Below are 72,089 nucleotides of genomic sequence, written 5' to 3' on the forward strand. Positions count from 1 at the left end.
AACCGAATGTGGAGTTTATGGAGATGAAGAGCCCACTTAGGTGAGCATGTTTCTTTTCGAGTCTATCCCTTGTCGCTGTATTTCCATTTGGAAACCATGACATTATTTTCTCATGGAAACCAATGCATATGATATATATACTAGTGTTACTTGGTAGGCAAATGCGATTATCAGCGTATCCGAACAAGTATGTTGATATGACTTAGGAGGGTCACCTCAAGACACTCAAAGCAATGATACATTCGTGTGTCTCTTCGATTGCGACTTCTGTTGATCAATATAGCATGGATAACATCGGAAATCTATTTTGTCTCATAGGTTTAGATACACCTATTACTGAAAATACATAATTAAAAATGTCTAAAAATTTCTAAAATAAATTCGGGGTGTACTTTCACATATTCTATGCTGCACATAAAGTGTCACGAAAAAATATTATTTTCTATGGTCCAGGCAAAAAAGACAATTTCTGATGCTCCAAAAAAGTTTTTCATGAGACATTTATTTATCTTTTTTACATAGGCCATGTAAATATTTATTCCCTCAAAACTTTCATCAGGTAACATAGCACGTTCAGATGCACGATGAGAAATTTTATTCGAATTTTGTTAAAATTTTGAGACAAATTTAAATTTTACTTTTCCTAATAGGTGTATGTACACCTATGAGCCAAAATTCGGATAACATTGCCATTTTGCCTATATATTCTCGTTTAGGACATCTCTAACTAGGCGACACGAATGGACACGGAGCGACCGTTTGCGACCGCATGATTGAAAAATGCGTCTGCACCCAGGCTTAGCAGGCCGACGCATAGTGACCAGGCCGCCCGCAGAGATGCAAACGTGACCCAAATATGCGCCTCAGATGCGTCTCGGCGGACGCTCCGCGGTCACGCCGCGTGACCGCTTGCTTCTCCCACGGGCCCGCCTGGCAGCGACCAAGGTCAATGCATCTTCTCAAGCACGCAAGTACAGGCGACGAGGCATTGATTCGGCAGCCTGCACCACGTTAATGGCGATGCCTCGCCTGCCGCGCGGCCACCACCAACATCTGTCTACGAAATTAATGCCGTTGCCAAGCGTGTCGCGCCCCTCGGCTTCCTCCGGCATATATAAATAGGGGCGCGTGCTCGGCTTCCTCATCCCTTCCTCATCAACCCTAGCCGCCGCAGAACCTCTCCTCTACCACCAACTTTGCCATGATGAGCTACAATGTTGGCGGCGGCCAGGCTACTCCACCTCCACCTCCGTCTCCGTCTCCACCTTCGACTGTACCTCCCCCGACCGACAACTCCGACACCGAGGAGTTCGACGATGAGAACGGAGAGAGCGCAGACGTCATTATCGATGCGGCTATGAACGCGAAGTTCATGACTGACGCGGAGCAGGAGGCAAAGGAGGAGCGGGCGGCCCACGCGGTGTTCGGCACGGAGCAGCAACACCGCAGGGAGGCGGCGGCCGCAGAGGAGGAGTCGAACGACTACGACTTTGACTGAAGCGGGCCTAACCCAGAGGAGAATGCGGCGGAGCAGAGGGCCTTAGTGGCGTCCTTCGAGACGCTGAAGAAGGACGAAGATGGACGCCAACGAAGCGTTGCGGCAGTGGCTACCGGAGAACGCGGCGGCCCACCGAGCTCTGGCGACTGAGCGGCGGATGGAGCGGCGGGCGACGGAGGAGGGAGGGAGACAACAACGGGGCCGGGCCGTCAACCGGCCCGAGGGGCGACAAGTAGTCTAGGGGCCTAGCCGTTTTCATTTTAGCATTTGTTTCTTTTTATTTTTTATTTATTTCATATGTAAATTATGCTTTTCAGTTGAATGGAAAAATTGTTAGAAAAATAATATGCGTCGGGCGGCTGGAGGCACACCCAGATGCAAACAAATGTCCGGTAAAAAATGATCATTTTCGTGTCCGCAGGCAGATGCAAATGGACACAGCCGGTCGTTTTTGGCGTCTAATTTGCGTCACAGTGTTGGAGATGGTCTTATCGATATCCACACGGTCAGCTCAAACCTATTGCAAATGTAGTGGAGTGAGTGCTAAGCAGAATGTGGCGTGCTTCCGTTTGTGGCAAGCCAGCCAGAATGCCAAGGGCATTGAACATTGACGGCTAAATCGGCCTGCGAGGCTTCACTCACCACGACCGGTGTTAAACTGACCACCGACTTGGCTTCACTGACCAACTTTTTTTCCTTCTTAGTCCCTAAAATAAAATTTCCTTCAGAGTTTCTTTCAAGTCTGGGGGGCGCCCCCACCCCCCCCCCCCCCCCCCCACCCCACCACTTACACATAGCTACGGCATGCATCGGCTTAGCATAGATTCACCTTATAACATGTTAGATTTTTGTTCCACATATATTTTAGGCTTTGACATTATCATACATGGATATGCTACTCCCTCTGGCTCTAAATACTTCTCGCAGATTTAATCACAATATAGGCTAAAAAAAATTTCGTTGAGCCCGCAACAAGGATTAAGGGCCGAAATTCGTAAAACTATTACTCCATATTATTTTGGTTATATCTTCTTATTATATATAGGGCTTTTGAATTTTTACAGGGTCACCAAAATCTCAGGTATGTCCCTGTTTCGTACTAATACAGAAGTTTATTTATTTTCAGATGAAGAAAATCAAGTCGAACCAGAAATATGGTATGTGGCAGGAGGAGTCTCTGGCAGATTTGCCGAGCGCAGATTGTCATCCTGGCTTTGGTCATTGCGCTGGCGGTAGCAGTTGCCATCGCCGTCTGCGCATGTTGAAATTACCCAGCCCGTAGTTCAGAACTGTGTAGTGTTTATCTGTAAATAAATGCATTGTTTGCTTGCTCACGTGCTTAGATTTGAACGCAATTTCGATGTGTACTTTTGCAAAACAAAACCATGCTAGTTCGAGGAACCAACGGATAATATGCACCTGACCTTTGACCAACTCGGTAGGCCATGTTTAACTATTTCTTTAGACTTTAGGGGCCAAATCTGACTTTTAAACAGAACTTACGCTTGCAAGTAGACTGCTAAATCAGGACCCTCAAAATCTCAGAGTTTCTCTCAAGTTTGGCCCCCCCCCCCCCCCTTCGGAATAGTCTGGTTTAGATGGATAGGGCGGCACATTCTGAGCACAGCTACCACCAACTTATTCGCACCGGGCTCGAGCATTGGATCCACCCATCACAACGAGTCGAGAACTGGCACCCAGGAGCGCATGCAGCTACTAGCTACTAGCTAATAATCCATAAACTTGCTGCTGTTCCTGCTCATTCGCTCGCGGCCTCTACGATCAGGTAGGTACTACTGTGATTTGTTGGCTTGTTCGCTTCTTGCCTATGTATAGGCAGATTCTGCTTCTTATCAGCCTCTACTCAGCTTCCTGCACACCAGAAGTTAACACTGAAACCACCGTAGCTCAATTGTTTGTACGGTTAGGCGTGCTAGTATCCTACATAGTAGGAGGTAGCAGTTTCTATTACTTCAGGCGTCGGGCTTTTTTTTTTTCTTTCTTTTTTAAGTCTTTTTTCTATTCCATGCTATGCCTGTGATACATCATGCTTGAGTATTTATTTTTATTTGCATTAATAAAACTCAGAGAATTTGCATGCATGAATCACGCTATAACTAATTTTGAAACAAATTTCTATTTCAAGTCTTAAATATATTAGAAAGTTTGTACTACGATATCTGCACTTCCCATATTTAAACCGAACAATTAATTACATTGATCTTGATTTATAGATATGAAGGGAAATTTTATATAGCGATATTTTATTCCTCTCACGGGGATAATTCTTATAATGGGCTTATCTATATAAATACTTGTTGGGATAGCTTTTACATGCTATCTCTACTGTATACTCCGTGTATTCAGATAGCAGATTCACCTTATTATAAACTTTTAAAATTAACATTCTTACGGTATTGTTTTTGCAGATGGAAAGGCGGCACACTTCAAGGGGAGCTACCACGAAACTGGCACGGGGCTCAAGCGCTGGTTCCACCCTTCACGGCGTGTCGAAACCATCGTGTCCCTAGTTGTCATCATCATGCTAGGGATCACATTTGTGGTTGGGTGCTGCTGGTGCTACCAAGAGGCGCGCCGTTGGAGGGCGGCGACGCTTCACGCAAACCGCATCAGACTTTTTTCGAACCATGCAAGAGTCTTGCATGTATTAATATAGAAGGGAGAAACCCACCGAAGTGGTTAAAGTTTTACAGAACAACAGACTGCATCAGCAACTGTTGCCGTGTGATTAGTCACATAGATTTGAGGATGGATTTGCTTATTGCTTCCGTCAGCTGGATCAGTCTTACTTCTTTATGATGATTCTGTAAGCTTTAGAGCCAACCTGATGGTTTTGTGTCTACAAAAATGCCAGTATTTGCGTGTTCTGATTCTGAATGAAATTTGGTTCATGATCTCTTCCGTTTCTTTCATCCATGGTCTCACAAGAACTGATAAGTCTGCACTGGTTCATATTCCTAGTCAGATATGGGTTTCTTTTCTTTATCAAAAAGATTTGTCGCATTGCTGAAAAACATTGGTCGCCGTATTTCCTATTGGCATTCTTGCACGAACTTTGCTGCCTTTTTTTCGAAATGGGGATTAAAACTCTGGCTTCTGCATCATGATGATGCACACGGCGTTTTATTAAAAAGTGAGTACAAGGTTTTAGAACATCTTAAACATCTCTCAGGATTGATACAAGAATCAACCAGCGAAAGAAATAAAACAGCAAAAGACTGCAAATCAATGCAATCGCCTAGTGTATCGCCAACCATCCTGGCACAAGATATCCCGAGCGACCATCTGGAGCCGTGTGCAGCCAGTAGCCATAGCACCCCGATGTCCCTCTGGTGACAACAAGCCCACAGCTGAACCCAATGTGCCACCATATGGATAACCTGCAAAAAGTGAAAAGATTGTTTTTATTAAAAATAATATCATTCCTCGCCCTCTATATAGACCAACATAAGGCAGACACTCCAATACGAATGAATGCCTTAGATTGTCTATCGACTCCTTTTAACAAATTATCAAACATATTCGTAATATTGGTTGGAGGTGGAAGATCAAATGTGAAATTGACCGTACGCCAAAGTAGTTTAGCTAAAGGACAAGTTATGAAGATGTGTTCAATAGTATCCTGCTCTCCCTAAAAAACACATTTCGTACACCCATTCCATCGACGTTCAGCTAAATTATCTTTAGGTAGCAAAACCTTATTATTTAGAAACCATATAAATATATTTATCTTAAGTGAGACTTTAACTTTCCATAGGTATTTTCTCAAGAAAGGGGTGTGGTCATTCATAAGATCTTCATACATAGATTTGACCATAAACAAACCATTGGTTGTCAAATCCAAACAAATCAATCGTTTTCTTCATTTAGATTAACCATCATAAGTTTTGGCATAACTGTAACCACAAAATCCATTTGTTACCCACGAACATCCATCGGAAACTGATATTCAGAGGTGTCTGAGCTAACACATGGGCTACTATTACATTTTTGTGATGCATAATATTATATAAAGATGGATATTGCTGGGCTAGTGGTACTTTTCCTAACCAAGAATCTTCCCAAAAACGAGTATTTGCTCCATTACCAATTTTGAAAAAACCTCTACTAAAGAAATCATCCTTAACCCCCATCAATCCCTTCCAAAAAGGAGAGTTAGTAGGCTTAGCTGTCACCTCAGATAAGGTTTTTTGTCTTAGATATTTATTATATAGCAGTTCTTGCCACACCTCGTCCTCATTAAGAAGTTTATAAAGCCACTGACTCAATAAACATCTATCTTTGAGTTCAAGAACCTCCATCCCTAACCCCCCTTGATTTTTGGATCGCCAGACAATATTCCATTTTGTAAGTCTATATTTTCTCTTATTTTCATCGGACTGCCAAAAGAAACTCGATCTATAAAAGTCCAGTCTTTTCCTTACCTCAATAGGTATCTCTAGAAAGGACAACATAAACATAGGTAAACTTGTTAAAACTGAAGTGATAAGAACAAGTCTATCTCCATAGGAATGTAATTTTCCTTTCCAGCATCCTAATTTGCTTGCAAATCGGGTCTACACTGGATACCAATCAGAATTTCTAAGTTTTCTGTAATGAATTGGAATACCTAAGTATCGAAAAGGTAAGGAGCCAACATCACATCCAAAAATTTGCTTGTACTGATCAACCTCATCTTTTGCCTTACCAAAACAAAAAATCTCACTTTTATGGAAATTTATTTTAAGTCCTTAGAGCTCTTCAAACAGACATAAAATTACTTTCATATTAACCACTTTCAAGAGGTCGTGCTCCAAAAAAGGATTGTATCATCAGCATATTGTAATATAGAGATGCCACCCTCAAACAGATGAGGAATAAGCCCCCCACTTGACCATCACTCTTCGCTCGTTCGATTATGATGGTGAGCATATCAACTACAATATTAAAGAGCATTGGAGACAACAGATCTCCTTGTCTCAAGCTTTTTTTTGTCTGAAAATAATGACCAATGTCATCATTTACCTTTACACCTACACCCCCCCCTTGACAAGCTGTTGAACCATTGTACACCATTCTGGAGCAAATCCCTTCATTCTTAAAGTCTGTTGTAAGAAGAGACATTTTACTTTATCATACGCCTTTTCAAAATCAATCTTGAATAAAACCCATCCATTTTCTTACTATGTAACTCATGAATAGTTTCATGCAAAATGACCACCCCTTCTAATATATTCCACCCTGGCATAAAAGCCGATTGTGTTGGCTTTATAGCTCTTGGAGCAATACACATTATACGATTTGTACCAGCTTTAGTAAAGATTTTGAAACACACATTTAATAAACAAATTGGTTTATATTGTTGTATCTGAACTGCATCCTCTTGCTTAGGTAATAACGTGATTATGCCAAAATTCTGTTTATAAAGAGGCAAGTCCCCATTACTTAACTGATTAAACAGCGCCATCAATTCATCCTTTATTACCACCCAATTTTTTTGATAAAACTCCGCCGGGAAACCGTCGGGCCTAGGAGCTTTATTATACTCCATCTGTGAGATCACCTCATAAACCTCTTCCTCAGAAAAAGGAGCAGTCAAGATCTCAATCTCAACATCTGAGATCTGAGGTATGTCCTGCACCTCCTCCGGAACTAGTGAAATATTATTTGGAGCTGGTGCCCCAAACAATTTCTTATAGAATTCAGTAATATATAGACTTTGAGATTATCTTCACCAACAATGGTGCCTTCTTGTTGTTCTAACTGAATTTTTTCTTTTTTCGATGCTTTCCATTTGCAACCAAGTGGAAGTATATCGTATTATTTTCCCCTTCCTGGACATGTTTAACCTTCTCTCTTTGAGCCCACTTAGACTCCTCTTCTTTTCTTAATTTATTTAGCTCATCATTTGCTTTTTTAGAACTTCTCTTTCCGACAAATTCAAGTTATTTGTTTTAGCTTTCACATCTAAATGATCAATAACACCTAGTAGTTTCTCCTTCTCTTTCTTATATTTCCCACTTTGATTTTTTGCCCATTCTTTCAGAAACTTTTTTATATGTCTTAGCTTATTCAACCAAACATCCATCGGATTCAAACCTACCATCACCGAATTCCACTCTTTTTCAATCATATCGAAAAAACCTTCTTGTCTCAACCAATGCAACTCAAAAGAAAATTTAGGCTTATTACCCAAGTGTGCTTTCACCCCTGAATCAATAAGAATTGGTGTATGGTCAGAATCCGTCCTTGTCAATGCATGAACAGTGACTAAGGGGAAATTTTTCCCAAGAGATGGAAGCTATAACTCTATCTAGCTTCTCATAAGTTGGTTCCGCTCGACGACTCACCCACGTAAACTGTCTCCCTGATAGAGTAATTTCACGCAGATTCAAATGCTCAATAATTGCATTAAAGACAAAAGGCCAACGAGCCTTAAAGTTATTATTATTTTTTTCTTCATGCTTCCAAATAATATTGAAATCACCACCTACCAACATAGGTAATGTTTCAGTCTCACATGTTCGCACTAATTCCGCTAAAAAATCAGCTTTATGGGCATCTTGGAAGCCCCATAGACTGACACTAAAATCCATTCGAAACCATCTCTTTTATACGAACTCTGCGGCTTAGACCTGCTTTGATCTGCCATCCCAAATTGCTTCTACAACTTTATCATCAGTTTATCTACTTATTATTCATCCTGGAAAAATACTTTAGTTTCTTAGATAATTCATGTTAAAATTCGATTTGTTCTCATTGCCGTTTCTTAGGAAACCTCGAGCACTGGTTGCAAGTATTCGATGCTTTTGCCTCAGCGGACGTGGCATCATTGATGCAGATTGCAATTCTGTTCGCCCATACGTCGGAGGTGTTCCGGCCAGGCGCTGGTCTTCCTCGCCGACGTTGGAGGCTCGCGGAGCACCGGCCCACGGCCACCTGCCAGGGTTGCAGCCTAGGGCACCGCCAGCGGACGATCATTACGGACCTCCGACGGACGCTAGGCAGTAGTCACGAACCAGCGGGGTAGTGGGGATGTGACCAGGCAAACATCATTGCCTACCTTTTTTGTAGATAGAAATGGCATCACAGATTATACGTTTTAACGGAGCCAAACGGCAGCATAGATGAGGAAGAAATTCCCAACGGCTATTTAAGGGTGTGTAGGTAGCACCATGACCATGGTAAGCAAATCCGCATTATATATTTTATTTATAAGTTTTATTATACACAACTTTGTTTATATGCAGCTATACTTTAATTAGCTTATACCGCTATTTGTTCTCTATTTATTTGGATGTGAGCCTAGCTCAACTGGTTGGAGCAGTGGATGTACAAATCCAGCACTTGTGTTCAAATCCTCGCTGACGCGAATTTAGATTCCCGTTTAATGGCTGCGTGCTTCCTTAAAAATCTTACTAAGATTAAAAATCTTAGTACTCATGCTTAATGGTTGTGTGTATCCTTAGTTGTTGCAGAGGCCGGGAAGTGAAATTCTCCCCATTTTTAGAACAAATCACAACACGAACATGTACCCCCTGCGGGCCGCTCCCTAGGGTGACTCCGCGGGCGATCTCACCGCGCCGCCGACAAGTCCCCCACTGCTGCCACCGACCCTCGAAGCGGTAGCGGCGGACCCAACCGCCAAAGGTGGTTGTGGGTGGAGGTCACCGGGGATCCTCGCCATGGTCGCCAGGATGGGGTCTGGTCGGGTCATCGCCGTGCAGCATCTAGGGCGGCGCCCCTGGTCGATGTGGAGGCGGAGATCTCTTCCCGGTGGCACCATGGATGGAGTGAAGATGCTGGGCCGACGGGTGGCGGTGGCGGTGATCCTAGATCTCGATCTGTATGTCCCCCTCCCCCCGATCTCGATCTTCGTTGCGCGTTGGGCCGGTTCCGACGGAGGATCGACACTTCATTGTCGTATCCTTCCCCTGCTGGCCTCGCCCTCTGGGTCGTTGGTAGCGTTTGCAGCGGCAGCTTGCAGGTTTCCGGTGGGTCGCGTGGGGGCTGCTCGATCGGCATGAATAAAGGTGGTGGTCCTCGGATCTTTCCCGCGCCAAGACAAAGATCTTCCTTATGCCTGTCCCTCTGGATTTGGCTGGATGTTGAGTTCCGGAAGGTTCCGATGGCAAATGTAACAGTGCTCGTGCTTTGAGTTTGCTGGTTTTGGAGGTATTCGATCGTGCGCACCCAAGCTTTTATTCCGACTGTTTGGTTCTGGAGGGAGTGGCGTGAAGCTCTATTCTGTGTTGCCAGCAGATGACATTCTGGTCCATGGTGTATCGGAGATGGATAATTTCTTGAAGGCTGGATTTGAGGACTAGAAGCAGAGGATTGAGTCGTGGTGTTGTTGAGGGATTTGCTTGGTATTCTGTGTCTCGTAACATCAGTATGCAAGTGGGGACGACAACATAGGTGAAGTTTAGAGTCTTACCTTTCAGGGTGAAAATTCAAGGTCTAGCCTTAGTTGGTTGTGCCTGGAAATGGTCTTGTTGAAGGCATTGTTTTGAGATGGAGACTATCTCCAGGGTGAAAACCTATGATGTTTTGATAAGGCAACGATGGCGCTTGTGCACTGTTGTCTTCTTGGAGGCGTCTCTTGTGAAGAGCCTGTATTTCAAGTGCTATCTTGGTGGTGGTTGTACTATTGTTGTTATGACTGGAGTACCGTAGCGGGTACTGCGTTGTTGCAGAAGCTATGTGTATTTAGTATATGTCAATATTAATATATTCCCTTATCAAAAAAATTGTTATCTATTTGATGGTTTGGAAAAGTATAAGCAACTTCAGATCAATGAAAAATAATGAGCTGGCAAAAGGCAACTCCCTCGTTGGCAAGATCAGTTTTGTCAGTGGTATGTGTAAGTCGAACCAGAACAAAGAAAATCCATGCTATCTACTATCAGCCACGAAGGATAAGATTACAACTGTGACTCTTGGATATGCTATTCATGCTTGTTTTCTCATGTGAGCATCATCTTAGAATGACTGACATCCACCCCCGAAAGAAACACTTGAATATATTATAATAATTCTATAAATGCCCAACTCAAGAAGATAATAACAACTTTATTGGATTTTGTAAACAACGTTCTTATACTAAAAAAATACCTGGTCCACCATAATAGATATGCATACCATGCTTATCAACTTTATAACCACCCACATAATATTTTGTTACATCACTAGTGCCAATAAGATTTTTGTATTTGTTTGGAGTAACTAGCTTGTTGTTTCCATCAACAATCTGGATGTTTCTCATAAAAGCAGCTTTTTCATACCTTTCGGAGGCAAAATGCCCGCTACCGATTTGTGGAGAGTCTAATGAAGCAGTTGGGCCATAAACATTCCCACCCCAAAATGAAAAATCACCTTTATCCTTAAGGCGGGTGAATAGTGAACTTGGCCAATATCCAATTACTGCATTGTCTTCACCCTAATGCCAACCACCAATTATTTGTCTTTGGATCCTACAGTTGACCAACATGCGAATTGGAAGGTTATTGAACACATACAATGATATGGAATCCCAATAGCTGCTAAGTATTCTAGAACACATGCATTGATTCTATTCCTATGGAGATATACGGAAGGAAATTCTTCATGTAACATTTTCAGATAACAGGGGATGTAAATAAAGATAATATATTTGTCTAGCCTTGCGAAGTTCAAATATTTTACATATCTGGAAATGATTTAGTCGTATGGTAAATGTTAAGTTCATTTTATGCCATGTTACTATCTTAAGTAAATCAACTAATACCATAGTGAGCTACCTAAATATGTTTTGCACACCCAAAAAGTCATGTAAGTAAAATATTTATAAGAAGTGAGCTAAGTGCACATGTACACGATATATAATAATTAGTAAATAATACAATTTGATGAATAAAATAGTACCTTGAAAACAAAAATGTTTATCACATATTGTGGTCCATTGTAGACCGAAACAGGTTGTACTCTCCCTCTAAGACCAACATTGTGGCTAACTTGTATAAAACCCGGACAATTGAGATCCACACAGGACATGTTTCGTACGCCATCATTCTGTTACCCAAGTTTATTTAATTGTAAGAAAACAATATATAAAGTTATATTTTTTATTTTACTTTATATTTTATTATTTGATACCATAATGTTTATCCAAGAAATATTACGGCTTACCCAAACAATGTGAAACCTAGAAAATCTGTCACCACCGTGGCCTGGAGCTACCGAATAACAAACAACTATACCGTCTATTTGACCCTTTGGCCTATTATTAATTTGAATCCCTGTTTGGCTAAGATCCTCGCTATCTTTTTTCACCTTTGGCTCATAAACATTTACTGTAGCTCGCACGGCCATATAAATCATCAAAATATCTGATTCCTGCCTCCTACAAAACAAAGCAATTAATGACGGGTCAGTGTACTGAGTAAATATTAACCACAAACATCCAAGTCCAGTAGTGTATGGCATAAAATGCCTATAATTTAGTTGACGTTGGTTGGTGCTGGCAAGTGGGGCCGCTGTTGGTGCCCCGCAGTGGACACATATCCACTTATTCAGATCATCGTGGGACCCACAACTTGTCCACGTTAGCGCGTCGGACCCACAGCTTACCCAGGTGACCGTTGCAAAATGGGAGCCCGAGCCAGCCCTGCGCCCGTGCCCGTGCCATTGCTTCCCCTTTCTTTCCCCGCGCCCGTGCCCGTGCCATTGTTTCCCCTTTCTTTCCCCGCGCCCCATTGTTCTTCTTCTCCGCCAGCGGCAGCCCTTCTCCGCAGGCGGGTGGTGTCTAGTTTCTCTTCGACCTCCCGTTCTTCATGGCCGCAGTATGGACCCGTGCCTTTGACAAGATGCCCTGACTGCCCACGCCAGGAGCCTCTGAAGCGGTCGATCTGTAAGACGGACGATAACGGCAACCGTGGACGTGAGTTCCTTGCATGCGAGATCTTGCCATATAGAGAGGGGGATAAGGTTAGATCTCGCTCCAATTTCTCTGTTTTCTCTCGATTTTCTTGTTATTCCCTCGAATTTGGGATTTAGGGTTCACGTTGTTGTTTTCAGATCCTGAAAAAATGCATGCATTTCGAGTGGATCGATGTGTACGTTCAGAGGCTTCAATTGCAAGAATCAATTGGCGCTATTGAGGAGTGCAATTTGTGAGGGGGGGACTTGTTGTAGAGAATGCGGCAGAGAGAGGAGCCGTTCCGATTATGCCTAATGCTCCCAATGCAGGACTGGCGGAAGTGAAGGGAGAACTGAAGAAAATGAACAAGCAGTTAAGGCAGCTGATCGAGTTAAAGAAGCAAGCTAATCTGATGGCTGGTTGTTTTTTCTGTTGTATAATTGCGATCCGATTCTTATCATTACTCACCAGGCGCTAGAAGTTGTTACAAGGGATACCTTGTTACAAATCCATTATTCAGTTACATGTACTTGTATTTGTTTTCATAGTTAGTGTGTGCATTCACCGAAATTACCAGCTATATTGGAATGCTAAAGAAAGTTGATATTTGTTAGAGGGGTGAAAAATAATCCATTCACCGAAATCCCCCAAATATGCCAAAACTATATCCCCTAAAAGAAAAGGAAAGCTAAAGATAGTTGATAATTGTTAGAGGGGTGACAATAATGCATTCACCAAAATCCGCAAATATGTATGCCTCATGTTTATACCAAAATTATACCACTTTTGGGCCATTTCAAATTACCAAAACTATATCCCAAACTATATTCCCTAAAAGAAAAGGAAAGCTGAAGATAGTTGATAATTGTTAGAGGGGTGACAATAATGCATTCACCGAAATTCGCAAATATGTATGCCTCATGTTTATACCAAAATTATACCAATTTTGGGCCGTTTCAAATTACAAAAACTATATCCCAAACTATATTCCCTAAAAGAAAATGAAAGCTAAAGATAGTTGATAATTGTTAGAGGGGTGACGATAATGCATTCACTGAAATCCACAAATATGTATGCCTCATGTTTATACCAAAATTATACCACTTTTGGGCCGTTTCAAATTACCAAAACTATATCCCAAACTATATTCCCTAAAAGAAAATGAAAGCTAAATATAGTTGATAATTGCTAGAGGGGTGACAAATAATGAATTAACCGAAATCCGCAAACTATATTACGTGGAAAACTCGTTATTGCACATAAATAGAGGGGTGGCACTCTCCACCGAGAGAGAGAGAGGGGTGGCCACGAAGAGAAAGAGAGAGAGAGAGAGGGGTGGCCACGAAGAGACGGAGAGAGGTATACTGCCCGTTAGATCAGTTGATCAACGGTTCGTGGAGTCGATCCGTGTGACAACGGCTCAACCAATCAGGATAAGTTTGGGCTTCTGAGAGCATTTGTGACAGAACTTGAGGGCAAAATTGAGTAGTACTAAGAATCCAAGGGCACATAAATAGTAAATAGACTAAGGGATTCAAACAAAATAATTACAAAATGAAAAATGCGTGTTTTTGTATATATAATTCATATTGGGCTACATCAAATTAATTGCAATTCAAATATACATGAGTGTGACAATTATGACATCATTTAGACAAACTATGTTTTTGGGGAAGATGTTTTGCAAATGGGTTTGAGTGGAAAACCATGCATCTTCATAGCTACACTAGTGATTCTCAGAAGTGGCAATTTATGGTAAAACTTGATTTATATATGTTTGTTAAGGTTTTCTAGGTGGCAGGTTGCGTAGGAAGACTCCATGAGTAGGTGCCACTATGTTTTTATTTTTTTGGATTTTTTTGCGCATCAAAAGACTCAATTAGATATGTTAATCTCATTTGTTGACTCTCTGTTGACCAACTACTTAAGGGTAAAACTGAGTATATTGCACTTTTTAGTCTAAGTACTCGAGAGGAAAACTGAGTACAGATAAAATTTCTGTATAAGGCTCGAGGTTATAACTGAGTACACCAAATGTCCAAGGGTTAGACTCGTGTCGCGGTGCACGCTGCAGCCGTGCATAGCGGACGCGTGTTTACACGCCACCTTCATCTTTATAGAGCCATTTTTCTCTCCCTCGATGCACGTTCTCACTGCAACCGCCTCTCCTGTCCCATCATCTTCTCCACAACCGAAGAAAAAACCCCGAAGAAAACCGCCGGTGATGGAGAACAATGAGATGCCCATTGCCGGCGCATCAGCCGCTAGTGCATCGGCCGCTGCCCCCGTCCAGGCCCTTGTCGCTGCTTCCAACGTAGCAGCCGGCGCATCAGCCACCGGCGCATCGGCCGCCGCCACCGTTCAGGCCCCCGTCGCTTGGAACCCGTACGAACCAGTGTCGTACGTCGCGCCGGAGAACTCCTACGACACCAGCATCGTCGACGACGAGCCGGAGTTAACCCTTTGCTCCCTTGTTCTTATCTCATTTCAATCCTTTTGTGTTAGATCTAGCATTATTAGGGTTTGTTTGTTCCTAGTTCAATACATTTGTGTTAGATCTTGCGTTATTAGGGTTCGTCTGTACCTAGTTCAATCCTTTTGTGTTAGATCTTGAGTTATTAGTGTTTGTGATTTGCTTTTGTTTAAGATTTGTGTCGATGATGATGAATATTTGGGTACAAATTGATTCAGGGTTTGGTTAGTAAACAATTGGTGTGTACAAATTTATTGTGCATGATCTTTGGTTTACTGATTCAAATCCTAGATATAAGTGTGTCCAATGTAACTGAGGCTACCTCGTTTTTTCGAGCCCATATTATCATGCATGATCTTTGTTCACTCTCTATTCCATCATCGTTGCAATTTACTCCGTGTTTTTGCACGATCTTTGGTGCTACGTGACAGGTGCAGAGCAGCGACGTCGACAGCGACGACGAGTCCTTCCACACCAAGACTCGTCACGTCCTCAGGAGGCTGCAGTCCGGCCATTACGATGGCCCCTTTGCTCGAGGCATTTACAAGTGCCCCTTTTGCAACAGGAAGCACCGCGCCACCGACTTCAACTGCCTGGTGAATCCATTGGCAGATGCGGCGCTAGAGTTGGAACGACCGTGAACGTGCATGCGTTCATGGCCAAACACAAAGCACTTGGGATTCACCTGCGCAACCTCCAAGCGAGTCACATGCGCTACCTGGAGGCGTTGAACGTGCCTACTACACTCTCTGTATGTGACTGCTCTATCTGTAGAGCAGCTTACATTCATGTAAAATGTAGCTTATGTTGTATCTATCGGTACTACTGTTGGATCTGTCGTGAATATATCTATGCTATGTTGGCTGTTGTATGCAGCTTATCCTATATTTTCTCTGGATTTGTGCCCTAGATTTCCTACCTGATTGGGTAAAAACAAAGGCATAAAGAAATGAATGGCGTTAAAAAACAGAAGGAGAAGCTGCTATAGATTTGCTACCAATTTGGGCTATCAAATATGAATGAGATCGAGCGAGAGAGAGGAAAAAGGTACATTGAAAACTGCTAATCTGGGCGAAAGAGACATAAACCACTCTTGCCCATGTCCTGGACCCACACGGCTCCACACGCTACGGTCTCACACGCTACAGCCACATAAACACGTTCTCGTCCTGTCCCACGCGGTCCCTTCCTACCAGCCACACACGACGCGACCCCACAAACGACACGACCCCACTCGTCAGCACAGAACGGTCAACTTAACAAAATCCTTCCGTCCGAACTCCTTCTGCGGGTTTCAGACAAAGACTTAAAGAAAACTGAGAAAAAACTAAGGAGGTGGGGAAAACTGAGTACAACTAAGGACCTGAGGGCACGAGAATAGAAATCCCTAAAAAGTATGATACTCTTGCTAGGCAGAAAATAACTATATTCTAGTTGAATAATAAACCTATGATAACTAGATATATAATTCCAAGAGTAAATATAGAAAACTCACCTCTTGTTGCATATGACCTACTTGATAATTACTGTGTAATGTAATTTGGTCTAGTTTACTACTAATAGGTAGTATTGGAACCGTTCCTTTTGAGCAATTGACAGTAGATAGACGCGCTTGCGCAACACCATGTAGAAACGAAGATTTGGTATTCACTTCAATCGGAAAAGAACTTGGTTCCATCTGTTTGACAGGCAAAACTAGACCATGTTATAGTCATTTATATATTGCCGATGCTAATCACATGCAGATATATAAATTGTGAAATTTGATTTATTACTAATTAAGAAAATGTATCATAAGGTATATATATACTTATGGAATGAACATTGCCGTACAGCCAGCTACCAACACTGTGTCTAACGCCGTTCAGTCATCCAATTTCATCTTTCAGTCTGCACGACAACTCCATGGCCCGACCCACCGCACCGTGAGTGTGACTCCCACAGTCCCACACATTATCCTCTTGTACTGATCATTGCATTCTTATCCTTGCCTCCATGGATGACCGTGTGTCCTCCAATGCAACCGCAAACCACCACACCAACCAGTCCATCATCTTCTTCGATGAGGCCACCGTACCACTAGTAGAAACAAGGGCTTTCGTTTTTTACCCCAAAGAGCTTTTGCACCGAACCAGTGCTAAAGGGGGTCATTAGCACCGGTTCGTGCCCTTTGGACGTTCGAGGGACCTTTAGCACCGGTTCGTGTTACGAACCGGTGCTAAAGGTTTGTCGCCAGGCACGTGCTATCCGCGGGACCTTTAGCACCGGTTCGTGTTACGAACCGGTGCAAAAGGACCCTTTGCCCTATATATTCAGCTCACCCCCAATCAGCCAACTCACTTCATTTTTTCTAGGAGAAAGGTGCGTGTGTTGAGTGCTACCTTGCTTCTCTTTGGCATGCACATAAGGTGCTCGATGAAATGTCTGAGAGAATGATGCCGCTTGATTTTACACAAAACAAAAATTATATGAGGTGCCGGAGCGACACTTAAGCTTTCTCCTCTTTCTTTCCTCCTCGATCAAGGTTAAGCAACTTTACCCTTTCATTTGTACGGTGCTAATTTCCACTATTTATAAATATTCTGATGTTTTGTAATAGTTTTTTGATAAACTTAATTAATTATTTGATGTAGATGAACCGGCGGCAATGGATGTACGTTGACCGACGTCTACCCGAGTTCACTTCGGCCCTGAAAGAATTTATCCGTGTGGCTCAGGAAAACCCACAGGCGGATGGTTTTATGTGTTGTCCATGTGTTGATTGCCGGAACTTAAAGCAATACCCTGAATGGCAAGTCATTCACTCCCACCTGCTTGGGAAAGGTTTCATGCCCAGCTATAATTGTTGGACCAAGCATGGAGAAAGAGGGGTTATGATGGAAGACGACAACGAAGAAGAAGAGGATGATGATATGTACCCTAACTACGGTGATACTGCAATAGGGCATGATGACGATGAAGATGCAGGAGGAGGTGAAGATAAAGAGGCATCAGATGAGCCCATTGATGATGATCTTCGTCGGGCCATCACTGATGCACACAGAGATGCAGAAACAGAAAATGAGAAGCGAAAGTTAAAGGGCATGTTAGATGATCACAAAAATAAGTTATACCCAAATTGCGAAGATGGCAACACAAAGCTCGGTGCCACACTGGAGTTGCTGCAATGGAAGGCAGAGGCTGGTATATGTGACAAGCCATTTGAGAAGTTACTGAAAATAATGAAGAGGAGGTTTCCAAAGGATAACAAATTGTCTGACAGTACGTACGAAGCAAAGAAGGTTCTTTGCCCTCTAGGATTAGAGGTGCTGAAGATATATGCATGCATTAATGACTGCATCATCTACCGCGCTGAGTATGAAAATTTGAAAAAATACCCGGTATGCACTGCGGTATAAGATCAGGCGAGATGACCCTGGTGATGTTGAGGGCGAGCTCCCTAGGAAGAGGGTTCCTGCAGAGGTTATGTGGTATGGTCCTATAATACCACAGTTGAAACGTCTGTTCAGAAATAAAGAGCATGTCAGGTTGTTGCGATGGCACAAAGAAGACCGTAAGAAAGACGAGATGCTGAGACACCCCGTTGATGGGTCACAGTGAAGGACAATCGATAGAGAGTTCCCGGATTTTGCAGATGACGCGAGGAACTTAAGGTTTGGCCTAAGTACAGATGGAATGAATCCTTTTGGGGAGCAGAGCTGCAGTCATAGCACCTGGCATGTAACTCTATGTATCTATAACCTTCCGCCTTGGTTGTGCATGAAGCGGAAATTCATTATAATGCCAGTGCTCATCCAAGGCCCAAAGCAACCCGGCAACGACATTGATGTGTACCTACGGCCATTATTTGAAGAACTCTTACAATTGTGGAGCAAACCAGGTGTACATGCATGGGATGAGTACAAACAGGAGTCATTTAACCTACGAGCGTTCCTTTTCGTGACCATCAATGATTAGCCTGCTCTTAGTAACCTTTCAGGACAGACAAACAAGGGATACAATGCATGCACGCACTGTTTAGATGAGACCGAAGGTGCCTATTTGAATAAATGTAAGAAGGTTGTGTACTTGGGGCATCGTCGATTTCTTCCAAAGAGGCACCCCGTCAGAAAGAAAGGCAATCATTTCGGAGGTGAGGCAGATCACCGGGTGAAGCCTGAACTCCGTACCGGTGATGCTTTACTTGATATGGTCAAGGACATAAAAGTAATCTTTGGAAAGGGTCTTGGCGGTCAATCTGTTCTGAATGACGTCGTTACCGGACACGCACCAGTGTGGAAGAAAAAAAATCTTTATTTTGGGATCTACTCTATTGGAAAGTCCTAGAGGTCCGCTCTTCAATCGACGTGATGCACGTGACGAAAAATCTTTGCGTGAACCTGCTAGGATTCTTAGGCGTGTATGGGAAGACAAAAGATACACCAGAAGCACGGGAGGACCAGTATTGTATGAAAGTCCCAAAAAACAAGCAAGAACAGTATTACAAGATGGATACATGGAGTCGCTTAAGTCCTGCCAGCTACGCTCTTACCAAAGCAGAGAAGGATATCTTTTTTGAAGTCCTTTACAGTATCAAGGTGCCGTCTGGATTCTCATCAAATATAAAGAGAATTATAAATATGGCGGAGAAAAAATTCCAAAACCTAAAGTTGCATGACTGCCACATTATTACGACGCAGTTGCTTCCGGTTGCACTGAGGGGGCTTCTGCCGGAAAATGTTCGAATACCCATTGTGAAGCTATGTGCATTCCTTAATGCAATATCTCAGAAGGTAATCGATCCAGCTAGTCTTCCAAGGTTACAGAAGGATGTGGTGCAATGTCTTGCTAGTTTTGAGTTGGTGTTTCCACCATCTTTCTTCAATATTATGACGCATCTCCTGGTTCACCTTGTCGAAGAGATTGCCATCCTCGGTCCTGTCTTTCTACACAATATGTTCCCCTTCGAGAGGTTCATGGGGGTCTTAAAGAAATATGTTCATAACCGTGCTAGGCCAGAAGGAAGCATCTCCAAGGGCTAAGGAACATAGGAGGTCATTGAGTTCTGTCTTGACTTTATTCCTGACCTTAAGTCGATTGGTGTTCCTGAATCGCGACATGAGGGTCGACTAAGTGGAAAAGGCACGCTAGGAAGGAAATAAATGATATTTAGGGACGGGATTTATTTCACTCAAGCACACTACACAGTTCTACTAAGTTCCACCTTGGTGGCCCCATATATCACTGAACACAAGAATATTGTACGCTCCCAACATCCGGGGCAGTCTGAAGACTGGATTACACATAAACATATGCAGACATTCGGCGGTTGGCTCCGAGCAAATCTCATTAATAACAATGATATTGGAGATCAGTTGTACTTGTTGGCCGGGTCACCATCTTCGACTGTACTGACTTTCCAAGGGTACGAGATAAATGGAAATATCTTCTACACGTTCGCCCAAGATAAAAAGAGCACCAACCAAAATAGTGGTGTCCGCATTGATGCAACAAACACTAACAGTAGGGAAAAGGACACATATTATGGTTACATAGAGGAGATATGGGAACTTGATTATGGACCTTCTTTTAAGGTCCCTTTATTTCGGTGCAAATGGTTCAAGCTGGATGGAAAAGGGGTAAAGGTAGACCAGCTGTACGAAATGACAACAGTGGATCTCAACAATCTTGGTTACAGAAACAAACCATTCGTCCTAGCCAATGATGTGGCTCAAGTTTTCTATGTGAAGGACATGTCCTCCAGACCGAAGAAAAGAAAACATAAGGAAATGAGCTCATCCGATGAGCCAAAGCGTCACATAGTTCTTTCAGGTAAAAGAACCATCGTGGGAGTCGAGGACAAGACAGACATGTCAGAAGATTATAATAAGTTTGCTGAAATTCCGCCGTTCATAGTGAACATTGACCCAACCATCGCGTTAAATGCTGAAGATGCTCCATGGTTACGGTCGAAGCGATCATAATGTATTAATTATTATCCTGTACCTTGAGCTCATATTGTGAAGCGTTTGTTGTGATGTATCAGTAACATTGGTTGTTTGACCTAAATGCAATTATCCAAGTTTATTATTTTTCTAGATAGACAGGTTTGGAAATCTTAGGTGGTCTACTATTTTTGAAAAATGCTTCACAAAACACCCCCTTTCGGCACCTCGAAAATGAAAAATGGATTTTTCGTGCGATGAAAAGGAAAACTTCCGAAGATGTCTCTCTGCTTACGGTAAGAGTTCTCGGGCGGAGCTTCCGAAGATGTCTAAGACGGCCGGCCATCTACGACATCTTCGAGAAGTGACTTGGGCATTACCCTTCGGGTAACCAGTATTGCCCTATCCGGTATTGACAAATTGGAGGCCCATGAAGATACCTGAAGGCGAGATGGGCCACTAGGTCGGCGCACCAGAAGATTCCTTGACGGGCAAGACAAGGAAGCGAACAAACAAGGAAAGATTGGATCTAAACTACTGTAAACCTAGTCGTACTCGGTTAGGACCCTTGAGACCTGGCCTCCTATATAAAGGCCAGGAGAGGGGCTGCCGAAGAACAGGAACAATCTTAGCAATCTGAGCCCGGAAAAGCTTAGAGCTAGGTAACCCTAGCAATAGCAATCTCGACTATATCTCAGCCGAAGTATTCGGCACCCCATTGTAACCCATTGTCATCATAATCAAAGAACAGACAGGCAGGACGTAAGGGTTTTACCTCATCGAGGGCCCCGAACCTGGGTAAATCGCTCTCCCCGCTTGTCTGTGAACTGATGTCTCGTGTCAGCCTATAGGATTCCATCAACCCTAAGCCCCTACCGGAGGGCATTGGCGAGGAGTACCCTCGACAATTGGCGCCGTCTGTGGGAACCCTGTCGGCACAAGATCGGACATCGGCTGAACCCGTCATGTCATCAGCAGCTTCATCAGCACCATCATCACCTCATCTGGGAAGCCCGATCCGTTTTGGCTCCTACGAATTCACCCCGCACAGCGAATCATCTCGCTCCACCTTCTCCGGTCTGCAAGGCAACATGGAGATGGCGTTCGGGAGCGTCCACTACAACGTCAACTCAGAAGGAATCCTCCGGCTGCTGGAAGCTCCTATCTCCAGATCGACAAGCCCAAGCGCTTCATCGACACCCGACCTTTCGGCTGGCCTGACAAACCCGTCGAGTCTGTCCGCGCCATCGACTCCTCGTTCGGCATCCTCCATGTCGGTTGGATCTGATGACCCCGTGCCCTCGGAGATGACCTCGTACTACTACATGAACTGCGACACCAGGCATGGACTAGGGTCAAGCGACATGCCATTCATCTGCAATGCCTACTATTCGTCGGGAGAGGACAGCATCGATAGCGTCGCCCGAGGAGACACCCGAAGAGTGGCGCCCCTCCAAGTCTACATCGCCAATAGAGGAGACGGAGAACGCACCCCCCATTCCAGCAGGCGGGCTAGTTTTGGGGATAGCGCCAGCAATGACAATAGCGACCACACCATTACAGAAGAAGAGTGGGCAGCAGCCAAGGCAGCCGTGCTCAACAACACACCGCTTTCGGCGGGAACCACGGTTGGCACACTCAACGCTTACCGCTCCATATTGGAGAAAAATCAGGAGCGCCTGTCTAAGGAGCAAGCCACCCTCGAGAAACACCTATCTGCGGCAGACCGGTCCAGCGAACGACGAAGGGCCTCGCAGGGGAGTGCCTCCCGAAGTACCCACGGAGGAGGCAAACATCGATCGAGGATGTCCAGGCTTTCGGAAGATGACGCAAGGGAGATAACATCAAACCTGACCAAGTCTTTTATGACCACGGACACCGCGGGCATGCCACGGCCAAAAACCGTCGCAGGAGCAACAGCCAATCTTGCAGCATACCTCATTAACCAGCGTCCCGAAGGATCCATGGCTCAGGCCCACCGTGGCGCTTTGGAGAGTCTTGCGATATTAGGACATAATCTAGTTCCACCGAAAGAGAAGACCCTGCAGACCAACGGGTCAAAACATCGTGCAAAAGACGCTCGAGACGAAATCACACAGAGCAGGATCGACAAAGCAAGGCGACGACGCGCCATCAGAGAAGAACTTGACAGTGATTCTTCGGATGAGACCCAGGAGAACGACGGCGAGCTTAGAGGAGCCGATTGTTTGAGCTACAAAATTCGGGAGGCGATGCCACCCAAGAAGTTCAAACCTACACCTACCGACGCCGCCAAATATGATGGGCAGCAGGAACCGAGGTCCTGGATAGAGGACTATCTGCAGACAGTAATTCTGTAAAAAGGGAATCAGATAGCAGCAATGCAATGCCTGCAGCTTTACCTAAAGGACTCAGCACGAGCCTGGCTCAGAGGGCTGCCGAAGGGTTCCATCAAGTCATGGGATGACCTAGTAGAAGCCTTTGTCGCTAAATTTCAAGCAACCTACAAAAGACCCGTCGGGATCGAGGAGTTACAGCACTGTCAGCAAAAGCAGAAAGAATCGATGCGCGCATATATCGGGAGGTTCACTAAACTCCTGAATGCTGCGGAAGACGTATCCGTCGACAGAGCAATCGACGCTTTCAGTGATGGCATCCGACGTGAAAGCTATATAGAAGAACTTGGGCGCAAGAAGCCGAAAACCATAACCAAGTTAATGGAAATCGCCAACAGCTGGGCCGATGGTGAAGACAACGTCCGAAAGCCACGACAACGCAGTGACGATGAAGAGGATGACTAGCCGAAAAATGATTTGGGTGGCCGAAGGGATCGGAACAAGAGAAGGAAGAACCGCAGTTACGATGACAATAACTTGGTGGCTGCAGGTTACTCTGATCGACAGGATGATCGGTACGACAACAGGCGAGACGATCTGCAGGACGGTAATCGGAACGACTCTGGGAACCGTGGCAACTATAAACCACGACCTCAGAGAACCCCCAAATTGCCTTACGCTGAACAGATCAACGCCCCTTGCTACCTACATTCTTATACCGATTCTAAGGATGGAAAAGTAAAGTCTAGCCACCTACTCAGGGATTGTCGGCAGATCCTCGATATGCATGAACTTATCCAGCAGGCAGGCCAGAAACATTCCTGAATATGTCGAATGGTCGTCTCAGGAAATCACGTTCAGTCGAATGGACCACCCGATGACTATACCAAAGCCAGGGCACGCTGCCCTAGTGGTCGAAGCACAGATAGGAGGGTTTAAGATGAGCAAAGTCTTCATGGATGGAGGAAGTGGACTCAACTTGATATTCCTTGGCACAATTCAAAGTATGGGGATCACCATGAGAATGTTGGAAGACTCAGATACTCGCTTCCATGGGATACTCCCTACTTCACCAGCGTACTCTCTTGGCAAAGCATACCTGAACGTCGTTTTCGGCAAACCCGACAACTTCAGGAAGGAGAAGATCGAGTTTGAAGTCGTGAATTGGGAATCGCAGTATCACGCCATACTCGGGAGACCAGCTTATGCCAAGTTCATGGCTGTACCACACTATGCATACCTCAAGCTGAAGATGCCAGGGAACAACGGGACAAACATCACAGTCTACGGAAGCTTCTCGCGCTCGGACAATTGTGATCGTGACTTCCAAAGGATTGCTGAAAAAGTTTCGACAGTGGCCAAAGCAGAAGAGATAGGAGGCGGCAAGACGCTAACAATCACTGCCCAAGCACCTGACGAAATCAACAGCACTGCAGCAACCATCAGCATGGCAAAGAAATCGGAAGATGCCTCTGAAGAAGAGAAGAACCGCTTCCTTGATAAAACACTTCCTTAGTTTTTAAATTTTTCCTTTACTTTACACAGGGCCTCTTGTTTTTCGCCCTCTAGTTTCGTATTTACCTTCTCAATAAACACTTAAGTTTCGATTCTTGTTAAAGTATTGCAGTCATCTAAAGCATCTGTGACCGTGCTGCCGCCAAGTAACGGCATAACTTAACGCGCGGCGGAAGATAGCGCCCAGGGCAAAAGCCTCTACGAGCACTGCAAAGAAGAATAAAGGACATTAATCCTCCCCTCTGCTTCAGATGCCTCTACGAGTGCCGTACAAAGCAAGAGTTTGGAAAACTTACACACAACCCACGCTCGATATTTCACTTATGAAAATATCAGAGAGCAACTGGCTCATCGGCAGAATCATTACACCCGAAAAATTCGGGAATGACTGTCGAAATTTACAAACGGTTGAAAGCAAAGTTGCGCATACAACAGGTTTAGCAAAACCTGCAACACGAGCTGATCACTCATAATGATTTGCTAACCAACTAGTACACATACATCCAACGGGCAATTAAGCTTCGCTCCTTTGAATATTTGCCAACGGCATGGTAAAAGTACATATTCATGTATCAACCAGATAAAAAGTTTCGGCTCAAAAATCCGAACACTCGGATGGACTAGCCAATACAATTTACAAAAGTAATTTTACGCCTTTACATCACCCTTGCGGAATTTCCTTTTCCTCAGGTACCTTCGACATCTCTTCAAGCCTGTCGACAATTATATGGGCAGGTGCTAAAACCTTCGGGTACAACTCCTCGAATTCACCAGTTGCATTGGCGATAGACAACAAGCAAGCTGAAGGATAACAAGCAAGCACAAGGGCAAGCGTGCACTTGGCCCCTCCAAAGACTTCAGATCTTACTAGCTCCCGAACCTTCTTGGCGTTTCCAAATTCAGACATCAAAGTCAAAAGGGTAGGGGGAACTGCATTCAGAGGAAACATTGTTTTCCAAACTACCCTCATAGCCCTGTAGCACTTGTCGAAGAACTGGTGGACCTGTTGCACTCGATCCTGAAATTTGACGACAGCCGAGGCCTTCGAGTGTTCCCGCCAGAAAATCTCTTCGGATGAGGAAAGCTGAGTCAAAGCATGCACTCGCTCGTGTATCCGCTTGTTCTCTTCCGCATGGTTCAACGCTATGACTGCCAAAAGAATTAGTAAAAACTCAGACAAGAAGTTGCTAGCAAACAGGCAAAGGGATCAGGAAACTTACAGTTTAAACTTTCGGTAGCCTTATGCAGCTCGCCAAGAATGTACCGCTCCACATCGGCTGCAATCTCGCTCTTTTTATTGATGATGGAAGCTAAGGCATAAGTGCTGCGTAAGTCCTTTTCCATCTGCGTGATCCGGTCTTTCATGCGCTGGATCCGATCGTTTTCAGGAAGAGCACCCGACGAGTCATCTGCAAACGAGGGTACTGGGAAGACCTGCAGAAAATACTGATTATAAAGAGGTGATGGATATGGTACAGCCGAACATCCAAAATAACTACCATCGGGAGAAGTGCAAGAAAGTGATATCATAACAAAAGTGTGCTAACAACACTGCTAGCACGGAGTTTATTACAAGCATGAGTTTTGCGGCAGAGCAACGTTTCGCATCAGCTCAAGACACAAGTTTGTTACAAGAATCAAGGGAGCTGGGTTTGAGTCGATAAACTGGGGCCAGCCGACGACTTCCTTGATGAAACTAGTTCAAGGAGCTGACGGGCACAAGTAAGAGCAGACGCCTTAAAGGTGCTCAAATCAACAGGTTGCCCGTCTTGCTCTTTTGGAAGACCCTTAGTCATTTCCTCGATGTCACCCTTAAAGCCGTAACCCATCATAAGCTGGAAGGCAAGGACATCACCAAAAGTGCGCGATGTACGCTTGAATACCTCGATGACCTCCTTGGTGTCAACCGCAAAGGTATCGATCAGCTGTCCCAGGGTCTTCTCTTGCTTAATCTTGGGGAAGATCATCGAGTGCATCCGTGCCAGGGCACCCTTCCCCTTCACAAGAAGCTCTTGAGTAAGCTGGTGAGAAGCAAGAATCATTGATACAGCATTCGCTGGGGAGTTATTTGGAACTCTCTCCAGGGCATCGACAGGGATGTTTGCTGCCTCTGCAGTGAAAAGGAAGGAAAAAATTCAGTCATTAACAAAAAGTTTGAATCCATAAGTACGTCATTTGACAGAAGTATGTTAGAAATTACCAAGCAAGGCCAAAGAAGATTGACGAAGGACTTCATCCTTTTCGGCTGCTCGAGCCTCAGCCACCAGCCTGGATGCTTCCTCCTCCTTCAGCTTCTCTCTCAGTCTGGCCAGTTCCTCCTTCAGAGAATCAATCTCTTGGCGAGCCGCGGCAGCTATCTTGACTGCGGCGTCCAGTTTCGAGGAAGAAGATTCGACTTCCTCTTGCAGTCGAACTTTGTCAGCCTCTAGTGAAGTGAATCGGGAGGCGAAAACCTCCAGAGAAGAAATAACGCCTCGCAGGTCCTTAAGAAAGAAAGAAAAACAATCAAACAAGGCATGCTCCAAGAAATCTGTATTGCGATCAGAAGAGGACTTACAGAAAAAGGGACCGCGGTAGCAGTAGTTGGAGAAATATCCTTCCCTTTGGAAAGGGAAGAAGCAGTCGATGCTTGAGCCATGGGGGCAGCCTTGGGAGCCGAAACTTCGAAAGCCACCACGACCGGCGAGACAGCATCAGATTTGGCCTTTTTAGACGGAGGCTCGATAAAGCCCTCGTCACTGCAAAGGAAAATGGTCGACTATGATTATAAAAAGGGTGTGAAAAGTAAATAAGGCAAAGCATAACTTTCAGAAAAGAACTACTTACATGTAGAAGAGATCATCTTCATCGGCAAAGCCGCCCGTTGACCTCTTCGCAGGAGAAGCTCTGGCCCCTTCCGCAGCTGCATCAACAAAAGTATCACGATCAGTGTCGATGTTACGCACTGATCCATCTGCGATACAAGTGTTATCGGCTGAGGAGGGAAGATCAGCATGGGCAACTTCAAGATCCATCGGACCATTATATTCATCCTCTAGACCTGTTTGCTCGGTGGTGTGAAAATCTACGGGGATTGAGGAGCCTCTCCCCTCAGAAGTATCATCCGGTGAATCACGTGTATTTTCAGAAGCCATAGGGATCTGGCAAAGAAAAATGACAAGTAAGAACAAAGTTAATTATGTCGGCTAAGCAAGAAGCTATAGTAGAGATGTGAAGAAAGGAAAATACCCCTGATGGTGGATGATCAACGTCAAGGGGAGCATAAGAAGAGATCAGCGGAATCGAATCTTCCTGGTTGAAGGAAGTAAGGCGACGGACTTCATCAAGCAAATCTTTCTCTGATAGATCGGCAGCATTAATCCTGGTCTCATCCTTTGGACCTGAGTACAACCACATCGGGTGAACTCTGGCCATGACTGGCTGGATTCGGCGCTTCAGGAATACTGCTGCCACCTCCGTACCAATCATAGTTTGGCCGTCAGCTTCTTTGATTCGAAGGAATTTGGCGAACAATTCTTCGGCTGAGGCCCTTTCGTCGGCTAAGAGAATGTTCTTCCAAGAGTCCTTGGGCTTGGCTTCAGAAACATCGGCATAGCAGGGGAGTCGACACTCGGGTGACGAGGAATCTTTGACGTAAAACCATTTCAGCCTCCATCCTTGCACGGACTCTCTCATTGGGAAATTAAAGTAATTGACTTCTGAGCGAGCAACAAAACCTACTCCTCCGGTGACAAAGTACCCATTACTACTGCTGTATCTCTTCACATAGAAGATCTTCTTCCACAGCCCGAAATGAGGTTCAATACCCAAAAACGCCTCGCAAAGGGTGATGAACACAACAACATGGAGGATTGAGTTGGGAGTAAGTTGCCATAATTGGATTTCGTACGTCCGCAAGAGATGGAGGAGGAATCCATGAGTGGGGAGCGAAAGGCCTCGGTGAAGAAAAGATAAGAACATCACAGAAAATCCGGCAGGAGGATCAGGCCGAGAAATCGCACCTGGAAGGATCACATCTCCCGCGTTGGAGGATATCAATCCTAAGCTCCGGGACCTCTTCTCGTCACGCTTGGTGACGGTTGAAGCTACCCAGTCCCCAGGTTTGACCATTGAGCTCGACGGCGCTGGCGGCGCCGGAGCTGGGGGAGGGGCGCTCGGAGCGCTCCCCTTCGGAAGAGAAGAGGAGGACTTGGCGGCGGCACCTCTGCTGGTGGAGCTAGCGGCGGCGGCAGTATTCTTCTTCTTCACCATCGCGAGATCTGAGGAAGATTGAAAAAGCTGTGGTGGCGGCGCGACAATGGCGAAAGAAGGAAGAAGGGGGAGAATGAGGAGATGCTGCGGGAACCGTGGAGAAGATTGGGAATTTTTTGCCCTTTGGAGATTTTAAGGAGAAGTTAAGAGTTAAGTAAGCACGTGGCGCTTGAGGAAGGGGAGGAACTGACAGCCCACTACGCCCACGATTGCGCGAAAATCGAGGAGCCACCTCGATCGTTACGCATATAGTGGTCAAGCCCTAAAAAAAATGATTGCACAGAACTAGGGCTAGCCCGTCATGCCAGGACCCGTCAAATCAGCCCGCAGCAGTTACACGTCAGCAGTGACGTCATAAATTGGAAGCATTCGAAGGAAACATAAAAAGTCATCGGATGAAGGATTTGAGTCCACGCACGGATTGCAAGCATCCGAACCTGGACTCGGGGGCTACTCCCATCGGGAGTGCTGACACGCACCCGATAAAAAGAAGGTTCGACAGAATAAGCAGTCGAAGGGAAAAAGTTTGAGTCTGTACCCAGACTCGTTAATTACTCCCATCGGGAGGATGTGATGCACACCCATTAAAAGTTTTTTGCACTCCAGGATCATGCCCGGGGACTTGATTCTGTGTAGAGTAACGTTGTTTTGCCATCGGTAGTTAACCAACAAAAGTTGGGCACGTTACTCATTATCCTTTCCGTAAAGAAAATGTATCGGATGACCTATGAAGACTTGCGAAAAACTCGGCAGAAGAAAGTATTCGAGTAGTACAACTTGAGTCTACGCACGGATTGCAAGCATCCGTACCTAGACTTGGGGGCTACTCCCATCGGGAGCGCTGACGCGCACCCGATAAAAAGAAGATGAAGCATAATCAAGATGAACAAGAACAATGAAGGAGAAGAATGTCAGGAGAAAACATGCATTAGTCTCTACCCAAATTATCTTCGGCTAGACACTCGGGGGCTACTGACGTGGGCATTACCCTTCGGGTAACCAGTATTGCCCTATCCGGTATTGACAAATTGGAGGCCCATGAAGATACCTGAAGGCGAGATGGGCCACTAGGTCGGCGCACCAGAAGATTCCTTGACGGGCAAGACAAGGAAGCGAACAAACAAGGAAAGATTGGATCTAAACTACTGTAAACCTAGTCGTACTCGGTTAGGACCCTTGAGACCTAGCCTCCTATATAAAGGCCAGGAGAGGGGCTGCCGAAGAACAGGAACAATCTTAAGAATCTGAGCCCGGAAAAGCTTAGAGCTAGGTAACCCTAGCAATAGCAATCTCGACTAGATCTCAGCCGAAGTATTCGGCACCCCATTGTAACCCATTGTCATCATAATCAAAGAACAGACAGGCAGGACGTAAGGGTTTTACCTCATCGAGGGCCCCGAACCTGGGTAAATCGCTCTCCCCGCTTGTCTGTGAACCGATGTCTCGTGTCAGCCTACAGGATTCCATCAACCCTAAGCCCCTACCGGAGGGCATTGGCGAGGAGTACCCTCGACAAGAAGCTCCACCGGAGAGGCTCTTTCCTTCAAGAACGTCGTCGTCGGGTTATATATACCAGCTCCCGGGAAGCCCTCCTTACCCTGAGCTACTGGTTATTGGGTGTATACTAGCAGCTTCCGAGCGGGACTCCTAGCTTGCTTGTGGGAAGAGTTACTCGGGCGAAGCTTCCGAAGATGTCTAAGACGGCCAGCCATCTAAGACATCTTCGAGAAACTTCGTCGGAGAGGCTCTTTCCTTCTTGGTCGTTGCCTCTCCTCTCTCTCTCTGCTCTCAGGCTGCTCTCTCTACTCTCCCCGGAGGGGCTATATATAGAAATGTGCCTCCAAATAATCCCCCCCCCCCCAGATAAGGAAAACATCAGATAAGCCTCCCCTAGATTTAGCCCCCCCATCTTTAGCACCGATTCCAGCCAGGAACCAGGATAAAAGGGGCACCATCTTTAGCACCGGTTCCAGCCATGAACCGGGATAAAAGGGGTATATAAACTAATCCACCATCTTTAGCACCGGTTCAAGCCAGGAACCGGGATAAAAAGGGGTATATAAACTAATCCACCATCTTTAGCACCGGTTCAAGCCAGGAACCGGGATAAAAAGGGGTATATAAACTAATCCACCATCTTTAGCACCGGTTCAAGCTAGGAACCGGGATAAAAGGGGTATATAAACTAACGACAACGACTTTATTGAAATTTAACAAGATATGTTAACTAAACTTAAACTAGAACAACGACAACGACTTTTTGTAAATTTAACATGAACTAAATTTAAACTAAAATATCATCTTCTACTAGCTAGTTCTTCCACGCATCCGTTGCTGCCCTCGTGGCTACCGCGTCCTGCTGCAGCTGTTGCTGCAGCTCCTCCTCACGATGACGCTTATGCATCTCCTCACTATCCAGATCCGCCACACGCGGCCGCTTATGCAGCTCCTGGAGACTCCGCCTCTCAAATTCTTCTATGGTAGCCGCTAGCGCCGCCTCCTCCCACTCCTCTATTTCTGCGAGCTGCGGGTCCACCTCATTCGCTGCTGCCCTCCTAGCTGCCGCCTCCTGCCGCTGTAGCTCCTCCCACTCCTCTACCTCCGCTAGCTGCGGGTCCACCTCCACCGGCGGCGGGTGCGGCTTTGGGGGCATTGTGAAATGGGCTAGGGTTCGGTGACGAGTGAAGTGGGAGAGACGGGGACGTACTATTTATATACTGCGTGTATGCGGGAAATCTCCGCGCTGCGTCACATGGCGGGAAAATATCCCGCGCGACGACGTGTGGCGGAAACGATCCCGCGCGGCGTCGTGTGGCGGAAACTGTCCCGCGTGGCGTCGTGGCGGGAAAATATCCCGCACGACGACGTGTGGCGAAAACGATCCCGCGTGGCATCGTGTGGCAGAAACTGTCCCGCGCGGCGCCGAGGTGGGAAAATATCCCGCATGGCGACGTATGGCTGGAACTATCCAAGTTTATTATTTTTCCTTGCAAGTATGACACATAATATGAAAGCATGCGAAGGTTTCGCGTTGTTTGGATCATTTATTAATTTTTTATACTCGTTTCAAACTATATTCAAAACGGCGGGCATGATATCCATCGCTCGGGGCGGGAAAATGTCCCACGCGGCGTCGTGGCGGGAAAATGTCCTGCGCGGGATCATGGCGGGAACCGCGCAGCATCGTGGTGGGAACTCGATCCCGCGCGAAACAGAGAAAAGAGGCGGGAACCGCGCGAAAGAATGCAAAAAAGTGGAGCCAAAATTTTGACCTTTTGCACCGGTTCGTGGCTGGAACCGGTGCAAAAGGGTCTTTTGCACCAGTTCCAGCCACGAACAGGTGCAAAAGGGTCTCTCCCCTTATAACTGCGCGCACGCCCCTCTTCTTCCCCAAATCGACCGCGCGCGAGGAGAGAAAAGGACGTCGTGAGGCTGCCCAAATTTTCTGCGCGTCGCCGTCTGCAACCGCCGCCTCATCCCGCGCCACCCGTCCTTGCCAACGCCGTTCGCGCTGCCTCCTCCCGCGTCCTCTCCGCCCGCGCGCGCCGCACGCCAGCGCGCTGCTCCTCCTCGCATCCGCGCGCCGCCGCCTCCTGGCCCCCTCCTACGCCGCTGCCCCGCCCGACGCCCGACCGGCCCCTCCACCGCGCCCGCGCCGCCCGCAACCCTATGCCCGCCGCGCCGGCAGAGAGAGCAAGGTGAGGGCGCCGCCCCCTGGCCTCTTTTTTTTTGTTTTAGTTAGTTCATTTTAGGTTTAAATTTTTTAGGTTTTGTTAGAAAATTAGTTAGATTTTAGTTAGATTTAAATCTGTTAGGTTTTAACGTATTTAGGTTTTAATTAGATAATTAGTTAGATTTCAATTATGAAATTTTAGTTAGAAATTTTAGTTAGGTTTTATGTAGTTAGGTTTATTTAGATGGAAAATTTAATTAGGAAAATTTAGTTAGAGAATTTAGTTAGGTTATTTAGATAGAAAATTTAGTTATTTAGTTTGAAAAAGTAGTAAGTTCTTTATTAGTATGTGTTAGAAAAAAGTAGTAAGTACTTTATTAGTATGCGCTAGAAAAAATTTAATTACTTTGATTCATATTCATAAGTACTTTATTAGTATGTGTTAGACAAAATTTAGTTACTTTGATTCATATTCATAAGTACTTTATTAGTATGTGTCAGACAAAATTTAGTTACTTTATTCAAATTCAATATTATATTTGTTAGTTTGCATACGATGTCGCGCCCGCCGCGTCGTGGAGCTAGGACAATTTTAGAGGAGATGCAGCAGATGGGGGAAGTTCGGGACTGGGCTCCGCCGGGGTGGCACTGGGAGGTGTTATTTTCCGGGGCGCGCGCCTTGGTGCGAAATCCGGGTCCCGTCGTCGACCCGAATATTCTCTGGTGGAGGTCGCATGGGCCACTGTTGTTTCAGAGGGAGCCGGCGCCGCCGGAGGTGGTAGCTCAGCATATTACAGAGGAGGACGAGCACGTTCTCCGTTACCTGTATTTGTTAGAGACCAGGTATACGGGCGGATGGTGTGTGTTGCAGGGATCTCATATTAGCTATGATCATGTTGTTGTTCCGTGGCTTTGGGGGTTCAGCCGGCGCTGCTCAAGAGCCGGTTGGCGCCGTTGAGAGGTTCTATTGATGTATTAGGGACCGACCGAGCTATATGTGTAACTCAGAACTTTGATTAACGTATTGAGCATTATCCTTAATTAGTACCTATATATATGTGTAACTCTAATTAATATTTTGATCATGTATTGAGCATTATTCTTAATTACTGCTTCGTTGTGTTGATAGCATTAGAATAACTTGTAAGTCTTTGCAGAAACCTAGAAAAAGAATACCTCGTCGAGGAGATTATCCGTGATGATGACGATATCACCTCTATCTACCTAAACCAATCCGACGAGGGAGACGAGCAAACCCGAGGAGACGGCTCCGGTGAGGAAGATGAGCAAGACCACTGTGGAGATGGCTCCGGTGAGGGAGAAGGTGACGACTGCGAGGGAGAAGCTCACGGCGCCGAGGTGTATATATACTAATTAACCAAGCCTCCAGATTTGTGCATATACATATATTAACATTGTTTCTTCTTTTAGACCTCCCGATCAACAAACTCTACTGGCAGAACTAAACGAGGCGCGGCCAGAAAGATGGAAGACCATGAAAGGTGCACCATCACGGAAATCTCTCTAGATGGCGAACCGATTTCTCCCAAGGATCACGCAAAAAAGTTTGCAAGTCAATGCGGAGTTATTGTAAGGGACACCATCCCGATCACCACTCAAGAATGGAAGAAACCTGCAAAGGGGGGCGAAGGAGTTAGTTATGTCGACACGAGATCAAAAAATCTGATGTTTAGGAAGGTCCTAGTAAATTTCATCTTACTGGAGCCAGCTGACTCTGATAGTGAGAATGACAGGCCAGACCCCGAGGATCCCGAGCTGAATAGCGTACATCGAAGAGTCAAGAAGTGGGCTCTTAAGAAGATGAAACTACAGTTCAACGACTACAAGAAGAAATTGGACAACTTCTTTGTCAAGCAAGAGAAGACTCCGGATTTCAAGGGCCCTTATGAGAAGATAAAAGACCACTGAGAGGAATTTGTGAAGTACAAGACATCGGAGAGGGCAAAGAGAAGGTCAGCCACCAATACGATAAATGTTGCTCATAAGATGTACTTCCATACCATGGGGCGAGGAGGCTACAAGGTTGGCATGCCTAAGTGGGAGAAATGGGAGAATGACCTAATTAGAAAGGGGATCCAGCCAGAGGTACGGAAATGGAACCAACGGTCAAGGGATTGGTTTTACGCGCATGGGGGCACGTTGGACGCACAAGGGTTCTGTATATATACACAAAGACATAAGGAAAACCCACTTCCCATCGAAGCCTTTGGAAATGTTGCAAAGGAAGTTGAAGAGGGGAAGTTCCGTCCCGAAAGAGAGAAGGACCAGCTCACACGCGCCCTTGGGAATCCTGAACACCCAGGACGAACACGAACCGTACCAGGTGGCAAGCCGTGGTGTATTGGGTTTCCTGCAGAAACAAAGAAATATCCCGATAGAAGCCGTCATAGGAAAAAAGATGTGGTTCAAGAACGCATTGCTAAGCTAGAGGAGCAAGTGAGGATGATAACGTCAGGCTCGGTCAGCCAACCTCAAGCTAATCAGCAGATATAAGAAGTTGCATTCGGTGCTACCGGCCAGGGATCTCAGCGGAAAAGCAGCATGGCTTCCACGGAGCTTCCGGGTGATGATGCAGATGTGGATCCCCAGATGGCTCCTCCCTCCCATGTGAATCCGCAGATGGCTCCTCCCTCCCCTGTGGATCTGCAGATGGCTCCTCTCTACCCTGTGGATTTTATCATAGATTCGACACCTTGTGATCTACATTTCAAAACGATGGGCTACTTAACGCTCAAGGCGACGATCGGTTATGCCTTACCGCCAGTTGATGTCTACTTCCCCCTCCTTTCCTGTAGACAGTGTTGGGCCTCCAAGAGCAGAGGTTTGTAGAACAGCAGCAAGTTTTCCCTTAAGTGGATACCCAAGGTTTATCGAACTCAGGGAGGAAGAGGTCAAAGATATCCCTCTCATGCAACCCTGCAACCACAAAGCAAGAAGTCTCTTGTGTCCCCAACACACCTAATAGGTGCACTAGTTCGGCGAAGAGATAGTGAAATACAGGTGGTATGAATAAGTATGAGCAGTAGCAACGGTGCCAGAAAATAGCTTGGGGGCGTGTAGTTGATGGTGGTGGTATTGCAGCAGTAGTAACGCAGTAAAACAGTAAACAAGCAGCGATAGCAGTATTTAGGAACAAGGCCTAGGGATTACACTTTCACTAGTGGACACTCTCAACATTGATCACATAACAGAATAGATAAATGTATACTCTACACTTTTATTGGATGATGAACGCATTGCGTAGGATTACACGAACCCTCAATGCCGGAGTTAACAAGCTCCACAATTTGTTCATATTTAAGTAACCTTATAGTGTAAGATAGATCAAAAGACTAAACCAAGTACTAACATAGCATGCACACTGTCACCTTCATGCATATGTAGGAGGAATAGATCACATCAATACTATCATAGCAATAGTTAACTTCATAATCTACAGGATATCATGATCATAGCATAAACCAAGTACTAACACGGTGCACACACTGTCACCTTTACACACGTGCAGGAGGAATAGAACTACTTTAATAACTTTGCTAGAGTAGCACATAGATAAATTGTGATACAAACTCATATGAATCTCAATCATGTAAAGCAGCTCATGAGATTATTGTATTGAGGTACATAGGAGAGAGATGAACCACATAGCTACCGGTACAGCCCCGAGCCTCGATGGAGAACTACTCCCTCCTCATGGGAGCAGCAGCGGTGATGAAGATGGCGGTGGAGATGGCAGCGGTGTCGATGGAGAAGCCTTCCGGGGGCACTTCCCCGTTACGGCAGCGTGCCGGAACAGAGACTCCTGTCCCCCAGATCTTGGCCTCGCGATGGCGGCGGCTCTGGAAGGTTTCTGTGGTTTTCGTCGAACTTATCAGGGTTTTCGATCCAGGGGCTTTAAATAGGCGAAGAGGCGGCGCAGGAGGGTCGAAGGGGCGACGACACCATAGGGCGGCGCGTCCAGGGCCTGGGCCGCGCCGGCCTATAGTCTGGGGGCCCAGTGCCCCCCCTCTGGTCCTTCCCGGGTGTTCTGGATGCTTCCGGTGAAAATAGGAACTTGGGCGTTGATTTCGTCCGATTCCGAGAATATTTCGTTACTAGGATTTCTGAAACCAAAAACAGCAGAAAACAGGAACTGGCACTTCGGCATCTTGTTAATTGGTTAGTTCCAGAAAATGCACGAATATGACATAAAGTGTGCATAAAACATGTAGATAACATCAATAATGTGGCATGGAACATAAGAAATTATCGATATGTCGGAGACGTATCAGCATCCCCAAGCTTAGTTCTGCTCGTCCCGAGCAGGTAAAACGATAACACAGATAATTTCTGGAGTGACATGCCATCATAATCTTGATCATACTATTTGTAAAGCATATGTAGTGAATGCAGCGATCAAAACAATGTATATGACATGAGTAAACAAGTGAATCATAAAGCAAAGACTTTTCATGAATAGCACTTCAAGACAAGCATCAATTAAGTCTTGCATAAGAGTTAACTCATAAAGCAATAATTCAAAGTAAAGGCATTGAAGCAACACAAAAGAAGATTAAGTTTCAGCGGTTGCTTTCAACTTGTAACATGTATATCTCATGGATATTGTCAACATAGAGTAATATAATGAGTGCAATAAGCAAGTATGTAGGAATCAATGCACAGTTCACACAAGTGTTTGCTTCTTGAGGTGGAGAGAAATAGGTGAACTGACTCAACATTGAAAGTAAAAGAATTGTCCTCCATAGAGGAAAAGCATCGATTGCTATATTTGTGCTAGAGCTTTGATTTTGAAAACATGAAACAATTTTGTCAACGGTAGTAATAAAGCATATGTATCATGTAAATTATATCTTACAAGTTGCAAGCCTCATGCATAGTGTACTAATAGTGCCCGCACCTTGTCCTAATTAGCTTGGACTACCGGATCATCACAATGCACATGTTTTTACCAAGTGTCACAAAGGGGTACCTCTATGCCGCCTGTACAAAGGTCTAAGGAGAAAGCTCGCATTGGATTTCTCGCTATTGATTATTCTTCAACTTAGACATCCATACCGGGACAACATAGACAACAGATAATGGACTCCTCTTTTATGCATAAGCATGTAACAACAATTAATAATTTTCTCATTTGAGATTGAGGATATTTGTCCAAAACTGAAACTTCCACCATGGATCATGGCTTTAGTTAGCGGCCCAATGCTCTTCTCTAACAATATGCATGCTTAACCATAAGGTGGTAGATCTCTCTTACTTCAGACAAGACGGACATGCATAGCAACTCACATGAAATTCAACAATGAATAGTTGATGGCGTCCCCAGTGAACATGGTTATCGCACAACAAGCAACTTATTAAGAGATAAAGTGCATAATTACATATTCAATACCACAATAATTTTTAAGCTATTTGTCCCATGAGCTATATATTGCAAAGGTGAATGATGGAATTTTAAAGGTAGCACTCAAGCAATTTACTTTGGAATGGCGGAAAATACCATGTAGTAGGTAGGTATGGTGGACACAAATGGCATAGTGGTTGGCTCAAGTATTTTGGATGCATGAGAAGTATTCCCTCTCGATACAAGGTTTAGGCTAGCAAGGCTTATTTGAAACAAACACAAGGATGAACCGGTGCAGCAAAACTCACATAAAAGACATATTGAAAACATTATAAGACTCTACACCGTCTTCCTTGTTGTTCAAACTCAATACTAGAAATTATCTAGACCTTAGAGAAACCAAATATGCAAACCAAATTTTAGCATGCTCTATGTATTTCTTCATTAATGGGTGCAAAGTATATGATGCAAGAGCTTAAACATGAGCACAATAATTGCCAAGTATCACATTACCCAAGACATTTATAGCAATTACTACATGTATCATTTTCCAATTCCAACCATATAACAATTTAACGAAGAAGAAACTTCGCCATGAATACTAAAAGCTAAGAACACATGTGTTCATACGAACCAGCGGAGCGTGTCTCTCTCCCATACAAGCATGATGTAATCCAATTTATTCAAACACAAACAAAAACAAAAGCACACAGACGCTCCAAGAAAAGCACATAAGATGTGATGGAATAAAAATATAGTTTCAGGGGAGGAACCTGATAATGTTGTCGATGAAGAAGGGGATGCCTTGGGCATCCCCAAGCTTAGACGCTTGAGTCTTCTTGATATATGCAGGGGTGAACCACCGGGGCATCCCCAAGCTTAGAGCTTTCACTCTCCTTGATCATGTTGCATCATACTCCTCTCTTGATCCTTGAAAACTTCCTCCACACCAAACTTAGAACAACTCATTAGAGGGTTAGTGACAATAAAAATTAACATATTCAGAGGTGACACAATCATTTTTAACACTTCTGGACATTGCATAAAGCTACTGGACATTAATGGATCAAAGAAATTTATCCAACATAGCAAAAGAGGCAATGCGAAATAAAAGGCAGAATCTGTCAAAACAGAACAGTTCGTATTGACGAATTTTATTAGGCCACCAGACTTGCTCAAATGAAAAATGCTCAAATTGAATGAAAGTTGCGTACATATCTGAGGATCATGCACGTAAATTGGCTTAATTTTCTGAGCTACCTACAGGGAGGTAGACCCAGATTCGTGACAGCAAAGAAATCTGGAACTGCGCAGTAATCCAAATCTAGTACTTACTTTTCTATCAACGGCTTTACTTGGCACAACAAAACACTAAACTAAGATAAGGAGAGGTTGCTACAGTAGTAAACAACTTCCAAGACACAAATATAAAACAAAGTACTGTAGCAAAATAACACATGGGTTATCTCCCAAGAAGTTCTTTCTTTATAGCCATTAAGATGGGCTCAGCAGTTTTAATGATGCACTCGCAAGAAATAGTATTTGAAGCAAATGAGAGCATCAAGAGGCAAATTTAAAACATATTTAAGTCTAACATGCTTCCTATGCATAGGAATCTTGTAAATAAACAAATTCATGAAGAACAAAGTAACAAGCATAGGAAGATAAAACAAGTGTAGCTTGAAAAATTTCATCACATAGAGAGGTGTTTTAGTAACATGAAAATTTCTACAACCATATTTTCCTCTCTCATAATAACTTTCAGTAGTGTCATGAGCAAACTCAACAATATAACTATCACATAAAGCATTCTTATCATGAGTCTCATGCATAAAATTATTACTCTCCACATAAGCATAATCAATTTTATTAGTTGTAGTGGGAGCAAATTCAACAAAGTAGCTATCATTATTATTCTCATCATCAAATATAGGAGGCATATTGTAAGCATAATCAAATTTACTCTCCATAGTAGGTGGCAACAAAAAACTACTATCATTATAATCATCATAAATAGGAGGCAAAGTATCATCAAAGAAAATTTCCTCCTCAATGCTTGGGGGACTAAAAATATCATGCTCATCAAAACCAGCTTCCCCAAGCTTAGAACTTTCTATATTATTATCAACAATGGTGTTCAAAGCGTTCATACTAATATTACTACCAGCATGCAAATAAGATTCCATAGGTTTTTTAATTTTCGCATCAAACAATCCATGTTTTAAATCAGGAAATAGAATAAGAAGCTCATTCTTGTCCATTATGCCAAACTAGTGTAAACAAGAAACAAAAAGTTGCAATTGCAGGATCTAAAGGAAATAGCTTCGAGTACTTACGACACCGGAAAATAGCTTGGTAGCCGAGGTCCGGAGTGTGAGTACCTTTTACCTTTCCTCCCCGGCAACGGCGCCAGAAAATAGCTTGATGTCTACTTCCCCCTCCTTTCCTGTAGACAGTGTTGGGCCTCCAAGAGCAGAGGTTTGTAGAACAGCAGCAAGTTTTCCCTTAAGTGGATACCCAAGGTTTATCGAACTCAGGGAGGAAGAGGTCAAAGATATCCCTCTCATGCAACCCTGCAACCACAAAGCAAGAAGTCTCTTGTGTCCCCAACACACCTAATAGGTGCACTAGTTCGGCGAAGAGATAGTGAAATACAGGTGGTATGAATAAGTATGAGCAGTAGCAACGGTGCCAGAAAATAGCTTGCGGGCGTGTAGTTGATGGTGGTGGTATTGCAGCAGTAGTAACGCAAAGAAACAATGAAACAAGCAGCGATAGCAGTATTTAGGAACAAGGCCTAGGGATTACACTTTCACTAGTGGACACTCTCAACATTGATCACATAACAGAATAGATAAATGCATACTCTACACTTTTGTTGGATGATGAACGCATTGCGTAGGATTACACGAACCCTCAATGCCGGAGTTAACAAGCTCCACAATTTGTTCATATTTAAGTAACCTTATAGTGTAAGATAGATCAAAAGACTAAACCAAGTACTAACATAGCATGCACACTGTCACCTTCATGCATATGTAGGAGGAATAGATCACATCAATACTATCATAGCAATAGTTAACTTCATAATCTACAGGAGATCATGATCATAGCATAAACCAAGTACTAACACGGTGCACACACTGTCACCTTTACACACGTGCAGGAGGAATAGAACTACTTTAATAACTTTGCTAGAGTAGCACATAGATAAATTGTGATACAAACTCATATGAATCTCAATCATGTAAAGCAGCTCATGAGATTATTGTATTGAGGTACATAGGAGAGAGATGAACCACATAGCTACCGGTACAGCCCCGAGCCTCGATGGAGAACTACTCCCTCCTCATGGGAGCAGAATGGGAGATGAAGATGACTGTGGAGATTGCAGCGGTGTCGATGGAGAAGCCTTCCGGGGCACTTCCTGCCCGGCAGCGTGCCGGAACAGAGACTCCTGTCCCCCAGATCTTGGCCTCGCGATGGCGGCGGCTCTGGAAGGTTTCTGTGGTTTTCGCCGAACTTATCAGGGTTTTCGATCCAGGGGCTTTAAATAGGCGAAGAGGCGGCGCAGGAGGGTCGAAGGGGCGATGACACCATAGGGCGGCGCGGCCAGGGCCTGGGCCGCGCCGGCCTATGGTCTGGGGGCCCAGTGCCCCCCCTCTGGTCCTTCCCGGGTGTTCTGGATGCTTCCGGTGAAAATAGGAACTTGGGCGTTGATTTCGTCCGATTCCGAGAATATTTCGTTACTAGGATTTCTGAAACCAAAAACAGCAGAAAACAGGAACTGGCACTTCGGCATCTTGTTAATAGGTTAGTTCCAGAAAATGCACGAATATGACATAAAGTGTGCATAAAACATGTAGATAACATCAATAATGTGGCATGGAACATAAGAAATTATCGATACATCGGAGACGTATCACCAGTACCTGATCAAAGATACCACTTCAAACAGGTTCCACCTAGCTACGCTGTTGCCGGGGTGGATCAAGTTATGGATGGGTATGGGCTGCTGAGGCTTGACCATCCTGCCGGTGAAGGGGATTTGCTAGAGCTGGGAGAAGCTAAGAACACTACAGTTCTATGGCGAAAGGAATTCATTGTGATTCCGGGTTGGAAGGCACCAACAAGGTCTCCACCGAGCCAGCATTCTCCACCGATGCAGCCGTCTCCAGTGCGCCAGCCTTCTCCGCCGGCGCGTGAGCATTCTGCGCCGCCGCGTGAGCCTTCTGCGCCGCCGCGTGAGCCTTCTCTGCCACCGCAGCCCACCACTCAGTCTAAGAGCAAAAGGTGGACCGCTACGGCAATGAGTTGTAACCGATCACCGAAACGCAAACAAGAGCCCCTCCCAAGAGTGCCTAAGGTTCCTCCCAAGAGACCTTATGACTATACAGATGAGGAAAATGACAAGATCGCAAAGGAACAACACATGAAATCCATGTTTGGAAAGAAAAAGCCCCAGCCTAAGCCCGAGCCCGAGCCAGCTATATCCAAGGAAAAGAAGTTGAAACTACTGAAGAACCTTCATCAACCTGAGCCAAGTCTTTCATCGAACTATGACCGGTCTATTCGCAAGTCAATTGTGGTAACAGAAGAGTGGTGGCAAAAAAGTAAGGAAGAAGGAAAACCAGTTCCCTAGCTTGGAACCCAGAAAAACTCGTGCCCCCCGCACCAAGTGTATCCCGATGTCCTGAAGTGCCTTGATCCAACGATGGTAAGCCTATACAAAGATGAGGCAGATGCGGCCGGTATGAGTATTCCTGAGTACTTAAGCCGCATCGAATTCATGATCACGGGTGATGTCCAAATAGCATACCAGGACAAGTACGGGCAACCTCTTGTCAAACCTGAGGAGTTGCCTCATCTATCAACACAACTCCGAAGAATACATAATTGGTACTTGGATGCATGTAAGAACGGTCAGAACTAGATCATGGTGGCAATCAAAGATGAGCACTACGGGCGAACTGACGTGATGAACATCGAATTTTGTGAATTATTTCAGTTATTAAATCAAGATGCCCTCGACAAATCTCTGCTGATTGCCTACTGTCTGTAAGTATTATTTATGTAATTAAGTCTCTACCACGCGGCTCGTCCATTGCATGCATATAACTATCTATATTATGCAGAATGAAGATCTGCAAATGCCGCAAGGGGCAAATCTATGATCTTGGGTTTGTTGACCCATATACCGTGAATAGGTATACTGTCGACAACTCTCCCAAGGACACGTAGAATAACTTGATATATGCCTTAAGGAAAAACTCATACAAAAGGATAATACTATTTCCTTACAACTTCGCGTGAGTGTTACTGTCTTCACACATTAAATATTTTTCGCTTAATCCATGTTTTAAGTAATTGATGAGTTATGCATATGTGTCTGCAGGTTTCACTATATCCTGCTAGTCATTGAACCCGACACCGGGGTAGTAGAAGTCATGGACTCGAAGAGCCCCTTGAGGCGTGGGGGGACATGGCTGATAACATCCACAAGGCTTGGAAGCGGTTTGCCAACAAGTCTCCGGGTTTACAGAATAAAGAGCTTCGAATAAAACATGTACCAGTAAGTACTACTGTGGCTAGGCCGCGCATCTCTTTGATTCTAGTTTCAATACCATTATTATCATTCTTGATTATATATTATTTTGATTGAACTTTGTTCTTGTAAAGTGCTTCAGGCAAGAGGACGGGAATAATTTATGCGGGTTCTACGTTTGCGAGTTCATCCGCCAGAATACCCACCATGTGACCAAAATTTTGGAGCAATGTACGTAAACAACATTCATGACTTTATTTTATCACCTTGTGTTTCATTCACATACACTAGTGGAAAACGGGGCAACAGGCCCGGTTCGTTTGGGCCTTCAGTCCCGATTTTCAAACCGGGACCAACAAGGCGGGACTAAAGGGCCCCCCCTTTAGTCTCGCTTCAAAGTTGCATCGGGTTCAAAGGCATTGCCACGTGGTGCGGCCAGGGCGCTCACGGTGGAGGGACTTTGGCCCCGGTTCGTGGTACGAACCGGGCCTGGAGGTTCTCTACTGCGACAGAGAAATTGCTATTTCTCTGCTGCGGCACAGGTTTAGGGTGGAGCAGCGTTTCTCTGCCGCGGCAGAGAAACTGGGCGTTTCTCTGCCGTGACAGAGTTTCAGAAATGCATATATCATTCAAGAAACCACAAAACATCGTCATGAATATATAGACATCATCAATAGTACACGTAATGCATGCATATTTACAATATAAAGTCGGACCTCTTTACTAAATCTATCTCATATGCCTAACGACTACGAAGACAATCAAGATCTACGAACTTCCGATAGTACTCTCCGGTTGGGGCAATGGCCTCGTTAAAAAAGAATCCCGCGAGTTCCTCTTTAACTGCTCGTATGCGATCCTCCGTTATGAGAGTGTCCTGCAGGCGTATCATCTATATTTAAAAAAGGAGATCAATATATATGAATGGAACTCAATACAATTGATGGTAATAAGATTAATTGTGAAATATTGTTCACGTACACGAGTGTGGTGTATAGAGTCCTCCACATCCATGTGAGTTGCCATGTCACGAATGAAGTAGCAGACGTAGTATCCACATAAGTTATTCCCGACTTCCTGCCTCATACACTTTACGAAAAAATAGTTCGATCAAACTAATAATCAAGCATCATATTGAAAGAAAATATCAAAGAGAATCAAAGACATAGCTATATATATAGTACTACTTACAGGGTAATCTTTAAATGTAAGCTCCGGTTTCCATTTACCCGGAATAGTATTGATGAACCGTTTCCAAACCCTGCCCGACAAAGAAAAAAATGAGTAAATGAGTTATTGATTAGTTGATGATATCGTCGAACAGATGAAGATGCCGATACAAAATTGATTGAAATTACCTCTGGGGGATGGTAGCCATGTTCGTCCATTCCGCATGTTCTTTACGTTTCGAGTCCATGACAAGTACGACTCCTTTCTTAAGCTCCATGATTAGGAGAATAAAGTGAAAGCTGCACAACCATAACTCAATGATTAGGAGAATAAAGTGGAAGCTTCACAAGCATAATGTATGTTATAACACTCACTTGAAGTTGTAAGGAAAGAATATATCTTCTTTGTTAGCTTGCTTCTGTAAAAACATTAGCATGTTGTCCTCTGTGTCCTTGGTGTACTCTCGAACCGTAACTTCATGAACGGTGTTTGGGTCAATGAACCCGATGATGTCCGCGAGCTTGCCTCTTTTGCATTCGAGCTTCTTCATTCTGCATAATTAATATATAGCGTACACAAAGAATATAGTGAGGATAATTGTTAGTGCAACTGAATGAGCTGAGCTACAGACTTAATTACATAAATAAAATCACTTACAGGCAGTAGCAACTGATGACAGATTTGTCGCGGGCGTCTTGATTGAATAACTGAAACAGTTATTCGAACTCAAGGTTTATCTCCTCCCGCCCCCGAAAGTAATGCTCATCTCTAACATGCACCGTGAGGTAGCGATCACTCCTTCGATAGGCCACCAAGTACCATTCATGCAACCTTCGCATCTAAGTACCTAGATGCGCGAGCTGGCCAGGTTTGATAAGATCATATCTGTATCTATACTTGTTGGCGACGACTTCAGCCGTAGGATAGTAATCTTGGTACTGTACATCTGCTCCATGACCTCTAGCTTCCCATTCGATCATCGATGCTGTCTCTGGATCATCATAGGAATGCATGACGAAGTGGGGTACCGACTGATTACTCTGTTGCCCAAGCTGGGCGACATTTTTTGTTTTGCCTGCTCTATAGGACTGTCCAAGAGAGCGGTCATAATCACTTCTCGGCTCAGCTCTCTTTATTCTCATCTCGGCAAAGTGCTTCATTGTATGTGGTGCAATAAACGTCTTCTTCGGCGCAAGAAACGCCTTTTGCTCATCAGTCTGCTCATGTGGTAACAACTCTGGAGTCTATGCCCTCATCGGAGTTGATGATCTCTTCGGAGCTGTAGGAGGTGCCGCGGTTAGCTTCCTCTTTTGCTTAGGTGGAAGCGGCGGAGTCTCCTGACGAGGAGGAGGAGGAGGAGGCGGCGGAGTATTGTCACGCGGAGGAGACTGCTCATGCACAGGGGAATCATCATCGCACATAGGAGAATCATTACGTGGAGGAGACTGCGCAGGTGGCGGAGGAGGCGGACGAGGTAGCCTGCTTGGTGGCTTCTCACCTGGAAACACAATGTTCTCCTTCCGCCATTGCACGGTGGTTCTGCGGGCTTCTCCCAGTTCTTTGATTTCCCCATCTTCACCTGCAGGGTGCTCAAGCACCAACTCCTCATAATCTCTCAACACTTCATCCACCATCACAACAACAAAGTCGTCTTGGACCGGACGGCAATGGTGTAAGTCCTTGTAGGTAAGAGGATGCCGACCGCCGCCTTGAAGGATAGGTTGAAAACTTTAACATGCAGCTCGCAAGGACGGCTCTCAGTGAGATCATCCACGGGGGGTAGCGAGGAGGCTCGACCACCTGGTCATTATCATCATTATCCACCTGCTGAGTGGAAGCCACACTGCTTTTCCGGTGTTGAGATTGCAGCGGGACGATAGCATTGAGCAATGCAGGATCTATAGCCTGCCCCTGAGCCATCTGGGATGTAAGTACTTGGGTTACTATGGTTAATTGGGCTTTCATGGTGCTCATAGATTCCTCTAAGGACGCTATGCGGTCTGTTTCCCTTGCCTTTCTCCTCTCATGGCTTTTATCAGGAAATCTCTTCCTTTCCGCAGGAAAGCCATACTTCCACGGAACGGAGCCTTTTGTGCCCCGTGTTCGTCCGACGTGTTCTTTGTTTCCAAGGGCGCGTGTCAGCTCATCGTTCTCTCTTTCGGGCAGGAACCTTCCCTTCCTCCACATCCTTATGTGCTTGTTCCAGGGCTTCAATGGGATACTTCAAATGTGCTTTCTTATAGATACACTTCCCCTTTTCTGGGTGTAACCTTCCCCCAATCCCGTAGAACCACTCCTTCGATCGTTCGGTCCAACCGTGTGTCCCTAATTTGATCCCTTTCCTGGTCAGTTCCGCCTCAGCTGCCTGCCACTTAGGACGGTTAGCCCTGTATCCACCTGGACCCATAACTTGGTGATATTTCTTCAACGCAGCATTTGCCTTATTTTTTTCCGACCTTTTCTTAAATTCTTCTGACTCCGTGCTGTACTTCATGAATTCGTCCCAGTGATTTTTTGCCTTCTCACTGTCCGGAGTCTTGTCTTTGTTGATAAGGCCGTGCAATCTTTTCTTGTGGTTCTTGAATAGTTTGGCCATCTTCTTCTTGGCAAAGTCGCGGACTGCCTTCTCCATCTTTGCCTTTTCATCGGCATCCCCCTCTGGAGGTACTATGTTGAAATGTGCCATGAGCTTGGTCAGAATGCTGTCATTGGCTACATCATCGATATAAAGACCTTGAGCTTCTTCCTCTGCAGACAACACTAGTCCATTCGGCTTGTTCCACTCTCGAACGGTGATCGGGACGTGGTCCCTAACAAGCACTCCGCATTGAGCTATAAATGACTTTGCATGGTTCTCGGGAGCAATCGGTTTACCATCCTTAGCGATATGGGTGATGTCGTGCCTAACACCGTCGTCCAACTTTTTGGTCGGGCCTCGCTTCTTCGACTTTACAGAAGAAGTGCTCGATCCGGAGGGCTAAAGAAGAAATAATTCATCATCAGTACAATTTAATTAGTTAATGCATCTTGTTGATCAACAATGGCTTAATTTATATACCTGGGTGATAACTACGGTTTCGGAGCCATTATGATGATCTTCTTCCTCACCGGAGCCGTTAGGATCTTCTTCCTCATCGTCGCCATCTTCTCTTCAATTAATATTCTCCGCTCCCTCACCGGAGTTATTCAAAAAAGTTGCGGTGACATCGTCACCGCCATCATCTGGAATAACGTCGTCGTCGCGATCATCCAGAGTACCATTGGCTATGAGGTCAGCCATGAATTTTTCTGAAGCTTCATCTCTATGTCCCACCATGCTTTCTACAACGACTTGCAAGTTATATATAGGAACCATCATATGATCAAATTAAGGATAATGCAGAAAACTGAAAATGGAGTTACATATGTAGTTCTTAACTAAGGATCGATAACATAGTGCTGAAAGCAGATAGTGCAGTTACATGCATACATAGATCGGGTTCATGTTTATTTAACCCTAATACATCAATCACTACTACAACCTCTTGGCTGCGCGGGCGTCGCGCGCGCGTGGCGGTTACTGGGCCGTTCGGCCTGGCCGAACCTTCTTTCTTTTTTAATTCTAGAAATTTTAAATATATTTTTGAAGGATCAAAAATAATCAGAAAAATGCAAATAAGATACCGTTAGATTCTTCATGAAAAATAGTTCAATATAAGACTAAATTTGGAACAAAAATATAAACTTTATAAAACCAAAACTTGACATACATTTCTATGTGTGTATAGTGCCTTTTTAGGATTTAATGTTTTCTCAAATAAAATATTTTATAAGCTTCAAAACATCCGAACAAAATAGAGTATTGATTAGAAAATATTTTTAAACTAAGGTTTATGAAAACTCCATTTTGGAAATTACTTTTAAGTAGCTTCGAAAAGTTTTAATTCTTTTTGAATTTTCAATCAATTTCAAACAATCAAGCATCGAAGTTATTTTTATTTTTCATTCCAAAATTTAGAAAATTTCGGGATGTGACACATTATGGATCTCCATGTCCCGCTATTGTTTATTGATCGGAGAGGAGTCTCGATCATGTCCACATAGTTCACGAACTGTAGGGTGACACACTTAAGGTTTGATGTCGTATAAGTAGATTCAGAATATGAGTTGGAGACCGAATATTTTTTCGGAGTCTCGGATGGGATCCATGACATCACGAGGAAGTCCGTAATGGTCCGGATAATAAGATTCATATAAGGGAAGTTGATTTTAGGGTTCCGAAAAAGTTCGGGATTTTTTCGGTATCGTACCGGGAATCTTCTAGAAGGTTCTGGGGGTCCCACGGTGGGGCCAACCTATCCCAGAGGGACCACGTAGGCTAAATGGGTGGTGCACCACGTCCACATGGGCTGGGGATGCATCCCTCCATGGCCCATGCGCCCCCCTAAAGGGATAAGGCCAAATCCCTAAAATTAAGGGGGGAAACTTGGGAGGCAAGTTCCCCCCTTGGCTGCCGGCCCTAGATGAGTTGCGGGGCAACCTTGGCCGACCCTTGGCCCTATATATAGTGGGGAGAGGGAAGGGGGTCTGACACACCCTTCCCAAAACCCTAGCCGCCCCTCTCTCCCTCCTCCTTCCTCCTACGCAGGCTTGGAGAAGCCCTACAGGAATTTCTCCTTCACCACCACCACCACCATGCCGTCGTGCTGCTGGGATTCCGAGGAGATCTACCACACCTCCGCTGCCCGCTGGAACAGGGAGAGGATGGACTTCATCGACACCGTACGTGCGACCGAGTACGGAAGTGCTTCCGGATTGCAGCACCGGAACGATCGACTAAATCAACCACGAGATCTGATCTCGTTAAGTTTCTGTTGATCGCCAAAACCCACCGGCGGGCAGCGGCCTGTCAACACGGTAGAGCCGGGAAGAGCCTAGAGCTGCGGCTGGCTGAGACCCCTCCGAGCGACGGCCCGCAATGCTCTTCTGGTCACACGCGGCGATGCGAAGTGCAAGGGCGTGCCACCTGACCTATACCTGGTCAGGAAGGTGATGGGGATGCCTCGCTTAGTTCCTGCATGGCATACACGTAAACATTAAATAAGAGCCTCGATCGGCTCTCAGGTTATCCTGTGAATCGGCTCAAAGAGCCGATCCACCCATGATCCGTACGGGGTGCACGAATACTTGGTGATCCTGCTTGATCAAGATAAAGCTAATGAGATCTACGACGATTTAGGGTTTTCACCGCATAATCGGATCATCCTACTCCAGGTTGGGCCTCGCGGCCACGCACGGTGCTCGTAAGCCGATCCTAAACAAGGCCACACAACCAACGTGACGTTGATCATCGGAACATCCTGTTTAGGACTTGCGAACGCCACCCTACGTGCCGCTGGATCCTCCCCCCCTTCGTAAGGCCTAACTATTGCAGATATTAAACTAATCCTTGCAGAGCAAGGAGCAATCGTAACGGATCAGATCTACTAGATGATGAACAAGCAGGGTGCCGCCCCCACGCCTGAGATAGGCGTGAGGGCGGCTAGACATGCGAGGGTTGCACTACGTAAGCATGTTTATACGAAGAGCTATGCTAACCCTAACACATCTACGATAACTACGTTGCCCGCCATCAAAGACGCTTCAGTACGGGCAACGCATGAACAACGTGGAGCTTGTGCTGCCTAGATCGCAAGATGCGATCTAGGCAGCATGTCGCTTACCTGATTGAAACCCTCGAGACGAAGGAGTTGGCGATGCGCCGAGATTGGTTTGTTTTGGGGTGAACGTTGTGTTGTTGTTTATTCCATAAACCCTAGATACATATTTATAGTACAGCGGACTTTCTAACGTGGGAATATCCCACCGGGCACGATATAAACTCTAACCTTTGATCTAAAGATACACGGGCCATCTAGCCCAAATTCTCCGTGCAAGGCCGCTTCAGAGATCTTCCACATGTAGTCCTCTAAGCCTATCTCTCTTACGGCCCACCTCTGGATTTGTCCAAAATATGGTGATAACACATGCCCCCCTGGTTTTGGAAATAATTTTTCCAAAATCATTAAGCTTTCCTTTCGAAGGGTCATGTCGTGGCAGAGCAGAGCTGTTGCAGTATCCGTTATCATTATGCCCTGTCTTCTCAGCTTCTCTGCAAAATTCGATAGCTCTGGCGTCATCTCCTTGGAAACTGTAATGACAGTAAATTTCCACCAGGCTCCTCATTATTTAACTGTGCCGATCGATTAGCTTTCTTCATCTCCTTCCTCTGTTCCAGCCATCGGCACCCAAAAAACCCTCTTCTCCCTCAGCAATGTCTTCCTCTTCCTCCTCCTTCTCAAACCTCTTCCCCCCATTCTCGCCGAAGAAGAATGAGGACAAACCTTCTTCCGAAGTGAACCCCCTCCCCTCCGATGATGAGAAGAAAGAAGGAGAAGCAGCGAAGGCCAAGGCCTTCCCCTCCGTCAAGCTCCCGCCGAAGAAGCGCTCCCGCATGTGGGCGGACAGCGAGGATGAAGATGACGACGAAGAAGAAGAAGAGGAGGAAGAAGATGAATCTTCCTCTTCCGCCGGGTACCCGCCAACCAAGCGCTTCCGCTCCTGGGCGGACAGCGAGGACGATGATGATGATGAGGAGGAAGAGGCTCCGGCCACAGGCTGGGGTAGCAGCGACGAGGAGCTCCCTGGGAGCAGCGCCGACGACATCGACGGCGGTGACGACGAGGACAGCGACGATTAGTAGAAATAGGACTAGTAGTAGCAGTGCGCTAGGCACTAGATCCCTCTTTTGAGAGCTATCGGCTCTTTCTTGTAAAGCCGCTCCTCTGACTTAATGAAATTGTTCTTTTGATTCATCTTTCAATTGCCCCAATTTCATTCCTTCCGCCTGCCATGTCAAGACCGATAGCAATGTATCGATTTTTTCCTTCTCTTGGCCGCCCATGAAGCTGGATTCTTATGTCGATTAGCTCGTAGGCCAAGAACTTCTTAATTTCAGGCTGCGATTTGGTATCTGACCATATTTTTTCGCAATCCCTTAGCCGATGACTATTCATCGGCTATTTTGAAAATCCAATCCCTGTGCAGCGACAGGACAGTCCAAAATCTGTAAAAGCCGACGGCCTCCCTTCCTGATTCCTCTCCATAGCTTCAACAATCTTCTTTCGTGAACAGAACTGCTTCCAGAGAGGATCACAACGCAGGATCAATCGACGCAATCTCGATGTAGTCCGTTGCCCCCCGAGTCTTCATCAAGGCGTGGACAGTCGTGAGCTAACCACATGTGTCACCATCAGCCTCCGAATCGTAATGCCAGCCGATTCCATCAAAATCGGCTCTCTAAAGGACTTCTAGGGCGAGCTGCCCCCCGAGCCTTCATCAAGGCAAGAATACCGGCGAGGATGCATAAGTCGTTGATCAGCTTTCTTCTACTGAACATCGACGTCGATGTAAACCCTTGAACACATAGCCAGTAGGTCTTGGTCCCGTGCAACTGTACTAAAGTCGATGACTGCGCATCGGCTTCGCTTCTTGCGAAATTTTGTTTTTGTTTGGCCGATTTTTCTTAACCGGCCTCCCATGTTTTACTGCACGCATGTCTGCACATGTTTATCTGCACATGTTCATCTGACTACATGCCCCCCGAGCCGAATCTGCCAAATGATTGCAGATATCGGCTTTCTTGGTAAGTCAGGGCACTGCACTTGCACGTCGACTTCGCAAAGATTCATGCTGACTTTCATCTGCCGACGTGGCCGCTGCCCAGTAGATCGTTGCTGACCATAAACAGAATATGTGCAGAAGATAATTTTGGCCGATTGCTGGAATCGGCCTCCACATTGCTTGCTCGATGAAGGTTTTGTAATGTCCCTTCATAAACGTTTTTTTTTTTGGGGCCGATCACAAGGATCAGCCTCACCCGGTTTGCTCATTGGTTTAATCTTGCTACTCAGTTAGGCTGGATAAAACCAACCCAACCTCTGACTTGATGCGCCTACTGTCGTCCACCTTGAGTGCATCGTATAATCGTGGAGCACTAAACTCTGTCGGCAAGACAAGCACCATGTTTGTGCCAGCCGATGTTTCATCATCGGCTTTCTTTTGCTTGGGACGCCACTCCATTCTCCGTGGACGACCCTCTTCATCCAGGGCTCGCTGAATCTTCGCAGCCAGATCAGGCCGTGCCTTCCTTAGCGTATGCAAGTATAACCTTTCGGCTTCCTCCAGGCCGCGCAACCGCTGAACCCTGCGTTTCTGTGAACGGCTGAGTCCGTCAGGGCACCACCTTGGACGGTGGTACCTGTCTTCTTCTTCTAGTCCCTCGTCTTCTGAATCCTCAAGATCTGCCCAACGAGGTGACTCAGCGCGTTTGCTTGGTGGTGGGAGAGGCCCTAAGCGCTCAAACACAGACACGTTGGCTGCCTCCTTCTTCTTCTTGTTGCATTCTGGGCAATTGCCGATTGTGGGCAATCGGCTCATTCCTGAATCCCAGCAGTGTCTGAAGAAAGGGCAGTCCCAGTGTCTGGCGTTGTCATCTTGCCCCCTTGGCCTGTCCGTGGCACGGCGCTCGTGCTCCTCCTCATCGCGATCCTGCCGACGATGTCTTCTGGCTTCTCTAGCCAGACGATCTCCTTCATCATCATAGTTGGACCGTCGGCGTTGGTCATACTGACTCACATATTTGTTGAGGAGGTGATCAGAAAGAGGTCGCTGATATCTTATGTTCTTCACTTCTCCCTCTGTGACGTAGCGCTTGCCATCATGATGGAGCCGATCGCGTGGAGCGGCCTCTTCTGTGTCCTTGCTATGAGAGCAGCTGCCCTCATCTCCATCTTTGCCAGAGTGGTTCCCAGGCCCTACCATGTTGATGCTGAAAGTGGGACCTGGCTGGCAGCCCTCGGGGTAGATGACTTCTACCATGTTAACGGCGGGGAAGGGCTGGGTGTCTACCTTCATGGCGTACTGGTTGAAAATTAAACGCCCCTTCTCTATCGCCGCTTGGATGTGCTGACGCCACACCCTGCAGTCGTTGGTGGCATGGGAAAGCGAGTTATGGAATTTGCAGTACGGCTTTCCGTTTAGCTCTTGCGCCGTAGGGAACTTGAGACCTTCAGGAATCGTCAACTGTTTCTCCTTAAGCAGGAGGTCGAAGATTTGTTCAGTCTTGGTCACGTCAAAATCAAATCCCACAGGCGGCCCTGGTGGCTTTACCCATTTGCAGGATACGGGGGTTCCTCCCCGAGTCCACTCAGCCACTGCTACTTCTTGGTCTCCCGCAGGCACTTCACCTTCCTCTGTATCGACCATGACTACTGCATGCTTGAACTTGTCTTGGTACAGGTCTGGGTGGCGCTGTTCATATGCTGATAGTTTCTGAACCATGTGCGCCAGCGAGGGATAATCTGCTTGGGAGGCCATGTCCTTGAGCTGTGTTGTAAGGCCAGCTACTGCCAATTCGACTGCTTCCTTTTCAGTTATACGAACCGAATAACATCGGTTCCTAAGATTCCTGAAGCGCTGGATGTACTCTGTCACCGTTTCTCCGCGCTTCTGACGTAGTTGTGCTAGATCGGCAATGCTAGACTCGGAAGCTTCTGAATGGTATTGCGTATGGAACTGTTCTTCCAATTGCTTCCAAGACTGGATGGAGTTTGCTGGCAAAGAGGTATACCATCCAAAAGCCGATCCTGTGAGGGACTGTGAAAAGAGCCTCACGCGTAGCTGATCCGACACTGAAGCCGGTCCTAGTTGCGCCAAATATCGGCCGATGTGCTCGATGGAGCTGGAGCCATCCGATCCACTGAATTTGGAGAAGTCAGGGAGCCGATGTTTAGGTGGCAGCGGGATCATCTCGTACTCGTCGGGGTACGGCTTGGAATAGCCGATTGCCCTCCTTTTCGGCATAATGCCGAACTGGTCTCTCAGTATGGTACTGATCTGATCCGCCGTGCTGGCTGCAGGAGATGCATTCTGAAGATTCGCCGGGGTGGCGTACTTAGCCAGCCATGTTTGCTTTTCCAGCTCTGAGCCAACTGCAGGAGCTGGGCTCGGGAGTTTCGTCGGGGTGGCGTACTTAGTTAGCCACGTCTGCTTCTCAAGCTCTGTCGCTGACGTTCCTCCTGTTTGCGCCGGAGTCCCTGACGTTGTGGCCTGGTTTGAGAGTGGCCAGTTGCCACAATCTGGCACATACGTGCACGCGTATCCTTGAGGGATCTCCTTGGGCGCCTCAGCCAAGAACTGGTAGTCACTAGGGTCACCACCGATCTTGTAGACGACGAATGCCGGTGTAGCCGGCACTTCAGCTGGTGCTGCCAACGCATATGGCAGCGGTGGACGGGACTGGAGTGGCAACTCTCCTTGGTGCGTCCCGAGAGCTGGTCCTGACGGCGAGTATTGGTGGCTCATGATCTCCTGGATCACGCGCAGAGCGAGACGCTCCAACACGTTGACCAAGTTTTCAGAGTGGCGGTGTAGCGAGTGAGCCACCAAGTAGTTGATCTCCTGCCGTAGGGCCCTGGTGCGTTCCTCCGACGGGGCAGAGAGATCTATCCCATCGAGTGCACCTTGTGGTGAGAACCCCTTCCATCTGATGCCATGGGTACGGGTTCTCTGAAAAGAGCCGATGAGGTCGGCTTCGAGGGTGGCCTTGATCTCGTCATGTTTCTTCTTGAGCTCAGCTGGCAGGTCCTCGTGGGTGATCAAGGCGTGCCGTCCGCCGCCATCTCAGATGTAGATGGCGATGTGGTTGATGTAGATGATGGTCCCACCGGGCGTGCCAGAAATGTGTTGATCGCCAAAACCCACCGGCGGGCAGCGGCCTGTCAACACGGTAGAGCCGGGAAGAGCCTAGAGCTGCGGCTGGCTGAGACCCCTCCGAGCGACGGCCCGCAATGCTCTTCTGGTCACACGCGGCGATGCGAAGTGCAAGGGCGTGCCCCCTGACCTATACCTGGTCAGGAAGGTGATGGGGATGCCTCGCTTAGTTCCTGCATGGCATACACGTAAACATTAAATAAGAGCCTCGATCGGCTCTCAGGTTATCCTGTGAATCGGCTCAAAGAGCCGATCCACCCATGATCCGTACGGGGTGCACGAATACTTGGTGATCCTACTTGATCAAGATAAAGCTAATGAGATCTACGACGATTTAGGGTTTTCACCGCATAATCGGATCATCCTACTCCAGGTTGGGCCTCGCGGCCACGCACGGTGCTCGTAAGCCGATCCTAAACAAGGCCACACAACCAACGTGACGTTGATCATCGGAACATCCTGTTTAGGACTTGCGAACGCCACCCTACGTGCCGCTGGATCCTCCCCCCCTTCGTAAGGCCTAACTATTGCAGATATTAAACTAATCCTTGCAGAGCAAGGAGCAATCGTAACGGATCAGATCTACTAGATGATGAACAAGCAGGGTGCCGCCCCCACGCCTGAGATAGGCGTGAGGGCGGCTAGACATGCGAGGGTTGCACTACGTAAGCATGTTTATACGAAGAGCTATGCTAACCCTAACACATCTACGATAACTACGTTGCCCGCCATCAAAGACGCTTCAGTACGGGCAACGCATGAACAACGTGGAGCTTGTGCTGCCTAGATCGCAAGATGCGATCTAGGCAGCATGTCGCTTACCTGATTGAAACCCTCGAGACGAAGGAGTTGGCGATGCGCCGAGATTGGTTTGTTTTGGGGTGAACGTTGTGTTGTTGTTTATTCCATAAACCCTAGATACATATTTATAGTACAGCGGACTTTCTAACGTGGGAATATCCCACCGGGCACGATATAAACTCTAACCTTTGATCTAAAGATACACGGGCCATCTAGCCCAAATTCTCCGTGCAAGGCCGCTTCAGAGATCTTCCACATGTAGTCCTCTAAGCCTATCTCTCTTACGGCCCACCTCTGGATTTGTCCAAAATATGGTGATAACAGTTTCTCATCTATCTCGTTGCTCTGATCTTCATAGATTAGATCTTGGATTTTCCTAGATTGGATTTTGGTTTTGTTCTTCTTCACGGTAGAAATTTTTTGTTTTCTATGCAACGAACCCGTCAGTGGTATCAGAGCCGTGTCTATGCATAGATCTGTTGCACGAGTAGAACATAGTGGTTTTATGGGCGTTGATGCTTTTGTTGCTTTTGTTATGTGTATTTTTCATCTTGCGGGGTGGTGGGATGAAGCGGCCCGAGCTAACCTTACATGACCGCGTTCTTGAGACATGCTCCACGCTTGACATGCAACTTGTATTGCATAAGTGGCTTTGCGGATGTCTATCTCTCTTACCATAATTAAGATTCAATTTACTATTTCAATCAACAACACTAGTATCACCGTTGTGGTTCATGTTCGTAGGTAGATTGGATCTTACTCGAAAATCCTAAACCACGTAAAATATGCAAACCAAATTAGAGACGTCTAACTTGTTTTTGCAGGGTTTGGTGATGTGATATGGCTTTATGATGATGACTATATTTGATGTATGAGAAGATCATTATTGTATTATGGCAACCGGAAGGAGCCTAATGGTTGTCTTTAAATTTGTTAAGACATACGTGTCTATTCATCATGTAATAGCTTTATTTCAAGTAGTTGTAATAGTTCTATGGATGGTGGACAACCATGAAGCGGCGCCATGGACCTTGGTGCAATGCTGGTGATGATGGAGATCATGCTTGTGTGCTTTGGAGATGGAGATCAAAAGCGCAAGAAGAAATGCCATATCATATCACATATTATGAATTGCATGTGATGTTAATCCTTTATGCATCTTATCTTGCTTAGATCACGGCGGTAGCATTAGAAGATGATCCCTCACATTAATATCAAGATAATAAAGTGTTCTCCCCTCGTATGCACCGTTGCTAAATTTCATCATTTTGAAGCATCTCGTGTTGATCGGATGTGATAGATTCTACGTTCACATACAACGGGTGTAAGACATGTTGCACACTCGAAATACTTGGGTTTGCTTGACGAACCTAGCATGTATAAACATGGCCTCGGAACACAGGAAACCGAAAGGTTGAATACGAGTCATATGGATGATATGATCAACATGTTGATGTTCACCATTGAAGCTACATCATCTCACGTGATGATCAGACTTGGTGTAGTGAATATGGATCGTCTGCCACTAAACAACTATGAGGGATGTTGTATTAAGTGGGAGTTCATTAGTAATTAGATTAAAACTTGAACTAATTATCATGAACATAGTCAGAATAGTATTTTGAATTAAATTCTAGAATTGGCATCCGTTATCTACCATGCGCTAGTCTTGTAATTGAGATAGAAATAATGTTAAGTCTGACAAGTAACTTTACGGACTGGTACCGTATTGTTAAAGAATCAAGAAATGATTAAGTCCTATTGCAAACTTTTGGTAAACCTCACATTGCTGATTCAAAGAGCAATGGTTTCAATTAGTACCTAAAATCATCTTGTCTCCGTGAAACTTGAAGTTCAAATCCGTTTGAAAAGTAAGGAGCTGGAAATTTTATTTTCAGAAATAAGCTAGGTATGAGATATATGTGGTTTCTAAGATCTTATTGCAAGATGATAGAATATAATCTAGTGAGACTACATAAACTCATAAGTTTTATGAGAATGTACGAAGGTTGAAGACGCTAGGCGTCCCAATCCTCCAACTAGTTGGGCACTAACGATATTCGCATATCTATGAAGTGATTGTCCTTAGTATGCACCATTGCTAAGACTTGTCATTTCGAAGCATCACGTGATGATCGGGTGTTATAGATTCTACGTGTGCATACAACGGGTGCAAGCCAGATTTGCACATGCAAATAGTAAGGTTAATCTTTACGAGCCTAGCATGTACAGACATGGTCTCAGAAAGTCGTCATGATTTGATGGATAAAAATATGAGTGAAATTGTTCATCACATTAAAAAGTTACTAATAGTGAAATCTGGAACACTTGTCATGTGATGATCAACTTCAAAGTAAGAACCTCAAGGCTATTGGTATTTGACCAACAAACCTAAAAGTTATTGATGTTGAAGTGTTTTCTGAAAAATGAGGAAGGCTAAAAGAGAAACTACAAAAGTTTTTGGCTGAAAGAAAGAAAATAGTAGAAAGTCTAGCTCAGGTGTATATAGATGATATACATGTTATGCATGTATTCTTTGTTTGGTCACATAATGAAATTCTTAGGTATTTGTACCATATTGGTTGGTATGAGATGTCATACAACACAATGCAATAAAAGAATATTATGGCCTAAGTGACTGACAAGGAATGTGCTGATAATACATGTCTGGAACAAAAATAAAGAGTTATTATATTCGTCGTTGGCATTCTACCTATCCCTTAAAATTTATAGTAAAGAACCTTATAATTGTTATTTTGTTCGGGTTAAATGAAAACAATAAGTTGTTCAAATTATGACAGTATTCCATGTATGATGGATAAGTTATTATAAATCTTTATGGTGAAACACACATGCATAACACTGATGTTGAAATGCCATAAGGCAAATGATGTGAATTCCACTTATTTGTGGAGCCGCCATTTACGTCATGTTAGAAAGGAATGCATGAAGAAACTCCATGCGAATGGATTTTTAGAGTCATTCGATTTTTGAATCGTTCGGTGCTTGCAAATCTCTTCTAAAGAGAATGACTGAAATATCGTTCATAGGCCAAGAGTTGAACGGGTAACTAGCTTAGTGGAAACATACATGATGATGTATATGGCTCTTAGGCATAGTTGTGTGCGGAAGATTCCTCTACTTCATGAAAACTTCCAATAATGAATTGAGTGTATATATAAGGATATATTCAATAAGGACGAAGTTTGAAACTTTTGAATCGATTCAAATAAATTTCAGCATGAAGTGGAAACCATCGTAATAAAAAAGTCAAATATCTGTGATTGGATCATGGTGGAAATATTTGAATTACGAGTTTTAGCGAACATCTAAGAGAGTGATGAAATTGTTCTACAACTCATGTTTCTTGGAGTCTCATAGTGATGATGGAGTATCCGAGAGACATATCCAAACCTTGTTGGGTTAATGATGAGATAAAATAAAATGATGCCATTATATTTTTGTGGATTATGCTTTAGAGACTACCGCTTTTACACTAAATAGAGAGCATCATCATAATCTGTTGAAATGACACCATACGAGTTATGGCATGGGTATAAACCCTAATAGTCCTTTCTTAAATTTTGGTATGCTTAGCATAAGTAAATGAGTTTACAACCAAAATCGAATAAATTTCTTTGTTGTTGTCCCAAAGAACAAATTGGGAATTCTTTCCACTATGAAGTCAAAGACAAAAGTGTTTGTTAATGTTACTTGCTTATTTCCAAGGAATTGTTTTGTAGAGAAGTATTTGAGTGGGAGGACAATTGAACTTGATAAGGTTTATGAACCTGAGCATGATGATCACAGTAGCGCAGCATCGGAAATAGTTCCGAAAGCGGCCACGACGATCATCGCTCCCATCTCTACAAAGTATTATAGTCATGGAGATCGAAGTACCTATTGAACCTTGTAGGTATGGTTTACTTTGTGATCAAATAAATTATTTGTGATCAAATAAATTATTTGTGGATAAAGGGTTGATTTTGAACAATAATAAACCAACTACATACAAAGAAGCTATGATGGGCCCTGACTTCGTTAAAATGGCTAAGTGCCATGAAATCCAAGATAGGTGAATACTTTTAGAAAGTAAATGGATCTATAAACTTGATGGACTTGGACGCGATATCCTTGAAGAAGCTCGACTTGTCGAAAAGTTGTATACGACAAAGTTCAAAGAGTTGACTATGATAAGATTAGATCTTCCGTAGCAATGCTTATAGTCTATGTGGATTATTCTAGTAATCACTAAGTATTTATTTTATGAGATATGTTAGTAGGATGACATAAATACATTCCTTACCAGAAGTGTGTATTGAGGATGTATACTAGATACAACCAAGAATTTCGCAAGTCCGTGGAATACTAGATAGGTATACAAACTTCAATTGGATGAAGTGAGTATCACGGAGTTGGAATCTTCACCGGATGAAATAATCAAAGAGTTTTGATTTCATCAGAAATGATGAAGATACTTGCATTTGCAAGAAATTAAGTGGGAGTGCTGAGACATAGTTATAATATTATATGTGGATGACATATCATTGATTATAAATGATGTAATTATGTACTTGATATGAGTAAAAGGTTTCATTGAGAATTAACTTCAATGAAAGGATATGGATTAAAAACATATTTAGCGTCAAGATCTATGAAGATAGATTAAAGCACATAATAAGTTTAAGTATAAGTACATAGAGTAAATATGGAAGTAGTTCAATATGAAAACGTCAAGAAGGTATTCTTTTCATGTGGGGGTTTTAACAAGACTTGAGTGTATTTGATACTCAATGAGTAAAAACACATGAAGTGATTTTAGATCACGAATAATATGTACACAATCAAATGTCCTATGCTCTAAAGTGTTACGAGCATATACCATAATGATTCATGTGATGATCATTGAAAAACAGTAAGAATATCCCTGAGTGCTTTAGAAGAACCAAGGATATATATAGCTTTGTATGGAGTAATGACAAACAAATCGTTGTAAGGTGTTGCACCGATATTAGTTTGGTCACATATAAAAATGAATTTCAAATCTCAATTAGGCTAAGTGTTCATTAAAAGGTAGCACAATGAGCTCGAAGAAGTCTATGCTAGATTTAGATGAGATCTAAATATTGTGATGGATTCTACAAACGTAGGCAGAGTATGTCATTGTTTTGACAATGATCGAGGGTGTTTGAGTCAAGGAGTTTTTTGAGAACTTGGTGTAGTTCCGTTAGAGTCAGAACTTTGAAGCTATATTGTGTGTCACAATATTAGTGACATATTTCAGATCGCGGAATTAAGATTCCACCAGAAGAATAAGCATATACGATTAATGCCGACTCATTTGGAAAATGAGTGATGTGTGGAGACTCAAATGAATTGCAAAATACATACATTTCTGAGTGTGTCAGATTCGTTGAATGAAACCTCTCCCGTGAGCAAAACATGATAAGCACCAGAAGGCCAAGGTGTTATATCTTTACAAATGTAAACTAGATTATTGACCCTAATGCAAGTGGGAGACTGTTGGAGATATGCCCGAGAGACAATAATAAAGTAGTTATTGTTATATCTTAGTTTTCATGATAAATGTTTACACCCCATGCTATAATTGTATTAACCGGAAACATTAATACATGTGTATTGTGTAAACAACCAGAGTCCCTAGTAAGCCTCTTGTTAAACTAGCTGGTTGATTAATAGATGATCATGATTTCCTGATCATGAACATTGGATGTTGTTAATAACAAGGTTATGTCATTGGGTGAATGATATAATAGACACACACCCATAATAAGCGTAGCATAAGATCAAGTCATTAAGTTCATCTTACTATAAGCTTTAAATACATAGTTACCTAGTCCTTCGACCATGAGATCTTGTAAATCACTTACACCGGATGGGTACTTTGATTACATCAAATGACACTACGTAAATGAGTGGTTATAAAGATGGGATTGAGTATTCGCAAAGTATGAGTTGAGGCATATGGATCAAGATTGGGATTTGTCCATCCTGATGCTGGATAGATATACTCTGGGCCCTTGATACGTCTCCGACGTATCGATAATTTCTTATGTTCCATGCCACATTATTGATGTTATCTACATGTTTTATGCACACTTTATGTCATATTCGTGCATTTTCTGGAACTAACCTATTAACAAGATGCCGAAGTGCCAGTTGCTGTTTTCTGCTGTTTTTGGTTTCAGAAATCCTAGTAAGGAAATATTCTCGGAATTGGACGAAATCAAAGCCCAGGGGCCTATTTTCTCACGAAGCTTCCAGAAGTCCGAAGGAGAGACGAAGAGGGGCCACGGAGGGGCCACACTATAGGGCGGCGCGGCCCCCCCCTTGGCCGCGCGGCCCTGTGGTGTGGGGCCCCCGTGCCGCCTCTTGACCTGCCCTTTCGCCTATAAAAAGTCTCCGTGACGAAAACCCCAGTACCGAGAACCACGATACGGAAAACCTTCCAGAGACGCCGCCGCCGCCGATCCCATCTCGGGGGATCCAGGAGATCGCCTCCGGCACCCTGCCGGAGAGGGGAATCATCTCCCGGAGGACTCTACGCCGCCATGGTCACCTCCGGTGTGATGTGTGAGTAGTCTACCCCTGGACTATGGGTCCATAGCAGTAGCTAGATGGTTGTCTTCTCCCCATTGTGCTATCATTGTCGGATCTTGTGAGCTGCCTAACATGATCAAGATCATCTATCTGTAATTCTATATGTTGCGTTTGTTGGGATCCGATGAATAGAGAATACTTGTTATGTTGATTATCAAAGCTATGCTTATGTGTTGTTTATGATCTTGCATGCTCTCCGTTATTAGTAGATGCTCTGGCCAAGTTGATGCTAGTAACTCCAAGAGGGAGTATTTATGCTCGATAGTGGGTTCATGCCTATGTGAATCTGGAGGAGTGACAAGAACCACTAAGGTTATGGATGTGCTGTTGCCACTAGGGATAAAACATTAGTGCTATGTTCAAGGATGTAGTCACTAGTTACATTACGCGCAATACTTAATGCAATTGTCTGTTGTTAGCAACTTAATACTGGAGGGGGTTCGGATGATAACCTGAAGGTGGACTTTTTAGGCATAGATGCAGTTGGATGAAGGTCTATGTACTTTGTCGTAATGCCCAATTAAATCTCACTATACTCATCATGATATGTATGTGCATGGTCATGCTCTCTTTATTTGTCAATTGCCCAACTGTAATTTGTTCACCCAACATGCTGTTCGTCTTATGGGAGAGACACCTCTAGTGAACTGTGGACCCCGGTCCAATTCTCTTTCTTGAAATACAATCTCTTTTAATACTGTTCTCTTGTTTTCTGCAAACAATCATCTTCCACACAATACGGTTAATCCTTTGTTACAGCAAGCCGGTGAGATTGACAACCTCACTGTTTCGTTGGGGCAAAGTACTTTGGTTGTGTTGTGCAGGTTCCACGTTGGCGCCGGAATCTCTGGTGTTGCGCCGCACTACATCCCGCCGCCATCAACCTTCAACGTGCTTCTTGGCTCCTCCTGGTTCGATAAACCTTGGTTTCTTTCTGAGGGAAAACTTGCTGCTGTGCGCATCATACCTTCCTCTTGGGGTTGCCCAACGAACGTGTGAAATACACGCCATCATGCATATTTTCTGGCGCCGTTGCCAGGGAGATCAAGACACGCTGCAAGGGGAGTCTCCACTTCTCAATCTCTTTACTTTGTTTTTGTCTTGCTTAGTTTTATTTACTACTTTGTTTGCTGCACTAAATCAAAATACAAAAAAATTAGTTGCTAGTTTTACTTTACTTGTTATCTTGTTTGCTATATCAAAAACACAAAAAAATTAGTTTACTTGCATTTACCTTATTATAATGTCTAGTCCCGTAGTTGTTACTCTATCACCTGAGGAATCAATCTTCACCTTTAAACAAGGAGGAGAAGAGAATTTTAAAGAAGCATGGTCTAGAATTTTTGATGCTTATAGTAAAACTGAACCTAAAATGACCTTAAGTTTGCTTCTTAGTAATTTCTATTTCGGGCTTATTCTTCGCTATAGATATGCCCTAGATGCTGTAGTGGGAGGAGATTTCCTTCATTGCGATGGGGATCAAGCTTTTAATGCTATAAGAAAATTGATTACATCATTTAGCTCCGATAATAATTTTGATCCATCTCATGCTAGTATGAATAGTAGATTGGACACTATTGAATACAATGCATCTTGCCCCATTATATTGGGAAGACCTTTTCTTCGAACTGTTGGTGCTATCATTGATATGAAGGAAGGTAATATAAAATATCAATTTCCTCTCAAGAAAGGTATGGAACACTTCCCTAGAAAGAGAATGAAGGTACCTTTTGATTCTATTATGAGAACAAATTATGATGTTGACACTTCATCTCTTGATAATACTTGATACACACTTTCTGCGCCTAGCTGAAAGGCGTTAAAGAAAAGCGCTTATGGGAGACAACCCATGTTTTTACCTACAGTACTTTGTTTTTATTTTGTGTCTTGGAAGTTGTTTACTACTGTAGCAACCTCTCCTTATCTTAGTTTTGTGTTTTGTTGTGCCAAGTTAAGCCGTTGATAGAAAAGTAAGTACTAGATTTGGATTACTGCACAGTTCCAGATTTCTTTGCTGTCACGAATCTGGGTCCACCTCCCTGTAGGTAACTCAGAAAATTAAGCCAATTTACGTGCATGATCCTCAGATATGTACGCAACTTTCATTCAATTTGAGCATTTTCATTTGAGCAAGTCTGGTGCCATTTTAAAATTCGTCAATACGAACTGTTCTGTTTTGACAGATTCTGCCTTTTATTTCGCATTGCCTCTTTCGCTATGTTGGATGAATTTCTTTGATCCATTAATGTCCAGTAGCATTATGCAATGTCCAGAAGTGTTAAGAATGATTGTGTCACCTCTGAATATGTCAATTTATAATGTGCACTAACCCTCTAATGAGTTGTTTCGAGTTTGGTGTGGAGGAAGTTTTCAAGGATCAAGAGAGGAGTATGATGCAACATGATCAAGGAGAGTGAAAGCTCTAAGCTTGGGGATGCACCCGGTGGTTCACCCCTGCATATATCAAGAAGACTCAAGCGTCTAAGCTTGGGGATGCCCAAGGCATCCCCTTCTTCATCGACAACATTATCAGGTTCCTCCCTGAAACTATATTTTTATTCCATCACATCTTATGTGCTTTTTCTTGGAGCGTCGGTTTGTTTTTGTTTTTTGTTTTGTTTGAATAAAATGGATCCTAGCATTCACTTTATGGGAGAGATACACGCTCCGCTGTAGCATATGGACAAGTATGTCCTTGGTTTCTACTCATAGTATTCATGGCGAAGTTTCTCCTTCGTTAAATTGTTATATGGTTGGAATTGGAAAATGATACATGTAGTAATTGCTATAAATGTCTTGGGTAATGTGATACTTGGCAATTGTTGTGCTCATGATTAAGCTCTTGCATCATATGCTTTGCACCCATTAATGAAGAAATACATAGAGCATGCTAAAATTTGGTTTGCATATTTGGTTTCTCTAAGGTCTAGATAATTTCTAGTATTGAGTTTGAACAACAAGGAAGACGGTGTAGAGTCTTATAATGTTTTCAATATGTCTTTTATGTGAGTTTTGCTGCACCGGTTCATCCTTGTGTTTGTTTCAAATAAGCCTTGCTAGCCTAAACCTTGTATCGAGAGGGAATACTTCTCATGCATCCAAAATACTTGAGCCAACCACTATGCCATTTGTGTCCACCATACCTACCTACTACATGGTATTTTCCGCCATTCCAAAGTAAATTGCTTGAGTGCTACCTTTAAAATTCCATCATTCACCTTTGCAATATATAGCTCATGGGACAAATAGCTTTAAACTATTGTGGTATTGAATATGTAATTATGCACTTTATCTCTTATTAAGTTGCTTGTTGTGCGATAACCATGTTTACTGGGGACGCCATCAACTACTCTTTGTTGAATATCATGTGAGTTGCTATGCATGTTCGTCTTGTCTGAAGTAAGAGAGATCTACCACCATATGGTTAAGCATGCATATGTTAGAGAAGAACATTGGGCCGCTAACTAAAGCCATGTTCCATGGTGGAAGTTTCAGTTTTGGACAACAATCCTCAAATCTCAAATGAGAAAATTATTAATTGTTGTTATATGCTTATGCATAAAAGAGGAGTCCATTATCTGTTGTCTATGTTGTCCCGGTATGGATGTCTAAGTTGAAGAATAATCAATAGCGAGAAATCCAATGCGAGCTTTCTCCTTAGACCTTTGTACAAAGCGGCATAGAGGTACCCCTTTGTGACACTTGGTAAAAACAATGCATTGTGATGATCCGGTAGTCCAAGCTAATTAGGACAAGGTGCGGGCACTATTAGTATACTATGCATGAGGCTTGCAACTTGTAAGATATAATTTACATGATACATACGCTTTATTACTACCGTTGACAAAATTGTTTCATGTTTTCAAAATCAAAGCTCTAGCACAAATATAGCAATCGATGCTTTTCCTCTATGGAGGACCATTCTTTTTACTTTCAATGTTGAGTCAGTTCACCTATTTCTCTCCACCTCAAGAAGCAAACACTTGTGTGAACTATGCATTGATTCCTACATATTTGCTTATTGCACTTATTATATTACTCTATGTTGACAATATCCATGAGATATACATGTTACAAGTTGAAAGCAACCGCTGAAACTTAATCTTCTTTTGTGTTGCTTCAATACCTTTACTTTGAATTATTGATTTATGAGTTAACTCTTATGCAAGACTTATTGATGCTTGTCTTGAAGTGCTATTCATGAAAAGTCTTTGCTTTATGATTCACTTGTTTACTCATGTCATATACATTGTTTTGATCGCTGCATTCACTACATATGCTTTACAAATAGTATGATCAAGATTATGATGGCATGTCACTCCAGAAATTATCTGTGTTATCGTTTTACCTGCTCGGGACGAGCAGAACTAAGCTTGGGGATGCTGATACGTCTCCGACGTATCGATAATTTCTTATGTTCCATGCCACATTATTGATGTTATCTACATGTTTTATGCACACTTTATGTCATATTCGTGCATTTTCTGGAACTAACCTATTAACAAGATGCCGAAGTGCCAGTTGCTGTTTTCTGCTGTTTTTGGTTTCAGAAATCCTAGTAAGGAAATATTCTCGGAATTGGACGAAATCAAAGCCCAGGGGCCTATTTTCTCACGAAGCTTCCAGAAGTCCGAAGGAGAGACGAAGAGGGGCCACGGAGGGGCCACACTATAGGGCGGCGCGGCCCCCCCTTGGCCGCGCGGCCCTGTGGTGTGGGGCCCCCGTGCCGCCTCTTGACCTGCCCTTTCGCCTATAAAAAGTCTCCGTGACGAAAACCCCAGTACCGAGAACCACGATACGGAAAACCTTCCAGAGACGCCGCCGCCGCCGATCCCATCTCGGGAGATCCAGGAGATCGCCTCCGGCACCCTGCCGGAGAGGGGAATCATCTCCCGGAGGACTCTACGCCGCCATGGTCGCCTCCGGTGTGATGTGTGAGTAGTCTACCCCTGGACTATGGGTCCATAGCGGTAGCTAGATGGTTGTCTTCTCCCCATTGTGCTATCATTGTCGGATCTTGTGAGCTGCCTAACATGATCAAGATCATCTATCTGTAATTCTATATGTTGCGTTTGTTGGGATCCGATGAATAGAGAATACTTGTTATGTTGATTATCAAAGCTATGCTTATGTGTTGTTTATGATCTTGCATGCTCTCCGTTATTAGTAGATGCTCTGGCCAAGTTGATGCTAGTAACTCCAAGAGGGAGTATTTATGCTCGATAGTGGGTTCATGCCTCTGTGAATCTGGAGGAGTGACAAGAACCACTAAGGTTATGGATGTGCTGTTGCCACTAGGGATAAAACATTAGTGCTATGTTCAAGGATGTAGTCACTAGTTACATTACGCGCAATACTTAATGCAATTGTCTGTTGTTAGCAACTTAATACTTGGAGGGTTCGGATGATAACCTGAAGGTGGACTTTTTAGGCATAGATGCAGTTGGATGACGGTCTATGTACTTTGTCGTAATGCCCAATTAAATCTCACTATACTCATCATGATATGTATGTGCATGGTCATGCTCTCTTTATTTGTCAATTGCCCAACTGTAATTTGTTCACCCAACATGCTGTTCGTCTTATGGGAGAGACACCTCTAGTGAACTGTGGACCCCGGTCCAATTCTCTTTACTGAAATACAATCTCTTGCCAATACTGTTCTACTGTTTTCTGCAAACAATCATCTTCCACACAATACGGTTAATCCTTTGTTACAGCAAGCCGGTGAGATTGACAACCTCACTGTTTCGTTGGGGCAAAGTACTTTGGTTGTGTTGTGCAGGTTCCACGTTGGCGCCGGAATCTCTGGTGTTGCGCCGCACTACATCCCGCCGCCATCAACCTTCAACGTGCTTCTTGGCTCCTCCTGGTTCGATAAACCTTGGTTTCTTTCTGAGGGAAAACTTGCTGCTGTGCGCATCATACCTTCCTCTTGGGGTTGCCCAACGAACGTGTGAAATACACGCCATCAGCCCTCTCGATGGAATGTCATCTAATGAAGGTTTAAAATAGCACGATATTTCTCTGCTTATACCACGCAATAGCATAAATTTTAGTAATTTTGCTACCTATGGCGCTATTTGTGAAATAGCATGACATATCGTGCTAAAATTTCATAGCATTAGCGCGTTATTTTTTCAATCTAAGTTGCTTTCACTTTTTCGTGGTGATGAACTGCAATATGTTGGTTCCTCTTCTAGAATAGAACTTAATATCGCTAATGCTGATGATTCTTAATAAAGAATTTATACTATATTGCTGCCTTGTGGAATACTGATGTTAGCCTTCTGAAAAATTGGAGATCTATTTGTTGTATGTGGTTATGTATGTATGACTCAGTCATTTTTGGACTAAATATCCAACCTTTTTTAGTGAAATCCTTTATTTTTAGACTATATTTGAAATTTTTTCAAAACGCTATTTGAAATATAGCACGCAATTAGCACGATATAGCGTCCATAGCATTTGAAGGAAGCCGACGCTATTTCATTTAGCACGCTACTTTAAACCTTGCATCTAATTAGCTTGCAAGCACGTGACAAGGTCACAAGAGATGACATACCATGGTACGAGTAAAGTGTACTTGTTGGTAACGAGGTTGAACTAGGTATGGAGATACCGATGATCAAACCTCGGATAAGTAAAGTATCGCTCGACAAAGGGAATTGGTATCGTATGTTAATGGGTCAATCGATCACTAAGTTATCGCTGAATGTGTGGGAGCCATTATGGATCTCCAGGTCCCGCTATTGGTTATTGATCGGAGAGGAGTCTTGATCATGTCCGCATAGTTCACGAACCGTAGGGTGACGTGCTTAAGGTTCGATGTCGTATAAGTAGATTCGGAATATGAGTTGGAGACCGAATATTTTTTTCGGAGTCTCGGATGGGATCCAGGACATCACGAGGAGGTCTGTAATGGTCCGGAGAATAGGATTCATATAAGGGAAGTTGATTTTAAGGTTCCAGAAAAGTTCGGGATTTTTCCGGTATCATACCGGGAATCTTCTAGAAGGTTCCGAGGGTCCCACGATGGGGCCCACCTGTCCCGGAGGGACCACATAGGCTAAATGGGTGGTGCACCACGTCCACATGGGCTGGGGATGTAGCCCACCATGGCCCATGCGCCCCCCTAAAGGGATAAGGCCAAATCCCTAAAAATAAGGGGGGGAACTTGAGAGGCAAGTCCCCCCCTTGGCTGTCGGCCCTAGATGATTTGGGGGGGGGGGGCACCTTGGCCTACCCTTGGCCTTATATATAGTGGGGAGAGGGCAGGGGTCAGACACACCCTTCCCAAAACCCTAGCCGCCCCCTCTCTCCCTCCTCCTTCCTCCTGCGCAGGCTTGGCGAAGCCCTGCAGGAATTTCTCCTCCACCACCACCACGTCGTCGTGCTACTGGGATTCCGAGGAGATCTACCATACCTCCGCTGCCCGCTAGAACGGGGAGAGGATGGACTTCATTGACACCGTACGTGCGACCGAGTATGGAAGTGCTGCCGGATTGCAGCACCAGAACGATCGACTACATCAACCACGAGATCTGATCTCGTTAAGGCTTTGGATCTACGAGGGTTAGTTTCTCATCTATCTCGTTGCTCCGATCTTCATAGATTAGATCTTGGCTTTTCCTAGATTGGATCTTGGTTTTGTTCTTCTTCACGGTAGAATTTTTTGTTTTCTATGCAACGAATCCATCAATTTCGGCCCCTTATTGAGCTCTACTCTCACCGTCGAAATCCAAATCCACCATTCCCCCCAAATCGAGCACTTCCTCTTTCGAGATCAAATGCGATGGCAGGAGCTTCTTTGCGGGTTGCGACGAGGAGCTGCGGTGGCCGTCGCCGTTGTGCCTTCTCCATCTCCGACATCCTCTATTCTGCTTGATCCTCTTTCGGTATCTATAAGAAATCTCAAACCCTAGATGTGGTAGTGCAGGGTAAACATGCGTAGATCTAACCGTACATGTGGTAGATTAAGTTCGTGGATGATGGATTTAGATTGTATGGAACCATTTTTACCCGCCTTAGTGGATTTAGGTAGTCCTATAGATTAACCAGTTCCATGAATTCTATTGTTTACTTTACACACGTTGCTTGATGCAATAATCTGTTGCTAGCAACTTACTAATGGAAGGGGTTTGGACGATAACCGGAAGGTGGATTATAGTCATAGACGTAGTCAGATTACGGTCTATGTATTATGTTGTAATGCCCAAACGAATCTCATAGTAATCATTTTGTCATGTATGGTCGGTATTTTGTCAATTGCCCAACTTTAATTTGTTCACCCATCATGTTATTTATCTTTATGGAGAGACACCTCTAGAGAACTATGGACCCCTCCCCTTTCCTTTACACTGATAAATTCAACCACTACAATCCTGCTCTATTTACTTACTGGAAGCTCTATTCCCTTTAGTTACAGCAAACATCTCTTTCCACTCGATACATTTAATCCTTTGTGTTCAGCATACCGGTGAGATTGACAACCTCACTGTAAGTTGGGGCAAAGTATTTTGGTTGTGTTGAGTGCAGGTTCCACGTTGTTGTTGACGCCGGTAGTGCGCCCTGCCAATAGTCAGCTAGCAAGACCTTCAGAAGTCACACCTTTCTCCTACTGGTCGATTAAACCTTGGTTTCTTACTGAGGGGAAACTTGTCGTTGTGTTCATCACACCTTCCTCTTGGGGTTCCCCAACGTGATTGCCAACTTGCACGGCAGCACCATCAAGATTTTCTAGCGTCGTTGTCGGGGAACGAATCAAGACACTCCATCAAGCCCCGTCACATGCCAGCAGATCTCGATTCAATTGTTTCCTAGTATGCACTTGCTATATCACATATTTACAAGAAGAACAAGAATCGTAAGTTTGTAGCTCCTTCCTAGCCCAAGTTCATATCCTAATACCGCGGGGAACATGCCCGTGGATTAAGGAGCATACAGACAAGGAAAATAAGACAGAGTTGAAGAAGCAATTAGGTGTTTCTATACATATTCCATGAGGAGGGAGACTTGAAGTACAAGTAGATATAGAGTCCTAGTCTATCTCTAGTCCATATATGTATATGTATTCTAACACTATGGACGTGTTGAATGTTATTTTTTAGTTCACCTATGCATTCTCATGTAACTCCGCCTATGTTTTCCCAACATAGCCGGTCCCAAGCCCGGGTAAAGGAGGAGGGTTGTGATAGGCTTGGCGAGCCAACGTAAAAAAAAACCCCAGCCACTCTTATGGAGATGAAACCCA

At 44.5% G+C, this 72,089-nt stretch overlaps 1 pseudogene; it reads right to left on the minus strand.

Moving 5' to 3' along the window:
* Positions 1-2,634: 2,634 nt before the first annotated feature.
* On the minus strand, positions 2,635-41,938 carry LOC139838279 (protein neprosin-like; annotated as a pseudogene).
* Between the last annotated feature and the right edge of the window lie 30,151 nt (positions 41,939-72,089).

The sequence above is a fragment of the Lolium perenne genome, chromosome 3 (genome assembly GCF_019359855.2).
Source record: "Lolium perenne isolate Kyuss_39 chromosome 3, Kyuss_2.0, whole genome shotgun sequence".
Taxonomy (NCBI): domain Eukaryota; kingdom Viridiplantae; phylum Streptophyta; class Magnoliopsida; order Poales; family Poaceae; genus Lolium; species Lolium perenne.